This window comes from Lynx rufus, unplaced genomic scaffold (assembly GCF_022079265.1).
Source record: "Lynx rufus isolate CCGP_SWC_20201006 ecotype Redwood Valley unplaced genomic scaffold, mLynRuf1.p SCAF_6, whole genome shotgun sequence".
NCBI lineage: Eukaryota > Metazoa > Chordata > Mammalia > Carnivora > Felidae > Lynx > Lynx rufus.
Window position 1 is genome coordinate 75751352 of NW_025814878.1, and position 72089 is coordinate 75823440.

Consider the following 72089-nt stretch of genomic DNA (forward strand, 5'->3'; position numbering starts at 1 on the left):
ATCCTTTATTGTGGAGAAGCAGTTCATCTAGTTTTCAGATCTTTTTCAAAGGGAATTATCCATATGTAGCAGTATATTTGGTGTGTCTGTGGGAGGAGGTGATTTCAGGATTTTCATAGGCTGCCCTCTTGCAGAAGTCCAGAGTGTTAGTATTTTAAATCCTACAACAAACCACAGCAATATTTCCCAATCACCTTATAAACCCTGACAAACTTTTATACTCAGGTCCTCCACAGTCTAGTCCTCCATTGTCAAATCAAGTTATCTTTTTTCTCACATGTCTAAGAAAATACATACTTTCATGTAGGACTATATATTTTAGCAAGAGGAGCCTTACCTAGAAGACCGAGATCTATATTATTGAAACTTCAGTCCACTATGGTCAGCAAGAATGTATACCAGTGGTAAACCAAAGCAGTGCATTATGAACAGTTCTGTGCAAAGGATGGGGGTGGAAAGGCTTGTATGGGGTAGAGTTGTTGCCAAATCAGGGAAGTTCTTTGTTTCTTTTATAAAGAGAATGGTTCTGGTGTTGCTAGCACTGAGAAAAGTCAGAAAGGACGCATGGAGACAGCCAGTAAAGTGTCTCCAGAAAAAGACTGCAGAAAGAGATAGAAACTGTGCACAATTGATAAATAACTGTGGATGTTAAAAGAAAGATTCTACATAATAGCAAACTTCATTCAACTGAAAACTTCATTCACCTGCAGTTAGTCACAAATGATTTGGATAAAAGGAGTGACCATTTCAAAAGAAGATAGCTTATGGCAAGAAAAAGGTTGGATTTGGGAAGATCAGTTGAACAGGAGAATCTAGCCCTGTTTGAATAAAGAAGGCTAACAATTGGTGGTCCTCTACCAAATATCACCCAACACTGGTTTGTTTAGTTAGCACAGGTTTCAAAAACTTGAATGTAAATGCTTTAGTGTGGCATTAATACTTCCAGCTTATTATGTCACTTTCTATTATCTAATATTCATCCCATTTATATACTTATGATACCTGCATGGCTCCTGTGTGCATTTGAACTCATGACATAGGTATTTTTATATGTTTCATGAGAGGAAGAGTGAGATGCTTATATCAAAGCATCATTTTAAAAAAGCATCATTGATATGCTTTGTAGTTTGTTCTATGTAATTATGTTTAACTCATCCTATTAATATTGAACAGTGTATATATAGTTCCTATTCCACAGGCATTTTAAATACATGCTTCTGCTATTTAAGAGTTAAAAACTCTTCCAGATATTGATTGTTAAATAGGTTGATGATAGAGTATACCTTAATGATCATTGCAGTTGAGATGCTTTCAAATAATCCTCAATCACAAATTGCCATCTGAACTATGATTTGTGAAGGCTTCATTATACTGCAAATAATAACACCTGCGGTTCTTCTTTTCTCCATTCCACCCCTGCCCCATTCTTTTTGGAGTCCAGATTTTGCCTTGATTGTGGTAAGTTTGTTTTCTAATTTTCATCAGAACTGAAGTCATTTCTCCCTAACCCTAGTGAACACCCTATCCTTCTGAACAGGGTGAGCATCCTTTCCCCCAAGGAATGATTTATTCAGGGACTTACAAGTTATTCCAATTTTTTGTTCATTAATTATGTCATGAGTCACTGAACATTTCTTTGTGAAATGCTTCCTGGATATATACATACAAAAACATATCCACAAAGATATATACATATATGAATACATAAACCCATATGCATAAATACACATTCGCATGTATATGTGTATGTGTGTTTATGTTTTGCCCTCCATAAACACCTTTCATAGAAAAAGGTAACTGATAAGAGTCTACCTTCCAGGTGATTTATCTACTCAACTCTCACCACAATTATATCAGTTTGGTATTTTAATTTTTTTAAATAATTTTTATAATTGAGGAACTTCAGGTAGTAACAGGTTCAGTATTTTCCCAGGACACCTAAGTAGTGAATAGCAGAGCCAGGAGTAAATGTCTAAGTCTATTACATTTCTATTTCATCATGCTATTTCATGTTGATCTCTGCAACACAGGTTAAGGTAGATCAGATTTTACTTCTCTTTACGTTACACTAGAAAAACAGAAAGTACTCCACTTGATTATATTGTGTGTATTTTTTACTATCTCAACAAAGAAATAAAAACTCTTCTAATGTTTTATTTCGTCGTTAAGGCAAACAGAAGAATAGCAACATGTTTTGAATGATTTTTGCTTAGTTTTATTAGGTAATGAAATTATAATCCATATCTGAAAAAGAAGAGAAATGACCTTACATTGAGATGTGCAACAAAAGTAATTTAGAGTAGCAGATCCCTGTCATATCTCTGAGACTTGTCTTGTCAATCATTAGGTGTCAAGAGTGTTCATCCTGTCATTTTGATTAAAAGTAACAAAACTTGTTTGATGGAAATACTTTCTTTCTCTTGAAGAAAAATCATATGAGGTTATCTTCTCTCTCCCTGTAAACAAGGGAAAAATACTTGTCATCATTAATCTTGGCAAAGTGTTGAAATATATTAATTGAAAATAACCAAGGGCAGAGGTGGTTTTTTTAACGTTTATGAATTTTGCATGGAGGAGAGAGTCTCCACGGAGTTAGTCTGCTGGATATTCTTTTGGAGACTTGATTTCTGAAATCCCAAACAGAAGTAAAATTGGCATTAATTTACATTTGCTTATTTTTCACATCAAATATGTTAAAAATTCACAATATTTATGTCCTAGTTCTGTTGACTGATATACATGGAATACATCGATTATGTAAATGTTTGTTGTAAAGTAATTTAATTACATAATGACTTTGTTCCTTATCTTTTATGCCAAGAGAGAAAAAAGAAGAGAAGAGTACACTGTCAGGCATAGGAGCATAATCTTTCCTCTATTTTGCACTGGAAAAGAATAGATTTCCACAATGGTCGCTGTAAGTAACTTCAATCTGTGACTTTGTGTCATGTATAGACAAGGTTATAGGTTTATGTTTCCAGCAATTCACTTTAAAAATTTTCGGGATTCTGGGAAGATGGCGGCGTAGGAGGACGCTGGGCTCACCGCGCGTCCTGCTGATCACTTAGATTCCACCTACACCTGCCTAAATAACCCAGAAAACCGCCAGAGGATTAGCAGAACAGAGTCACCGGACCCAAGTGCAGACGAGAGGCCCACGGAAGAGGGTAGGAAGGGCGGCGAGGCGGTGCGCGCTCCACGGACTGGCGGGAGGGAGCCGGGGCGGAGGGGCGGCTCGCCGGCCAAGCAGAGCCCCCGAGTCCGGCTTGCAAAAGCGGAGGGGCCTGACGGACTGTGTTCCGACAGCAAGCGCGACTTAGCGTCTGGGAGGTCATAAGTTAACAGCTCTGCTCAGAAAGCGGGAAGGCTGGAGGACAAAGGGAGGGTGAGCTGCGGAGCCCCCGGACGACAGAGCTCAGTTTGGCGGGGAACAAAGGCGCTAGCCAGCGCCATCTCCCCCGCCCATCCCCCAGCCAAAATCCCAAAGGGAACCGGCTCCGGCCAGGGAACTTGCTCGCTCCGCGCGAACACCCAACTCTGTGCTTCTGTGGAGCCAAACCTCCGGCAGCGATCTGACTCCCTCCGGCTGCCACAGGGCCCCTCCTGAAGTGGATCACCTAAGGAGAAGCGAGCTAAGCCTGCCCCCCCTGCCGCCGCGCACCTTGCCTTCCCACCCCAGCTAATACGCCAGATCCCCAGCATCACAAGCCTGGCAGTGTGCAAGTAGCCCAGATGGGCCACGCCACCCCACAGTGAATCCCGCCCCTAGGAGAGGGGAAGAGAAGGCACACACCAGTCTGACTGTGGCCCCAGCGGTGGGCTGGGGGCAGACATCAGGTCGGACTGCGGCCCCGCCCACCAACTCCAGTTATACACCACAGCACAGGGGAAGTGCCCTGCAGGCCCTCACCACACCAGGGACTATCCAAAATGACCAAGCGGAAGAATTCCCCTCAGAAGAATCTCCAGGAAATAACAACAGCTAATGAGCTGATCAAAAAGGATTTAAATAATATAACAGAAAGTGAATTTAGAATAATAGTCATAAAATTAATCGCTGGGCTGGAAAACAGCATACAGGACAGCAGAGAATCTCTTGCTACAGACATCAGGGGACTAAGGAACAGTCACGAGGAGCTGAAAAACGCTTTAAAGGAAATGCAAAACAAAATGCAAACCACCACGGCTCGGATGGAAGAGGCAGAGGAGAGAATAGGTGAACTAGAAGATAAAGTTATGGAAAAAGAGGAAGCTGAGAAAAAGAGAGATAAAAAAATCCAGGAGTATGAGGGGAAAATTAGAGAACTAAGTGATACACTAAAAAGAAATAATTTACGCATAATTGGTATCCCAGAGGAGGAAGAGAGAGGGAAAGGTGCTGAAGGGGTACTTGAAGAAATCATAGCTGAGAACTTCCCTGAACTGGGGAAGGAAAAAGGCATTGAAATCCAAGAGGCACAGAGAACTCCCTTCAGACGTAACTTGAATCAATCTTCTGCACGACATATCATAGTGAAACTGGCAAAATACAAGGATAAAGAGAAAATTCTGAAAGCAGCAAGGGGTAAACGTGCCCTCACATATAAAGGGAGACCTATAAGACTCGTGACTGATCTCTCTTTTGAAACTTGGCAGGCCAGAAAGAATTGGCACGAGATTTTCAGGGTGCTAGACAGCAAAAATATGCAGCCAAGAATCCTTTATCCAGCAAGTCTGTCATTTAGAATAGAAGGAGAGATAAAGGTCTTCCCAAACAAACAAAAACTGAAGGAATTTGTCACCACTAAACCAGCCCTACAAGAGATCCTAAGGGGGACCCTGTGAGACAAAGTACCAGAGACATCACTACAAGCATAAAACATACAGACATCACAATGACTCTAAACCCGTATCTTTCTATAATAACACTGAATGTAAATGGATTAAATGCGCCAACCAAAAGACATAGGGTATCAGAATGGATAAAAAAACAAGACCCATCTATTTGCTGTCTACAAGAGACTCATTTTAGACCTGAGGACACCTTTAGATTCAGAGTGAGGGGATGGAGAACTATTTATCATGCTACTGGAAGCCAGAAGAAAGCTGGAGTAGCCATACTTATATCAGACAAACTAGACTTTAAATTAAAGGCTGTAACAAGAGATGAAGAAGGACATTATATAATAGTTACAGGGTCTATCCATCAGGAAGAGCTAACAATTATAAATGTCTATGCGCCGAACACCGGAGCCCCCAAATATATAAAACAATTACTCATAAACAGAAGCAACCTTATTGATAAGAATGTGGTAATTGCTGGGGACTTTAACACCCCACTTACAGAAATGGATAGATCATCTAGACACACGGTCAATAAAGAAACAAGGGCCCTGAATGAGACACTGGATCAGATGGACTTGACAGATATATTTAGAACTCTGCATCCCAAAGCAACAGAATATACTTTCTTCTCGAGTGCACATGGAACATTCTCCAAGATAGATCATATACTGGGTCACAAAACAGCCCTTCATAAGTTTACAAGAATTGAAATTATACCATGCATACTTTCAGACCACAATGCTATGAAGCTTGAAATCAACCACAGGAAAAAGTCTGGAAAACCTCCAAAAGCATGGAGGTTAAAGAACACCCTACTAACGAATGAGTGGGTCAACCAGGCAATTAGAGAAGAAATCAAAAAATATATGGAAACAAACGAAAATGAAAATACAACAATCCAAACACTTTGGGACGCAGCGAAGGCAGTCCTGAGAGGAAAATACATTGCCATCCAGGCCTATCTCAAGAAACAAGAAAAATCCCAAATACAAAATCTAACAGCACACCTAAAGGAAATAGAAGCAGAACAGCAAAGGCAGCCTAAACCCAGCAGAAGAAGAGAAATAATAAAGATCAGAGCAGAAATAAACAATATAGAATCTAAAAAAACTGTAGAGCAGATCAACGAAACCAAGAGTTGGTTTTTTGAAAAAATAAACAAAATTGACAAACCTCTAGCCAGGCTTCTCAAAAAGAAAAGGGAGATGACCCAAATAGATAAACTCATGAATGAAAATGGAATTATTACAACCAATCCCTCAGAGATACAAACAATTATCAGGGAATACTATGAAAAATTATATGCCAACAAATTGGACAACCTGGAAGAAATGGACAAATTCCTGAACACCCACACTCTTCCAAAACTCAATCAGGAGGAAACAGAAAGCTTGAACAGACCCATAACCAGCGAAGAAATTGAATCGGTTATCAAAAATCTCCCAACAAATAAGAGTCCAGGACCAGATGGCTTCCCAGGGGAGTTCTACCAGACGTTTAAAGCAGAGATAATACCTATCCTTCTCAAGCTATTCCAAGAAATAGAAAGGGAAGGAAAACTTCCAGACTCATTCTATGAAGCCAGTATTACTTTGATTCCTAAACCAGACAGAGACCCAGTAAAAAAAGAGAACTACAGGCCAATATCCCTGATGAATATGGATGCCAAAATTCTCAATAAGATACTAGCAAATCGAATTCAACAGCATATAAAAAGAATTATTCACCATGATCAAGTGGGATTCATTCCTGGGATGCAGGGCTGGTTCAACATTCGCAAATCAATCAACGTGATACATCACATTAACAACAAAAAAGAGAAGAACCATATGATCCTGTCAATCGATGCAGAAAAGGCCTTTGACAAAATCCAGCACCCTTTCTTAATAAAAACCCTTGAGAAAGTCGGGATAGAAGGAACATACTTAAAGATCATAAAAGCCATTTATGAAAAGCCCACAGCTAACATCATCCTCAACGGGGAAAAACTGAGAGCTTTTTCCCTGAGATCAGGAACACGACAGGGATGCCCACTCTCACTGTTGTTGTTTAACATAGTGCTGGAAGTTCTAGCATCAGCAATCAGACAACAAAAGGAAATCAAAGCATCCAAATTGGCAAAGATGAAGTCAAGCTTTCGCTTTTTGCAGATGACATGATATTCTACATGGAAAATCCGATAGACTCCACCAAAAGTCTGCTAGAACTGATACATGAATTCAGCAAAGTTGCAGGATACAAAATCAATGTACAGAAATCAGTTGCATTCTTATACACTAACAATGAAGCAACAGAAAGACAAATAAAGAAACTGATCCCATTCACAATTGCACCAAGAAGCATAAAATACCTAGGAATAAATCTAACCAAAGATGTAAAGGATCTGTATGCTGAAAACTATAGAAAGCTTATGAAGGTAATTGAAGAAGATTTAAAGAAATGGAAAGACATTCCCTGCTCATGGATTGGAAAAATAAATATCGTCAAAATGTCAATACTACCCAAAGCTATCTACACATTCAATGCAATCCCAATCAAAATTGCACCAGCATTCTTCTCGAAACTAGAACATGCAATCCTAAAATTCATATGGAACCACAAAAGGCCCCGAATAGCCAAAGGAATTTTGAAGAAGAAGACCAAAGCAGGAGGCATCACAATCCCAGACTTCAGCCTCTACTACAAAGCTGTCATCATCAAGACAGCATGGTATTGGCACAAAAACAGACACACAGACCAATGGAATAGAATAGAAACCCCAGAACTAGACCCACAAACATATGGCCAACTCATCTTTGACAAAGCAGGAAAGAACATCCAATGGAAAAAAGAGAGCCTCTTTAACAAATGGTGCTGGGAGAACTGGACAGCAACATGCAGAAGGTTGAAACTAGACCACTTTCTCACACCATTTACAAAAATAAACTCAAAATGGATAAAGGACCTAAATGTGAGACAGGAAACCATCAGAACCTTAGAGGAGAAAGCAGGAAAAGACCTCTCTGACCTCAGCCGTAGCAATCTCTTACTCGACACATCCCCAAAGGCAAGGGAATTAAAAGCAAAAGTGAATTACTGGGACCTTATGAAGATAAAAAGCTTCTGCACAGCAAAGGAAACAACCAACAAAACTAAAAGGCAACCAACGGAATGGGAAAAGATATTTGCAAATGACATATCGGACAAAGGGCTAGTATCTAAAATCTATAAAGAGCTCACCAAACTCCACACCCGAAAAACAAATAACCCAGTGAAGAAATGGGCAGAAAACATGAATAGACACTTCTCTAAAGAAGACATCCAGATGGCCAACAGGCACATGAAAAGATGTTCAGCGTCGCTCCTTATCAGGGAAATACAAATCAAAACCACACTCAGGTATCACCTCACGCCAGTCAGAGTGGCCAAAATGAACAAATCAGGAGACTATAGATGCTGGAGAGGATGTGGAGAAACGGGAACCCTCTTGCACTGTTGGTGGGAATGCAAATTGGTGCAGCCGCTCTGGAAAGCAGTGTGGAGGTTCCTCAGAAAATTAAAAATAGACCTACCCTATGACCCAGCAATAGCACTGCTAGGAATCTACCCAAGGGATACAGGAGTACTGATGCATAGGGGCACTTGTACCCCAATGTTCATAGCAGCACTCTCAACAATAGCCAAATTATGGAAAGAGCCTAAATGTCCATCAACTGATGAATGGATAAAGAAATTGTGGTTTATATACACAATGGAATACTACGTGGCAATGAGAAAAAATGAAATATGGCCTTTTGTAGCAATGTGGATGGAACTGGAGAGTGTGATGCTAAGTGAAATAAGCCATACAGAGAAAGACAGATACCATTGGTTTCACTCTTATGTGGATCCTGAGAAACTTAACAGGAACCCATGGGGGAGGGGAAGGAAAAAAAAAAAAAAAAAAGGACGTTAGAGTGGGAGAGAGCCAAAGCATAAGAGACTGTTAAAAACTGAGAACAAACTGAGGGTTGATGGGGGGTGGGAGGGAGGGGCGTGTGGGTGATGGGTATTGAGGAGGGCACCTTTTGGGATGAGCACTGGGTGTTGTATGGAAACCAATTTGTCAATAAACTTCATATAAAAAAAAAAAAATTTTCCCATTCCACGGAGTGCCCGGGTGGCTCAGTCGATTAAGCATCTGACTTCAGCTCAGGTCCTGATCTGAGCTTGAGCCCCGTGTTTGTGAGCTTGAGCCCCGTGTTGGCTCTGTTCGGATTCTGTGTCTCCCTCTCTCTGCTTCTCTCTCTCTCTCAAAAATAAATTAACATTAATTTTTTTTTAATTTCCCCATTACAAAACACCAACAGGTTGAAAAAATACAACATACAACTTTTAAATTATAAATTTGTGCCTAAAAGAAAGGAAGAAAACCCTTAATAAAAAAGAAGTGGGCAACTACAAAATAGTTTAAAAATCACAAGTGGAACACTGGGGTGTCTTGAGGACATTTGGCTATACCAGGACCTTAGATCTTTGGGTCTTAAGGTCTTTGAAGTGTACATGAGAAAAAAAAAATAACCTTTGGCCCCAGCAGAAGAGGGGAAGGGGACCCGTACTTAATGATGTTTACATCCAAAATCTACAACTTAGTGAAACTGAAAAAGACATTTGCCAAATAACAAAGGGACATAACATCGGAACTGGTCTTTGCTGGACTTGGCTCCAAGGAGGAAAGCATAACCTTATGTAACCAAGACAAAACTTTGTCCCATTTGACCCAGAAAATCTCACTCTAAGAAATACAGTCAGAGTGGCCCTACTTCCATAAAGCTGTTATGCCTGGCAAAAGCTAACTCATATCCCCCTTGGAGAAATCTCTACTCAGCTCAGACCGCTCTTGGTTCTCGTACTTTAAGGTCATACACATATCAGTTTTATACTTCAAATCACTAAAAGATGTGAAAATAGTCCACCATTAGCAAGAGTTTATAGAAACAATAAATAGCATAGCTGGAAAAAGCATGATTTAAATAATTGGGATGTATCAAATTTAAAATATAAAATATTATTAAAACATTTAAACAAATAAAAGGGAATTGAAAATATGGTCAAGGAGGGCGAGACTAACAAAATTTATCTGGAATTTATTTTAGAGAACTAAATATATTGTTCAGAAATAAAAATAATGCAAATTAAAAGCTCAGTGGAATTAGTAAGCAGAAAATTAGATACAAGTTAAGAGAAAGCTAGTGAACTGGATCTTATATATGAAGAAATTCTCTAGAAACAGGGAAGAAATACAAAGTGGATTAATGTAGAAAAAAGGTTAGTAGACAGAGTGGGCAGAATACAAGAGCCAATGCTATGTCTTATTATTTACAGGAGTAGAAATGGAAAAAGCCAGTGGTTAAATATATAAATGCTGAGTATTATCCAGAATTGATAGAAAACACAGAACACCCAGATTCAAGAAACATAATAAAACCTACAGTGAGATAAATATAAAATAATGGACCTATAGAAACATGTTTATGTATATCAAAATCAAAGAGATGTTTCATGCAAGTATTTATTTTAAGAAGAGAAAGAAAAATCAAATCATCTACAAAGGAACAATAAGTGGAATGACATCTGATTTTAACAGTAAAATATGTCACAATAAGAGGAATAATGTGATCAAAGTACTGAGAATAAAAATAACTTAGTCTTAATCCTATACCTAATTGAACTTTTAATAAAGAAAAATTTCAACTTTTAATGGTTGTGGGCTGTGCTTCTGGGCTCCCAGGGAAACTACACTTTTACTTTTGCCAAGGTCAGAATGACTTAACCAAACTTCAAAGCATGGGCTGTATTTCTGCCCGGAGCATACGCTTTACATCTGTTTCATTAGCAAATAACCTAACAGAAACATTTCAAACTAAAGATAAGAGTAAAAACCTCCTAAAGTTCTCATACCTCTGAAGCCTGCAACCTTGTACATACCAAAAGCATAAGATGAAGTTTGTAATTTTCTGGAATGTCTTATGTCATGATGATTTGTAATTCTTCATGTAACAGAAAACATATATAACCCTCTATTAAGCCTTCCTTCTCTGGAGCTGTCTCTTCTTTGTGAAGATTATGTATCTGGAGCAGCTGTTCTACCTCAAGTTCAAATGAAACTCTTGTCCTTTCTCTTTAAAATTTCAAAAAAGGTTTGTTCATTTTGCACCAACAGTTTCACTTAATAAGAATGAAATAAATATATTTTCATAAAAATGTGAAGAGAGTTTGTTTCTACTAGACTCTTTCTTGCTGAAGGATATTTCAAGATTGCACTTCAGGGAAAAGACAAATCCAAAAGTTAGCACTGAGAGCAAGGACTGGTAAACCAAAAAATGGATACACTTGTGGTTATTTCTAACTAAATATTTTTGTATAAAAATAATATTTTTGTATAACCTATGGGATAAAAACTAGAGAACTAAATTATTTGAATAGTAAGACAAATTTTGAATTAAAGCCCCTGTATTGCCAAGAAGAAAATTGAGATTTTCATTAACTTTGGGCTTTAAGTAAAATATGTACATATTAAATGTCAAGAAATTGCTCAAAGAAAAGAAGTAACATGTAGTACTTCTATTATAGCAGTAAAAAAGAAGAGTGGTAAAAGAATTTTAAAATCCAAAATCAACTAAGCATAAAAAAGGAGCATATATAGAAAGAAAACATTAGAGTCAGCAGGAATATAAACCACTTATAGGCTTAAATGTACCTAATATAGTCTCGAAATATAGAAAGTAAAAATTGAACCATTGTGTTGATAAACCCACCAAAGGTAAAAGGTTTTTAAAAGAAAGTTCTCAGTACCTGATAGATTAATAAGGTGATAATAAATAAAGATATAATAGATTTGTACTTTGTTTTTTTTGCTTTGTCCTCCAATAATAACTTATCGGGAGGTAAATTATTCCTTCTTATTCGGGAGAACTTCCTTCAGTCTCTACCCAAATTGCACTTCCTCAAAAGTGTTATTCATCATTTCTAGTCTTCTTTCCCTATTCCCATCATTCTTTGTTCTCTATCCTAGGTTAATTTGTTTTCCTAGCTTTTTTATTAAATGACCATATGCCAGTATTTATTTGTATATGCACTTTCCCCTTTACTCCTTATGTCCCAGATGCCTATAACACAGCCTGGTACATTTTAGGTATTTAATAAATATTTGTTGAATAAATAGACTTGAGGGCTTGGCAATGTTGTTCCCTTTGTGGATGAGCTCTTCCCTTCCTCTTCCTTTTCCTGGCAAACACCTACTTGTCTTTTTAGCATTTGGTTTTCAGATTCCTAAAAAAATCTTTTCTTGCTTCTCCAGCCTATGTTAGATCCCTGTGTTTTATGCTTCTATAGCACTTTATAATTCCTTTTGTAAATTCACTCAATCAATCATTCAACAATTATTTGAGTGCCTAGTTCTAATCCCTGTTTTAGACCCTAAGGATGCAGTAGTGAACACAACAGACATGATCTCAATTCTTGTGAAGTTTGTATCTAGTGTGGTGGGATTGGAGGGCAGACAAGAAGTAAACAAGTACATAGTACTTCATACAATTAAACTCAGTGTGAGGAAACATGAACCAGGATTAGGGAGATGAGAGAGCCAAGAAAATAGTAGATGGGGCTCCTTTATATGGAGGTCCAGGTAAGTCCTCATGCATTAGATGTTTTAGAGGAGAATCTATAAGTAAATGAGGGGTTGGCCCTGAGCTGAGCATAACTGGGAAAAGCGATCAGGTCAGAGGAAACAGCAAGTGTGAACACCTTGAAGCAATAATGTTCTGAAAGTTTTCTCGGAACAGCAAGGTGCCCAGTGTGGCTGGAGCAGAGCGAACAAGGGAAGGGGTAGTAAGGGAGAAGTCAGAGAGAGACTTTTTTGGGATTTCTTTTGACGAGTGATGTCATTTTAGTTTATACAGTTGTCACACAGATGGGTAGGGGGAAGGGGCAGATGGTCATAGGAACACAGGATTCTGAAGGTGTAGCCTCAAGAACAGCCACAAGGTGATGCTGGGCTGCCCAGGCAGCTCTGGGATGTTCTGGGCTGGGAGCTGGGAGTCATAGTGATTCTAGGGGGCTCCCTCCTCACAGGGTAGATGGGGTGGGAAACCCCCTTCCCAGAGGGGTTTCTCTGCAGTCCAAGGATCCCAGACCCCGGGTCCAGGGTGTGTCCTCGGTGGTGCCCATCTGTTCCGGGTGCAGGTCCATGGTCACAGCCCAGGGACTGTGTACAGCCCAGCCAACTCAGCAGAAGGTCGCCTCACTCCTTTCTGTGCTGCTGCAGGGTTAGAGCAGGGAGGCCCCAGGCAGTCAGGTCAACACGTGAAAGCTGTATAGCTGGACATTGTAACCGAGGCTGCTGAGGGCGATCTCTGCCACCTCCTGGAAGATCACATGGATTTTTTTTTGTGGAGCTGAACTGAGCACTCAAGGTAGGCCACTGCTCTTAGCTAAAGATTGAATGAGGCTAAAACTTGCTACTTTAAAGACTTTGGCTTTCACTCTGAGACACTAAAGCCACAGGAGAGATTTTAGTTTCAACAGGCTCTCTTGTAGGAGGTAGAGTTAGAGGGGAAATTAGTTAGAAAGTAATTAAAAGAAACCAGTTCAGACGATGGTGGGGATCTGGGTAGTAGCAGGAAAGGTAGTGATAAGTGGTCAAATTATGGATACATTTGGAAGACTTAGCCAGCAGGACTAAATGAGAGATTGAATATAGGATGTTAAAGAAACAAAGCAGCCTATGATGAATCAAGGGTCTGGCCTGAGTATGGGAAGACTATAGAGGAGCATAGGGAGAGGGTCTATGACTAGGGGGAATACAGATTTTGGACATGTTGAGATATGGGACACCCAAATAGAGATTTTGAATTGGAACCTGTATATAGAATTCTGGAACCAAAGGGAAAATCCCAGGATAGAGATACAAATAGGGGAATTATCAATATATAGATGATATTTAAAGCCATCTGCAGGATGAAAACAACAACAACAACAAACAAACGGAAGTTGGATAACTCAGCTCTGGGTAATTCCAGCATTTAAGTTTTGAGAGAATGAGGAAGCACTAGGCAGGGAGGAAAACCAAAAGAGCAGTGATGAGAAGCCAAGTAAATGAGTATTTTAAGAAGATGGGAAGGATTAGCTGCGTGGCATGCTAATAGGCGAGGCAAGGTGTCATCTGGGAATTGATCAGATGTGTATTCCCATCTGGGAATACAATTGTGTAGCCCTCTGGAGGTCATTGGGGGTCCTAACATATTTGAAATAGCAGATAAAAGCTTCATTGGAATAGGCTCAACAGGGGATGGAAAACAGATATGGGGACAGTATGAACAACTTTTTTGAGAATTTTTGCTTTCAAAGGCAGCAGAGAAATAATATAATAGCTGGAGGGAGATAGAATAATTCACCTGCTTGATACTCCTGTGTCCGTAAACATGGTAAGACTCACATGCTGTGGTAACAGCTATGTCTATCCTATTGACTGCTTTTTGCCTCGTACAATGTTTGACCAAAAGTAGATGTGCGATTAAATACTTCTTGGACAAATAAGTATATGCCATTTCTGTTAAAATTAAAATCTAAAATTTGTTATGGTTTGAAAATATTTTCAATAGATGTTGCTTTTTCTTTTAAGCCAGAGCAAGAATATGCATTTTGACTTTGGTAAAAAAAAAAAAAAATGATTACAGATATGATCATGCTACATCTATTCATCAGTTCCTCAGCTAACTTAATTATGCTAAGCACTACATACCATTTTTATTTCAGAAAAACTGCAATATGACAAGTTGATTTGCTAAAAAGTATTAGGTGCAGTTAGCTTTAATTATCTTTAGCAGAGTTTTTCAAATCATGGAGAAAAAAGTAAATATATTTTTCTTCAGCAAAGTAGACTTTGATTTAAGTTTGGAGAGAACTGGAAAACCATTAAGTCTTTTTTTCTGTATAGATATTTTTATTTTATCTTTTTTATTGAGGTATAATAGATATGAAACATATTGATTTCAGGTGTACAACGTAATGATTTGATATTTGTGCAATTGGGAAATGATCACTATAATAAGTCTAGTTATCATTCATCACCACACATACTTACAGAATTTTTTTTCTTGGGATGAGAAATTTTAAGATCTGCTCTTATAGAACTTAGAACTTTCAAATATGCAATGTAGGATTGTTAACTATTGTCACCATGCTGTACATTATCTCCCCATGACTTATTTATTTTATAACTGGAAATTTGTACCCTTTGACCCATTCACTCACTTCTCCAACCTCCCAATTCCCTGTCTGGCAACGAGCAATCTGTTTTCTGAGTTTGATTTTTTTTTTTTTTAGATTTCACATATAAATGAGATTACATGGTATTTGTCTTTCTCTGTCTGGCTTATTTTACTTCACATAATGCCCTCAGGATCCATTCATGTTGTCTCAAATTTGTGTTTTCCACAAATTGGTGTGTATTTTAACAATTAAAATAAAAATTATGTCAAATTTAGAATCTTGAAAATATCTTTAATTTCTATAAAGCAATATGAGAACACCAAAAACCAAATAGAAAAATTGGCAATTTATAGAATAGAAACAAAAACAGGCAAAAATATAAGAAAAGAATTCAATATTACCCATAATTAGGGAACTATAAATTGTAGTCACATTGAAATCGCATTTCATGCCATTATGTTAGTAATTGGTAAAAATTTAAGTAGAATGATAGTATATAGTGCACAAAGATGGTGAAGCAGTTAGAATTCTTGTATATTCCTTGGTTAGTATAAATTAATTAAGTTGCCTTGGAGAACAATCTGGCTATATCCAGGAAGTTGGTATCATGTGTACCCCACAATTAAACAATATTACTAACAGAAATATGTACAAAGTGCTTATGTTAGCATTTTTTTTGTAATAGCAGCAAATTAGAAACAATCTAAGTGTGAATGTCCATAAACTGGAGAAACACTTTTAGGATACTCATACAGCATCAAAGTATGAATGAACAAGAGCTAAATGTATCAATATTGATAAATCTTTCCAATATAATATGAATAATAATAAATCCATAAGTTATAATTCCATTTACAGAAAATTTTAAAATAGGCAGAACAACACTACATATTGTTAAAGAATATATCCATATTTAATAGATATATAAAGAAATGTATGGACATTACAGACAACAAATTGAATAAACACAGATGGGAAAGGAAAAGAAAGTCATCAGGGAGGTATAATCAGGGGGCTTCAACTGAATTGGTAATGTTTTATTACCTAAGTAGTGTGGTGAGTATATGGATGTTTATTTTATTCATCTTTATACCATTTTATATGTCTTAAGTTTTGCTAAAACATGTTTGTATTATAGGAAAATGTGTACAGGAAAGATGAAGAATATAAAAGAAAGGGTAGGGAGGTTGGCAAGAGGGCACAAAGGGGAGGGAGAAGACATTACAGAGCCAGGAAGAGCACCAGCTTCACACTTCTGCACAAATTTTGGTGTCAGTAAGATTTGGGTTTAAATCCCAGCTGAAACATGTAGAAACAGTGTGATCTTGGGCAATTTACTGAACCTCCCTGAGCCTCATATTCTCATCTGTAAAATAGGAGAATTACAATGTGACCTGTAGTGCTGAAACAAGGAAATACAAGTAGAGCATTTAGCAGAATTCCTATTAAAGTGTGCAATAAATCTTAGTAACTATTATTTTTTATCTTTCAAACCACCACTCAAATAATATCTCCTTCTCTCAGCACTACCTTCCATTTGGCAGTTAAAGCACAGTCTATAAAGTATTTTGACAGTGATCTGATCCATATGGCATCTGGGAACATAGGCAGAGAGGTATCCTAAAGATGAAGTGACTTGTCCAAAGTCTCTTTTTTATGAACTAGATCTTGAAATCACTCTCAACGTTCCCAAACCAGTGTTCTTTCCAGTCTGTCATGGCAGTCACCTTTACAGGTGATGATTTCCATGCAGGTAGAATCATTTCTTATTCTGCTTTGCTTTGTATTCACTATTGTACTTCCATTTGAACTCTTAAGTGTGTGCCTCACCAAAATAGAAATGATTGATGAAAATAGCCATAAGCATTTTTATCGCAGTGGATTTTGAATTTTCTTCAATTACTAGTACTTATCAAAGATTTTGAACCAAGAGTGAAAACTATAGGGCAAAACTGTGCAACACAATATTTGAGGCAAACAGTTGTGTTGTCAGTAGTGGGTAAGGTAAAGAAATGGGATGCTCAACAAACTTTGAGGTTACAGAGCTATATTTTTATGTATATTTCTCACATCTGTGGGGTTTACCTGCTCTTTTAAATCAGCAAAAAATATGTGTGAGAATTATTAGAAATGAATCAGAGATATAACAGCAAGAAGTAAAATATTGATTTGGACACTGAGAAGGAAACTGGCCACAGTGTGAATCCAAGAACAAGGCCAATTAGATTTTGAACTCATACAAAAGGCTGCTTTGCCAATGAAGGAAGAAGGAAGAGACCAGAGCTTCTTGGTGTTGCCTGAAATCTCTCACAGAGGAAACAGCCAAAGTGAATCCCAGGTGCAGGCTAAGGTGTACTTTCTTCAGTGACTCATTTATTATTGCAGGAAAAAGGCTTCCAAAACAACACACTTCCAAATAGCCAACGTGTGATGACAAACAGGGAGAAACAGGGACAGGTAGAAGACTTGAAAGATGAATTGCTGTCCCTACGTTAGTTAACCAAAATGTTCTTTAAATGACATTGTTCAATATTAAGAGGATATGGAGCCAGGGCACAAGCAAGGACAAGAACCAAATCACCCTATTGATGGTTTTCCACATGATGGAGTGGAATCTATCTGTAGATGTCTTCTTAGCCCCCCAAATGAGACTAATATTTAGCAATTTCATTACTTCAGAAAGAGTATTATTAAAATAGAGTATAAACAGGGGTGCCTGAGTGGCTCAGTCAGTTGAGCGTCCGATTTGGCTCAGGACGTGATCTCATGGTTCGTGAGTTTGAGCCCCAGACCAGGTTCTGTGCTGACAGCTCAGAACCTGGAGCCTGCTTCAGATTTTGTGTCTCCCGCTCTCTCTGCCCCTCCCCCACTCATGCTTTCTCTCTCTCTCTCAAAAATAAACATTGAAAAAAATTTTTAATAGAGTATAAACAAAACATTAAATACATGTTGAAAATTATTGATATTTCTCCATTTCATATTTCATAGATGGTGCTACTGCTAATGACTACATATAAATGTGGATAACTGAAAATTTGTAAACAATATGTTTAAGGATAATACACATATTACATACTGTAAATGAACACACAAAAATATTATACAATATTTGGACTCTAGCCTTCTCTCAAGGATTTCACATGTTATTGGCATAGTAATTGGGGTTTCTTATAGAAATGAAAAATTTAGGGATTTCAGGAGTGCCTGGGTGGCTCAGTCAGTTAAGCATCTGACTTGATTTCTGTATAGGTCATGATCTCATGATACTGAACTCAAGCTTCGTGTCGGGCTCTGTGCTAGTTGTAGAGCCTGCTTAAGATTCTCTCTCTCTCTCTCTCTCTCTCTCTCTCTCTCTGTCTCTCTTTCTGCCCCTCCCCCACTTGCATGCACACTGTCTTTCTCTTTCAAAAAAATTTAGGGATTTAAAGCTAGAAAAATATTTTTGCTGTACAGAGATTTCTGTTGTAATGGCATATTTTGAAATGGGATTTGACTGGCATAATGAGAAATAGCTGCTATAAAGTCATACCCTGAATCTAAACACTGAAGAAGAGAATATAATTTTCCCATGTTGAGTGAGAGCAATCATTCATCTTACTTCACTTTTCACTGTGAAGAGCTCAAATCTCAATTGAATGAAAACTTCCATAGAAAACTGTGTGGTAGGGAATCAGGGCTCTTCTGCCATGTTAAATGCCTGGTTCCTGAGGGAGACATCTATCTTCTCTGTTTCAGAAATCACCTGACATCTGTGAGTGGGTCTAGACCTGCTGGCTGGTTCCCAAAGCTTTCATTCATTTTTCACTAAGAAAATGTAATATTAATATAATTTCAGGCTACATGGAATGAGTGAAATAGAGTACATTCGTGTAGTGTGCATACTATTGGCATTTTTATTGGTAACATTTCTTAGCCCTAACTTTAACCTCATCCTCTTACTGCTACTCAACAAGATACAGCAGTGTGAGCAGGAAGTATTAATCACCTACCTCCATATTAAAACTATGGAGCTATTCCTTATGTTGTGAAATAAATATTGTGGGGAGAATTTTTTTTTAGCTAACTGGTAAGGAACTTGGCCACGGGGAAGTTTCGGAAAATGTATTCATTGTATTTAATGAGGAAATTCATTCATAATTCCACCACATGAAGCTAGCCTTCATTAGCATCTTGGACTTTTTTTGAAATTTGGAAATAGCCTCTTGTATCTAATAGTAATCTACTTAAAAAATTTTTTTAAGTGTATTTAGTTTTTGACAGAGAGAGAGAGTGAGAGAGAGTGAGCATGTGCATGGAGGAGAGGCAGAGAGAAAGGGAGAAAGAGAATCCCAAGCACGAAGAGAGAATCTGACAGCACAGAGCCTGATGGAGGGCTTGATCTCACGAACAGTGAGATCGAAACCTGGGCCAAAATCAAGAGTTGGATGCTTAACCAACCGACCACCCAGGCACCCCAACAGTAATTTTCTTTTTAATTGAATTGATAATAAATATTTCATGTTGTTCTTCACAAACATGACTTTAATGGTTTCATAGTATTCCATTTTATAAATGTACAGTAATTTACCGGACAGGTCACTTTTGTTGTAAATTTAGCCTTTCCCCCACATTCCAGTCTGCTGTAATAAATGTCTTTTTACCTAAATCTTGAACATGTCTGGATAAATTTTCTTAGTGTCTCCTCAGGATAAATTTTCAAGTAGGATGACTAGATATGAGGGTACAAACATTTCTAAATATCACAAATACACATTTTGAAACTCTACTGATTTGAAATATTTTTATTACTATATTTATACATGCATTTTCTGTTTCTTTCAACAGAAATATGTGAGGTCTTTTGATGTACAAGATACTGTACTCAGTTCTAGGAGTACATCCCTGAATATGATAACTGTCTCTTACATCCAGAAGTTCATATTCTACTGAGAAAGACATAAAAGTAAACAGCCAATTACAATTCAGAGAGATAGCAGCAATGCCAGGATATCTACCCGTGAGAGCAAGTGGGTAAATATAGTTTTAGGCCCAGGGCTACAAAATCATGAGAAACAGCCTTCATGTGAGGCGAAAAGGTAGGTTTTAATTAAAGTGATTAAGAAAACAAATTTTTCTGATAATAAATTATGAACTCCAGTGGGCTCAGTGAAAGAGTTTCAAGATTTGAGGAAAAACTAGAGAGAGGGTTCAGCCTTTTTTGTACAGAGAAGGAGCAATGAGGGTGACTTGAGAGTCTGTGGATTTTTGTGTAGCAACATAAACGGATCAGAGGGTACAATCAGATTAGTTCCAGTGGTGAGCACACTGGGATTGTTGGGTTTCTAGTGGAAGGACTCCCTGCATCCTGAGTAGAAGGAAGTTTTCTTTAAAGCACATTTAATATCAGAAAAACAAGAATATTTCATGAAAATTAAAAAATAAAATAGTCTTTCCTTTAGGATTCTCTCATCAGCATAACCTTACTTCCTGTAGTGTATTATCTAACTTTATGGCATTTGGAGGCACCTTGTTGCTCTGGCTTCACAAGAGAAAGAGCTATTCGATGGGAGGAGGATCCTCTGCCTCATTTTCACTCTGGAATCCTTGTTCTACCAGAACTGTATATGCAAAGATGACTCCCTTTGAGGAAATTCAGAGCTCCACATTTTTAACTCTATCTATCATAAGCACAAACAGCAGAGGTAGCAGAGTCAACAAAGGGCAGAGTTTGGCCTATAAAAATAACTAAGAAAGTGAGCAAGGTTCATAGTGATGTAACTGTGTTGTTAACCAAAAAAATAATTTTGTAATGAATTTTTCATACAATTGTCAATATACCATAAAAATTAGAAAAGAGGTACCAAGAGATGTGCAATGAATCATTTCAATGCCAAACATATTTTTCCCTGTCCCTATTATGTAATAGTAGCCCTATATCCTCCTTATGATTGGGGTCACTTTTCTCTGCCAGGGTGTTACCATGCCTTGTATGTTGCTCCCTTGGTTGTTGGACTCTTGCTTTGCCTATGGTAGAAATGTTCCCTTTGGTGAATGAAGTCCTTCACAACTATAGAACATAGACTTGTGTGAAGATGGGTATCCAGATTTTCTAAGTAGGCCACAGAGAGTGAGACTAAGCAGGACCTCTCCATCTTCCACTTCTTGGATCCTGGACCTTTGTGTTCTACCCAACGGTAAAAAAACAAAACAAAACAAAACAAAATTGTTAATTTAGGATACATACTACATCTTGGAGGATATTTCTATGTTTGCATGGTGTCTTCAAGCTGGACCTTTGAAAGGCCTTTATATTACTCTGTCAGGTGATGTGGTATGTTATAGGACTAATTGATGTCATGTTCGTATGCCCAGTGTTCACCTTCTGTTCTGTAAAGTGGATTGCTTAGTCAATGTTAGATGGGGTAGAATATCAGATCAAACACTCACTAAGCCCTGAGATAGTGGAGCTGCCTCACTCACTATATGTTAATGAATTACTCCCTCTTCCAAAGGGTAAGACGTTCAGTGTAATCAAATGGACACTGAGGAACTACTGACCTACTAGAGAGATGGTGCCATTTTCATGCCTCCAGATGGTAGGTTGGACATTTAGTATTGGCAGCAGCTATGTATGCCTTGGTGAGTGGAAGATCATGTTTTGGGAGCCCAGTATAAATCCTCTGTCCCTACTCTCATGATAATTCCATTTGTGTTCATATTGTACAAGTACTAGAGTGGATGATGACAGAAGTTGAATAATATTGAATAGTTGAATCATTATGTCTACTTGGTTATTTAGTGCTTTTTCTGGTGGTGGATATTCTCTGGCAGGGAATTACAAATGACACAAAGATCCTCATACTGTGTTCACTCTCATAGCTTATTCACAGGCCCCTGTCCCCAATCTTTCAATTTTTTTTTTCTTCCAGGCCCCTGACCAACAAACCAAGCTATTCTCTATTGTCTGTAAATCCATATATATATTCTTACCTCAGGCCGATTAATGACCAGATGCACTGCCCAAAGCATGGCCCTTTGGAAGAATTGCCCCTGCTGCTGTCTTTCAGGGACACAAATAAGTATGGCTATAATGCAGCAGTACTTAATTTTTGGCTTATGGCAACATTACAGCTGAACCATCTGTGAACTAACATCGCCCTTTTACCTTCTTTGTCAATTGGGAGCTGAGGGAGAGAAGCCATGATACACTAAATGGCATGGGGTCTCTGCAGTTTACTTGTGCTCTCTGGTCTTAGTATACCCAATTCCTTATGCACCATTTCCATTTTATGATGGGTTGCTACTGCCCTGCCCAACAATATCATTTGATAGGCTGGGAAAAAACTCAAATAATACAGTTCTGGCTGCTTGTTCACTTGATCTATGTCTAACAGGATCCAGTAGTTTAGCAGTAATGGTTTATTCAATGGTGTATAATTTCTGTTAAAAATGGCATGGCCTTGTTCTAGACCCTAGGGACCTTAGTTGTGACTCTCCCACTTATTGTCATAAATTCTATGCAACATTGTTCACTACTAGTGCCTCTAAGACCAGAGGGTCTTCTCATTCATGTGGTTCATCTGAAAAGACTGCTTGCATTACAGCTGGGACCCCATGAAAAGCTCGCCACCTTCCATGTTACTTGGTCAATGTGTTGCAGCAATATTCCCAAGTGTAAATTAGTCTGCCATCACTATGTGAAGAGGCCCACCATATCTTCTAGTGGTGGAAGATGCCAAATGTGATCATTTGAATTTTACTTTGAGAAGGGAGGTTATGCTATGCCCTGATGATGGGACCATTAAACATTCATTGATGAGATAGGTATCTGAATCTTTGTAGAATTTATCTTTAACCCTGTGGAGTACATTTATGTTACCAAGGCCTCCAAGATACCTCTCATTTATTATTATTCTTTTCTGATTAAAATGATGTCAGTGTGATGTTCTGCAGAAGGTCCATGATAGATGGTCTAGGTAACTTCCAGCTATTTTATGACAGAGGGTAGAAGCATTAACACAGCTTTGGGGCAAGACTTCAAATGTATACTGTTGTTTTTTCCACTTAATGTGTGAACTCTGGTTTTCTTTTCTGGTAATTTTGGAAAATAAAGCATATAGAAAACAAATGCCTCATGTTACATTCCTAAGGCTGTGTTGTTGATCTGCTTTAACAAAAACACCTGGTAATCTGCTTAAACACACCTGACTGGCCTCTAATATTTGATGATGTTATCATCCTCATTGCTATCAGGAAGCATTTTCTTAGATAGCTCTTGACATGATTCTAATGTGTTGCCCAGTTTAGGAGCCATTGACTTGACATATTATACAATTTTGACTTTAGATATGACATTGTATCTTGCTTACATATGTAAATGGAAAAGACTATCTATAAAATTGTACTGATTATTTTCAATCAATTGTTTTGAAATAGTTCCTGGTTGAAGACTTATCACAGAGTCATCTACTGATCAGGAATACCTATTTTGGATTGTGCTGGAATCATTACATGTTCTAGGTTCAGTTTGCTACAATAGGCAACATTATGTTAAATAGTACAAATTGCAGATTAAAAAAAAATTATAGGTCTTTCTTAAGAGCTTTTTTCCTATCAGTTTCTCCCCCATGATTTTTGTATATAATACACATTTTAAATATAAGTAATCTTATTACTCTCAGTCCATTTCCTTTTATCATACTTAACATTTATTTACCATCTGTTATTGAGATTATATGAAGATATATTCTGTCATTTCATGTGTTAACCTGTTTCTCTCAATTTGGGGTAATATATAAATTAGGTAAATTCACCTATGCTTTTCTCCGTTTTCATTGATGATACTGCTGAACAGGAAGGGGCCAAGGGCACAACCTTGCAGTTTACCTCCTTGATGGTGATAAAGTTCCATTAATCAATACTTTGGGGGCTGCAGTTGCTCAACCAGCATGATCCACATAATTGTTCTGTCATTCAGCTCACATTTGCTTTGTTCACAGGGAATCATCAGTTTGTCAAAGGCATTGCTGAAATGGAGAGATACTTTGTTTACAGCCTTTCCTTTGTTGCATTAAAACAATCATAATAGTTAACCTTTGATAAGGAGCTTGCTGAGCACTTTACTTAAATTATCTCATTTAAATGTCATCACATTTAATGTTGCTCCTACTAGAAATTAGTTTCATTTCACACATTAGGAATCTGTGGGTAAAAGAGGTTTAGTGATTTGTCTACTGTAGTTCAGCCTCTGGATTCTTTTGACTCCAAAGAATGTTGCCAGAATAACAATTGTATCAAAATATTAATTGATAGGTAAAAATCTCAAATTATCATTTTGTGCAACTTAGAGTTACCACTATCATAGTTCTACACTTTTTCTCTGTTTTTATAGTTCTAAATTTCTGAGGTAGATTCTAATTCACTTATATTCTTAAAATTTTTACAGGAAAAAAAATAAAGAGAGATTCCATTTAGTTAGTGCCAATATTTTAAATAAACCCATTCAGAAAGACACCACTGGGGGGAAAAACCTTCTAAAGGGATTCCTGAAATTGACTGGAAATTCCAATTAAAATGAAATAGATTTATCTTGACAAATACTGCAATACTAACAACAATTCTCTTGGTATGAGTACTGCTAAGAGATTGATGACATTCCAGTGACTTTGTCATGTGTAATAAAAATCAAACATTTGTCACCTATGTTATTTTTATTAGATATTTAAAGGTACTTTTATAATAATTTCCTTAAAAGTTTCATTGTTCAATTCATTTTAACAATCACAGCATAGACTGTAGCATTTCTTGCACTTATTTTTATGGAGTTGTTAAATCTTTTATTCCTATTCAATAATATGTTTAGTCAGCATCTTTTCAACTAGTCAAAAAGGATATGGACAACAGGGAACACAGGTTTTAAATGTTTTTGTAATACCCATATCCTATTATACAATGCTTTGCCATAAGAACAATTAATTGTATTGGAGTGGCTGGGTAGCTCAGTTGGTTAAGCATCTAACTCTTGATTTCAGCTCAGATCAGGATCTCATGGTCTGTGGGATCAAATCTCTAATTGGGCTATGTGCTGACAGTGTGGAACTGGCTTGGGATTCTTTCTCCCTCTCTCTCTGCTCTTCCCCCACTCATGCTCACTGGTGCTTTCTCTCTCTCTCTCAAAGTAAGTAAATTTTTTAAAAAGAACAATTAATTTTTTAAATTTTGTTTGGGACCACATCTGGTTTTCTCCCATATAAAATTTTTGTTAATTACTAGTTGGAATGCTTTTTATTTATCTTACTTTATTTTATTTTTTATATTAAATATAATTTATTGTCAGATTGGTTTCCATACAACACCCAGTGCTCATCCTAACAGGTGCCCTCCTCAGTGCCCATCACCCACTTTCCCCTCCCCCTCACCCCCTATCAACCCTCAATTTGTTCTCAGTATTTAAGTCTCTTATGGTTTGCCTCCCACCCTCTCTGTAACTTTTTTTCCCCCTTCCCCTCCCTGATAGTTCTCTGTTAAGTTTCTCAGGATCCACATATGAGTGAAAACATATGGTAACTGTCTTTCTGCCTGACTTATTTCACTTAACATAATACCCTCCAGTTCCATCCATGTTGCTACAAATGGCCAGATTTCATTCTTTCTCACTGCGAAGTACTATTCCATTGTGTATATAAATCACATCTTCTTTATCCATTCATCAGTTGATAGGCATTTAGGCTCCTTCCATAATGTGGCTATTGTTGAAAGTGCTGCTATAAACATTGGGGTACAAGTGCCCCTATGCATCAGCACACCTGTATTCCTTGGGTAAATTCGTAGCAGTACTACTGCTGGGTCATAGGGTAGATCTATTTTTAATTTTTTGAGGAATCTCCACACTGTTTTCCAGAGCAGCTACACCAGTTTACATTCCCACCAACAGTGCAAGAGGGTTCCCATTTCTCCACATCCTCTCCAGAATCTATAGTCTCCTGATTTGTTCATTTTAGCCACTCTGACTGGCATGAGGCGGTATCGCAGTGTGGTTTTGATTTGTATTTCCCTGATGAGGAGTGACGTTGAGCATCTTTTCATGTGTCTGTGGGATGTCTTCTTTGGAAAAGTGTCTATTCATGTCTTCTGCCCATTTCTTCACTGGATTATTTGTTTTTCGGGTGTGGAGTTTGGTGAGTTCTTTATAGATTTTGGATACTAGCCCTTTATCAGATATGTCATTTGCAAATATCTTTTCCCATGGAATGCTTTTTAAAAACATAACAATAAACATAGTTATTTCTATTTTAAAAATGAGTTACATTGTTCTGCCTGAATTCAATATGCAGAGGGAGCTCCATAGTATTTAAACATTTTTCAAATTTAATATTGACTAGGAAAAAAATCTATTCTATATAGAGTCAGACCTAATCCCTAGGTTATCATGAAATATATTTCATAAAATTGAGGGGAAAAAAGACATGTATGTAATGTTAGTGTTATATATTTTAAAGGAAAAATATAACTAAATAAGGATGGGGATTCAAAATTTTGTCAACCAATTTCCAAAACGTAGAAAGTCCATATATTAGGAAACAGGTAAGCTTAAAAATTCAATTCTCTAATAAATTTGTATATAAAGGAACTATAAGCAAAATGCGGACAGAATATTTGCAATAGTATTTTCTATAGCAGTTTTCATGAAATTTGAATGTATTTGCATACCTGGAGTATTTTAGAACAGGACTTAATGGATTCTTTCACATGCTAACATGTATTGTAACTTTCTCAGAAGAGTATACAGTATGCAGTAATCCTCATATTTATTTAACATTAGAAATCTTATTCTCAGATCATTTTTATAGGCCAGTGGTACACTTTGGGGAATTCTGCCTTAGTAACGAGTAACATGCAGGTGTAAGAATGATGTTGGGGCACCTGGGTGGCTCAGTTGGTTAGGCATCCAAGTTTGGCTCAGGTCATGATCTCACAGCTCGTGAGTTTGAGCCCCACATCAGGCTCTGTGCGGAAGAGCCTGGAGCAGCCAGATCCTGCTTTGGACTCTGGCTCTGGCTCTCTCAAAAATAAGTTTTTAAATTTTTTTTTTTAAATTTACAAAAAAGGATTGATGTTAAGATGGTCACAGCATACCTAGCTTATACGTGTGTAACATCATAACCCACTATAACAGTATTACATCGAGTAGTAATAATAACATGGAAGGGATAGGTCTACTTTTGGGGGAAGGTAGTGAACATTAATAAATGACTGTAGTAGTCATATTTCATTACTCTTGCTAGTAAGGGATCTTGCATACATTACATACAGGAGGAAATGGAGGATCCAAGAAAGTTAAGAAGTTTTTAGAGAACATATAGTATGTTTAAATCCTGGGGCTCTAAAAGAATTTTGAGATATAGTCTTGGTGCTATTATCAGAGACTTTTGAAAAATTGTGGAAAATATAAGGGATGGAAGTGGGTCAGTGTGGACCAGAAATTTGAAAACAATCAAAAATTGAATTTAAGAAGATGACATTGTGTAAGTCACATAACCTCTCTTGGCATTAACTATGAAATGAAGTAATTATTCTCAATCGTTTCTAGGGTTTCTTCCAGGACTGACATTCTATGTTTTTGTGTTTCTAAAATTTCTGTAAATTCCTGGCAAGAATTAGGATACATTTTTAAACAGATGGAGTCTGTGTTTGTGTGAGTGTATGTGCACTTAAAAAGGCATATGAGTGACTGATGGGGAATTTCTGGGTTAGTGTGGTGCCAGACTAGACAAACACAGTCTTCCAAATTTTTGCTTAAATACACATGGAAACATGCACAAAGAAAACAGCAGCAAGAGAACTTGGAAACTGCATAAAATGAATATTATACACAAAATCCAGACAGCGATAGTCTACTGACTGAATTAGCAATGTAATCTCTTAACCTAAGTGGGGTAAATGACTTGGCAAAAAGTTAAGAAAAATAGAGGCTGGCTACACCTGGCCATATAGCTTAAAGACACAGACATTATATTCTTCAGATAATTACCTAGCCATCCTCTAAACCTTCTGAAATTACCCTTGCAACCATCCAGAACCAGAATCATGCCACCATCATATGCTTCCCTTTGTCTGTGTCTCTTCAGATTCTTCTTCCACAATATAAGATCTCTAGATGTGGAGGAGTCAAGAAGAGACTTAATTATATTATGGGATATTAGTTTAGTGAAGGCAAATGTTAAAAGGCAGAGAAAAAACTATCATCGTATGCCACAAATGTTTGCAGTGACCTGTTTTTCAGATCTTGGAAGGTCTTGCGTCCTATTTTAAAGACTTTTGAAGAAACTGAGAGCAGTTCTTCCATTACTCAAAACTCTCCTCTTTATGCTTACTTTTTGTCTTTCACTTCAAAATCCCCCTCAGATATAGCAATTGGGATTAAAAAGCATCCACCTAATGCTTCTCTAGAGTTTTTATATTAAATTTTGTCAAGCTCAATATGTGTCAATTAGAAGAATCAGGGATGTATATATATATATATTTTTTTTTTTCTCCAGAGAAGAGAGGAGGAACCAAAGGAATATACATTTAACCCAACATGAGAATGAAAATTCTAACATAAGTTTCTGATAATGGAATAAGTCTTTAAAACTTCTAAGTCGCTATCACTGGATATTTCCATTTGAGGATGGATGGCTTATCAGGCTGATAGGGTAATTCTGGCAGTCAATGAGACATTTAATTATGAATGGATAAAGAAGATGCGGTATGTATATATACAATGGAATAGTATTCAACCATCAAAAAGAATGAAATCATGCCACTTACAATGGTGTGGATGGAGCTAAAGTGTATTAAGCTAAGCGAAATAAGTCAGAGAAAGCAAAATACCATATGATTTCACTCATAGGTGGAGTTTAAGAAACAAAACATGAATATATAGGAATGGGAGGGGAGAGAGAAGGGAAACAAACCATAAGAGACTCTTAAATACAGAGAACAAACTGAGGATGGAGTTGATGGAGGGGAGGGGGTGGGTGATGGGCTACATGCATGATGGGTATTAAGGAGGGCACCTGGTGTGATGAGCACTGGTGTTGTATGTAAGTGATGAATCATTGGGTTCTACTCCTGAAACCAATATTGCACTGTATGTTAACTAACTAGAATTTAAATAAAAAACTGAAAAGAAAAAAAAGAGACATTCACTTAAATGACTCCAAAGTCTGTTCTAATTCTAACAGCTCAAGAATCAATAAATGACCACATAATTTTGTGTCTTTCCTGTATGCTTTAAGAGTGCAATGTAAATCAAACTGAAGCTGTCTGTTGGAGATTGTTGTTTGGAGCTAGTTGAATATCCATGAAGAAAGTTAAAAGCTTGCATGGCACAACTGTGACCCATCACTTAAACAAACCTCAAAACTATTTAATATGCAGCCATACACCCATAGTACCCAAGAGTGTCTAATCAGTGATATATAATTTCAGTGATAATCTAAATTACAGTGATATTTAATTGAGAAGACAACTACAACAGATCCATCAAGAGCTGAACGTTGAAGGTTGGAAGACAGTTGCAAAGACGGAACCAGCCTGGTATATACCAATCACAAGTATGATGACTTACTGCCGCTATAGCCACATGACACATTCAATACATGTTGATGCAAACAAGAAGGGGGAAACATGTTCTTGCCAAGATAGAATAAAGCCATGTCGTTAATGTATTGATCACAGTAGTGTGATCGACAAATGCCTCTTAGTATAAACAAGGAATAGGTTTTCACAATTTATCTGATATGAATTCCCAGTATTAACTGTGACTTTGTAAAGAATACAGGACCGCAAGTCTGTTTCTGTGACAAATCAACTGCAGGAACGTGGATGAGTCGGTTAAGGACTATTGCCTCAGTTTCCCTAACTGAAAACTGAAAGAGATGGAACTTGATCAGTAATTTATTTTACTTTGACAAAGTTTCCATGATCAAATAAGTATAGGAAATTGTATAGAATATTTAGTGGCAAATTAAGATTTTCTTAGTAAAGAAACATGTTAAATATTTTGCCTCAGACACCTTTACTTTTTTAGCAACTCCCCCCCTTCTCCCCATCCCTCCTCTTCTTCTGCCTTCTCCCTTTTCTTCTCTTTCCTCACATCCCTTGTCCTCTTTTTCCTTTTATATTCTATTTTTAATTTTCTGTTTTCTCTTCTTCATTAGTATCCTATTTTCTCTGAAAAACTCTTTGGGAATTTTCAGAAATTCTGTTTCAGATATTGATGTTATGCAGTGTATATTCCAAATCTCTGAAACAAAGCACCTATGAGCCTATCTCTCTACTGTTGAGAGATGTAGGACTTGGAGAATTCAAAATTATTTTGATATTTAAAATTTACAGGAGGATGGTTTTCTGGGAAACAAATCCTGTCCAAGTGCTGCACCCAGATTGTTCCTACAGTCTGGAGACTGGTGACCAAGGGAGTCCCATTGGACTACATCAGCACCTAGTTTGTAGGGCCATGCAGATTGTGAAGTTTTTAATTTTAATGAAGTCCAGCTTATCAATTGTTTCTTTTATGGATCATGCCTGAGGCTGTTTGGGGCCAGAATTTTTCTCATCTGTGAGCAGACTGATGAGGAAATTATATTCATTGTCCTAATGCTCTATTTTATTGTATCTTATCCTATCATATTATCATATCATATTACATGATTAAATGCCCCCACGCCCCTTTCTCTTTGGTAAAATGAATACCAGTATCACTACTCCATTAAAAAGTGGTCTGATAATTCTAGCCAAGACACTAGCTATGTGGTTAGAGTAGTTAGTCCAAAGGGACTAAGAAGATCAAGGTTTCTTGTTCTGTAGAGCAGAATACAGGAAAAGCAATTCAGATATGTTCATGCTAAAGTCCTTGAAAAGAAAGAAGAGTCAAAAGTTGGAAATTAAATTCAAATGCCAGCTTCATAAAAATGAGACAAGAATAGGAGCAGCTGATGAAAAAACTCAAGATTTCTCATAAGTAATTGGTTACTTCATTTTTTTTAAGTTTATTTATTTATTTTGAGAGAGAAAGTGTGAGCGGGGGAGGATGAGAGAGAGGAGTGAGAATCCCAAGCAGGCTCTGCACCAACAGCATGGAGCTCGATGTGGGGCTGAAACCCCCAAACTGTGATATCATGACCTCAGCCGAAGTTGGATACTCAGCCAACTGAGCCACCCAGGTACCCCAATAGTTGGTTACTTTCATCTCATTTTGTTCCTTCTTCTGGTATGGAAATGGGCCAGGCCATCTTCAATAGTCAGGATTGGGAGTCATTCATAAAATGTATAGTTACATGATATATATTTAAATAAACATGTCATATTTATATAATTTTATGAGATGATTGGTAGAAATACATATGGAATGGAGTAAATGTAGAAGATATGTATTGTGAAGCATTGTACACTAATTTGTTTGACAAATGAGAGTCATAGTACTTGAATGCAGATTTGTAATTGAAAGGAGGTTATTAGCAAATTCCAATTAAAGGAGGTAAAAAGTCAAGCAGAGCTTGTGGAACATTTTTCTTTGTCTTAGGACTCAATCTTTGTGATAACTGAAGAATATTAATTTTTTTTGAAATATAAAAAAACCTCATGAGTATAACAGTTATACCTTATTATCCAGGACAGTATTTTATTTCTCATAATGTTAAAAATAACATCATTTGAACAGTTTTCAGCAGGATCTGTTAATTTTGAACAGAGAAGCAACACAGTTGATGAATACATATATATGCTATATAATGTAATTCTATATGAAATTCATAGGTGTATTTGATTATGCAAAACAAAGCAAGACAACACCACCAGAGCACTTCTTATTTTAAAAATGGTAAAAATAATATTCTCATGCATTAAACATTGTAAACTAAAAGAAAAATAACATAAAATTTACAATGGCTATAATCAATGAAAAAATTCCCATTTGGAATACAAGTATATGCTGACATACAGTAAACCCATTCATCTACTCTTTCTGCTGCAGAAATGATCTGGGATTAGTTCTTTAATCCTGATCTATACACATGAAAGACAAATTTTGTTTGTTCATTGCTGAACTGCTGATCACAGCCACATTAGCTGATTGCTTACTTTGTATCAGCCTTTGCTTTCTGTCCCTACAGTAACAGGAGGCAGTGGTTCTCCCTGTATTACTGATGATAAAACTGGGGATTCCATAGGTTCAGTCACTTGCCCAGGGTCACACTGTCAAACTTGTCTTGAAACTAGATCTGTATAGAACATTGACTCTTCACAGATACTCTGTATTGATCTACTCTCTGTGTTATGCTAGCAGCAATTTTAAAAATTAAAAAATGAAAAACCAGGGTTCCAGTTACAAATATGTATCTTTATTTTGGTCAATAGCAGAGGAATTTCTGGGATCCTGATGACCGTATTAGAATATTCAGTGTTTCTCAGTACAGGGTGGACCTTACTGACTCTTTATGAGACTGGAAGTAACATTTCATTTTTAGGTTTCATAGTGGTGCTTTAATATTTGCTCTCACTGTCTAATTTCTACCCTTTGCCTCAACATCACTGGCATTCCCTTCACCTCCAGTACTATTCTCCTTATCTCTTCTGAAGTATATCTTACCTTTCCTTCAAGGTCCACTTTGGATACCACTTTTTCCATTAAAATTCCCCCTTTCCCTTAAATAAATGTAAACTTGCCTCTTCCCCAAATGGAGAATTAGTACTTTCTCTTCAGTATTTTAAATTAATTGCCTACTGTATGACAGGCATGTGCTAGAGGCAAAGGATTTTTTTTAAAAGCTTGAAAACGTGGTCACTTCCCTCTAGCAAATTGCATTTTAGTGGAGAAATAGATACATAAACCAAAAATTGTGATAAATGGCATGTACTAAAATAAAAGTGACCATGGAATTAATTGCCCAATCTGGATCATTTTTGAAAGTGAAAGGGAGAATTAGTAATTATGCCTGGAAAACAGGCATGACCTGGGACTATCCTGGCAAATCCAAATGTGTGGTCACACTATGTTTATGAACCTGTGTTTCTGGTGAAGATGATTATAGAAAGAGGTGTGGTTAAGCCTAGAAAGAGAAGCTTATAATGTGTACAGCTTTCTGTCTCATATAACTTCCATTACACACACACCTTATTTTGCCACCAGATGGCAAGAATTTTGAAGGTGGGCTTCAGATCCTATTCATCATCTTATGTCCCACTGTGCTCACAGGACACTTGCTTGCAGGTGGTCATTTGATATGTGTGGAGTGGATGCATTCGTTTTCCTGTCTTGTACCAATGCTCTCTTTCTGCCAGTTTTAGAAATGTGCAGTCATTGTTCTCAGGTACATCTCTACTGTGTGTGCATTTTGGCCATCATTTGCTTTTTAAATTTATTTCTTCACAAAGCAACTTAATTATAATGTTTATTGTTTACTTCATTATAAATTCTGTAAGGCTTGCTTGCTGCTGATTAACTGATGTGGAAGAAATAGAAGAGAACCAGAATCATAACTCAACAGATGGTGAAAAAAATAGTCAGATGAGGGGGTTAGAGGATAAATTGTACTTTGTGAGAGGAGGGAAAAGACACTGACCAAAGCCCAATGGTGTCAGAACTTTGGCAGTCACTCAGAAAGCCTCTTGAAACGAACACTTCTGATTTCAAGTGAATGACTCTCTTGTTCCATCCCAATGGGGTACAACCCAAGCTCTGTGACAAAGTGGAGCAGATTCTGGTCTTCTCATCCTTTCTCTCTGGCATCTAAGTGACCTGCCACACTGTTTGGAGCAGCCCCATCCCATCTTCCTGGGTGATGAGCCCTGCTCCTCGTGGAATAACGCAGAATAAGAGATCCATGCTGGAAAAATCTGTAAAGATTACCTGGTGCACCTCCTCATTTCACTGGAGGTTCAGGGGATGGCAGAGAGTGAACTGGAACCAGGCAGAGGACGCGACTCAGCTCAAGTGAAATGTAGGCCTTCCAGCAAACAAATCTTGAGAGTAATGTTGCAGATTTATGAACATATTTTGACAAGTTAGTAAAAATGCATGTTTATTTACAACCAATTTTATGTAAATAATGACTGTAGTTTAAATTCTGAAGAACATTAATATTCTGTCAGGCATCCTAAACCCTTTTGAGCCCCTCTGTGACCTCCTAGAGCCCACTTCTATGATGCAGAGGGTTGAAGTCTGGATCTGGTACAGTATCTTTAGCCTTAATTGTGGGCTCTGGCAATGAACAGATGCACCTGTGTTAGGAAACAGCAAGTGTCTGGATTTGGCTCCTCATTAAATAACCAAATCCAAGAAGACACACTTGGGGAAGGGCCAGAATCAGTTGAAGGCGTTGAGCAGCACATACAATCTAGCTGTCTTTATTGTAGCTAACTGAAGTTAATGTTCAGATGGACAGAAAATGTTTTGGATAAGAGCCTGGCATCAGGCTCAGAAAGACTGAATCCAAAGCCTGACTATATCAGTGACTTTTGGAAAGCAACTTAACCTCTTCACACTTAGTTTTCGCATTTGTAAAATAGCAATGTTAGTTCTTATAGAGGTATTTATTAAATATTAAATTAGATAAAGCATGTAAAATGCCTAGCACATAGTAAGCACTCAATAAACATTGTGGATGTCAACATTATTACTCTTACTACTACTACTTGGTGTCCTAGAGCAGTTTTCTAGTGTAAAGAAGGAGGGGCAAATCGGGGGCACCTGAGTGGCTCAGTTGGTTAAATGTCTGACTCTTGATTTCGGCTCAGGTGAAGGTCATGATCTCACTGTTCATGAGTTTGAGCCCTGTGTCAGAACCCGCTTAGGATTCTCTCTCTCCCTCTCTCTCTGTCCCTCCCTCACTTGTGTGCACACTCGCTCTTTCTCAAAATAAATAAATAAATAAATATTTTTTAAAAAAGGAGGAAAAAATCAAACTAAGGAACACACAACGAAGGAATTAATAGATCGATTCACCTATCCATTTTTGTACTTGTTCTCAATATTTACCAAGTCCTTTTTTTTTAATTTTATGTTTTATTTTTTAAAATTTACATCCAAATTAGTTAGCATATAGTGAAACAATGATTTTAGGAGTAGATTCCTTAATGCCCCTTATCCATTTAGCTCATTCCCCCTCCCTCAACCCCTCCAGCAACCCTCAGTTTGTTCTCCATATTTAGGAGTATCTTCTGTTTTGTCTCCCTCCCTGTTTTATTATTATTTTTGTTTCCCTTCCCTTATGTTTATCTGTTTTATCTCTTAAAGTCCACACATGAGTGAAGACATATGATTTTTGTCTTTCTCTGACTAATTTCACTTAGCATAATATCCTCCAGTTCCATCCACATAGTTGGAAATGGCAAGATTTCATTCTTTTTGATTGCCGAGTAATACTCCATTGTATAGATACACCACATTTTCTTTATCCATTCATCCATCAAAAGACATTTGGGCTCTTTCCATACTTTGGCTATTGTTGATAGTGCTACTATAAACACGGGGGTGCATGTGTCCCTTCAAAACAGCACACCTGTATCCCGTGGATAAATGCCTAGTAGTGCAATTGCTGGGTCATACGATAGTTCTATTTTTAGTTTTTTGAGGAAACTCCATACTGTTTTCCAGAGTGGCTGCAGCAGCTTGCATTCCCACCAACAATGCAAAAGAGATCCTCTTTCTCCGCATCCTTGCCAACGTTTGTTGTTGCCTGAGTTGTTAATGTTAGCCATTTTGACAGGTTTAAGGTGGTATCTCATTGTGGTTTTGATTTGTATTTCCCTGATGATGAGTGATGTGGAGCATTTTTTCATGTGTTGGTTAGCCATCTGGATGTCTTCTTTGCAGAAGTGTCTCTTCATGTCTTTTGCCCATTTCTTCACTGGATTATTTGTTTTTTGGGTGTTGAGTTTGATGAGTTCCTTATAGATTTTGGATACTAACCCTTTACCTGATATGTCATTTGCAAATATCTTCTCCCATTCTGTCGGTTGCCTTTTAGTTTTACTGATTGTTTCCTTCACTGTGCAGAAGCTTTTTATTTTGATGAGGTCCCAGTAGTTCATTTTTGCTTTTGTTTCCCTTGCCTCCAGAGACGTATTGAGTAAGAAGTTGCTGCGGGCAAGATCAAAGAGGTTTCGCCTGCTTTCTCCTGGAGGATTTTGATGGCTTCCTGTCTTACATTGAGGTCTTTCATCCATTTTGAGTTTATTTTTGTGTGTGGTGTGAGAAAGTGGTCCAGGTTCATTCTTCTGCATGTCGCTGTCCAGTTTTCCCAGCACCACTTGCTGAAGAGACTGTCTTTATTCCACTGGATATTCTTTCCTGCTTTGTCAAAGATGAGTTGGCCATACATTTGTGGGTCTGTTTCTGGGTTCTCCATTCTGTTCCATTGATCTGAGTGTCTGTTCTTATGCCAGTACCATACCGTCTTGATGATTACAGCTTTGTAGTAGAGCTTGAAGTCTGGGATTGTGATGCCTCCTGCTTTGGTTTTCTTTTTCAAGATTGCTTTGGCTATTCGGGGTCTTTTCTTGTTCCGTACAAATTTTAGGATTATTTATTCTAGCTCTGTGAAAAATGCTGGTGTTATTTTGATAGGGATTGCATGAAATATGTAGATTGCTTTGGGTAGTATTGACATTTTAACAATATTTGTTCTTCCTACCCAGGAGCATGGAATCTTTTTCCATTTTTTTGTGTCTTCTTCAATTTCTTTCATAAGCTTTCTGTAGTTTTCAGTGTATAGATTTTTCACCTCTTTGGTTAGATTTATTCCTAGGTATTTTATGGTTTTTGGTGCAATTGTAAATGGGATCGATTCCTTGATTTCTCTTTCTCTTGATTCATTGTTGGTGCATAGGAATACAACCGATTTCTGTCTGTTAATTTTATATCCTGCAACTTTGCTGAATTCATGAATCAGTTCTAGCAGTTTTTGTTGGAATCTTTTGGGTTTTCCATATAGAGTATCATGTCATCTGCGAAGAGTGAAAGTTTGACCTCCTCCTGGCTGATTTGGATGCCTTTTATTTTTTTGTGTTGTCTGATTGCAGAGGTTAAGACTTCCAATACTATGTTGAATAACAGTGGTGAGAGCGGACATCCCTGTCTTGTTCCTGACCTTAGGGGGAAAGCTCTCAGTTTTTCCCCATTGAGGATGATATTAGCGTTGGGTTGTTCATATATGGCTTTTATGATCTCAAGGTATGAGCCTTCTATCCCTACTTTCTTGAAGGTTTTTATCAAGACAGGATGCTGTATTCTGTCAAATGCTTTCTCTGCATCTATTGAGAGGATCATATGGTTGTTGTCCTTTCTTTTATTGATGTGATGAATCACGTTAATTGTTTTCTGGATATTGAACCAACCCTGCATCCCAGGTATAAATCCCACTTGATTGTGGTGAATAATTCTTTTATTGTATTGTTGGATCTGGTTGGCTAATATCTTGTTGAGGATTTTTGCATCCATGTTCATCAGGGATATTGGTCCATTGTTCTCCTTTTTAGTGGGGTCTCTGTCTGGTTTTGGAATCAACGTAATGCTGGCTTCATGGAAAGAGTTTGGAAGTTTTCCTTCCATTTCTATTTTTTGGAACACCTCAAGACAATAGATGTTAACTCTTCCTTCAATGTTTGGTAGAATTCCCCTGGAAATCCATTTGGCCCTGGACTCTTGTTTTTTGGCATATTTTTGATTACTAATTTGATTTCCTTACTGGTTATGGGTCTGTTCAAATTTTCTATTTCTTCCTGTTTCAGTTTTGGTAGTGTATATGTTTCTAGGAATTTGTCCATTTCTTCTAGATTACCCATTTTATTGGCATGTAATTGCTCATAATATTCTCTTATTATTGTTTTTATTTCTGTTGTGATGGTTGTGATCTCTCCTCTTTCATTCTGGATTTTATTTATTTGGGTCCTTTCCTTTTTCTTCTTGTTCATACTGGCTAGTAGTTTATCAATTTTGTTAATTCTTTCAAAGAACCAGCTTCTGGTTTCATTGATCTGTTCTACTGTTTTTTTGGTTTCAATAGCATTAATTTCTGCTCTAATCTTTATTATTTCCTGTCTTCTACTGATTTGGGGTTTTATTTGCTGTTCTTTTTCCAGCTTCTTAAGGCATAAGGTTAGGTTGTGTACCTGAGATCTTTCTTCCTTCTTTAGGAAGGCCTGGATTGCTATATACTTTCCTCTTATGACCACTTTTGCTGCATCCCAGAGGTTTTGGGTTGTGGTGTTATCATTTTCATTGACTTCCATATACTTTTTAATTTCCTGTTTAACTTGTTGGTTAGCCCATTCATTCTTTAGTAGGATGTTCTTCAGTCTCCAAGTATTTGTAACCTTTCCAAATTTTTTCTTGTGGTTGATTTCAAGTTTCCTAGTGTTGTGGTCTGAAAATATGCACAGTGTGATCTTGATCTTTTTGTACTTACTTAGGGCTGATTTGTGTCCTAGTATATGGTCTATTCTGGAGAACGTTCCATGTGCACTGGAGAAGAATGTATATTCTGCTGCTTTAGGATGAAATGTTCTGAATATATCTGTTAAGTCCATCTGGTCCAGTGTGTCTTTCAAAGCCATTGTTTCCTTGTTGATTTTTTGATTAGATGATCTGTCCATTGCTGTGATTGCGGTGTTGAAGTCTCCTACTATTATGTTATTACTATCAATGAGTTTCTTTATGTTTGTGATTAATTGATTTATATATTTGGGTTCTCTCACATTTGGTACATAAATGTTTACAATTGTTAGGTCTTCTTGGTCTATAGACCTCTTGATTATGATATAATGCCCTTCTGCATCTCTTTATACAGTATTTATTTTAATGTCTAAATTGTCTGATATAAATATGGCTACTCCGGCTTTCTTTTGTTGACCATTACCATGATAGATGGTTCTCCATCCCCTTATTTTCCATCTGAAGGTGTCTTTAGGTCTAAAGTGGGTCTCTTGTAAACAGCATATTGATGGATTTTGTTTTCTTATCCATTTTGTTACCCTATGTCTTCTGATTGGAGCATTGATCCATTGACGTTTAGAGTGAGTACTGAAAGATATGAAATTATTGCCATTATGATGCTTGTAGCTAGAATGCAGAAGCTGGATGCAGAAGCTGGATGCAGAAGCTGGAGCTTCTGGTGATGTTCTCTGGTCCTTTCTAATCTTTTGTTGCTTTTGGTATTTATATATATATATATTTTTTTTTTCATCTTTTCTCCCCTCAGAAAGTCCCCCTTAAAATTTCTTGCAGGGCTGGTTTAGTGGTCACAAACTCCTTTAATTTTTGTTTGTCTGGCAAACTTTTTATCTCTCCTTCTGTTTTGAATGACAGCCTTGCTGGATAAAGAATTCTTGGCTGCATATTTTTCTGATACAGCATACTGAATATATCTTGTCTCTCCTTTCTGGCCTGCCAAGTTTCTGTGGATAGGTCTGCTGCAAACCTGATCTGTCTTCCCTTGTAGGTTAGGGACTTTTTTCCCCTTGCTGCTTTCATGATTCTCTCCTTGCCTGACTGTTTTGTGAATTTGAGTATAATATGCCTTGTTGATGGTCGGTTTTTGTTGAATCTAATGGGGGTATTTACCAAGTCTTAAAAGAATGAAATAGTATTGTTCTTTACTATCCTTTCTTGATTGTAGGAGAGACATTATTCTGATTCTGGTAGTGAAAAGCAGTATTATGAAATAAGAAATGAAAAAAAAACTGCTTAAAAAAACTGCTTGAAAAATAATTTTAAAAGGTTAAGCAAGATAAACTGTCTTTTCATTGTTGTGCTCCTTCATGTCTAGAATTATCTCCACTTTAGAAGTTACAAATTTCTTATTTTCAGAATCCTGAGTGTTTAAAAACAAAACAAAACAAAACAAAACTCTGTTAGTCCAGGGAATAATGGGGTTGCAGCAAAATTTGAGTTAATTAATGTTGTCAAATTGTTCATGCTCTAAAGGCAAAAGTAATTGGTACAATTCTGTAAATCTAGTAAAATTTCTCTGGAAAGTAAACATTGTTCCTTTTGAAGATTAACAGTTAGCTTTTCAGCAAATTTACTTAGTGGAACCAAGAGGATTAGAGATCAAGTACTATCCAACTAAAGTTATTAACCAAGGCTCACATGGACACTGGGGCCACCATTTTTAGTGTCCCTCCAGGTTAGATCTTGTTAGAGCAAATCAACAAAAACATCTGAATAACCATAAGTCATTGGAGCCAGGCAGTGGCACTCTTATTGCAGTCCTGTTAACAAAGAAACAGCAACAAGGGAGTAGGATCTTTGTTGGAGTTTGTGGTAATAGGACTGAGGGATTGAGCTACATGTAGCTGCATACTTTAAAATGAAAATGGTGGAAAGGCAACAATGAAATAGTGAAGTGAGAGATGGAGGCTGCCATTTCCTTGGCAGCAAGAGAAGAAGTGGCTGCCTTCATTTAGAAGAGCTCAATGGACCAGCTGCTTAATCAATGTCATTTAGGTACAAATTTTGCAAATATGACTAAAGGGTTTTGATAACATGACATTGTAAGTCACTGAAATCACAATGGTGGTAAAAATGTATGCTGTTGGTTATAGCCCGACAATTTCGGAAATCAATAGTCTTGAGCAAGCATTTTTCAAGACGTGTAACATAGCTTTAGGGCAACACACTTCCAAAATCAAGTGTATTCATCAAGAGAATAAAAAAATAGATTCAAATGGGAGATGAGGGAGCAAGTTAACAACTTGAAAACATTATGCAATCCACTTGAAAAATTGCTATAGTCAACCTCCACTGGTGATAATTTAGAAGAAAGACAGAGGAAAAGACAGTCCAACTGAGAAGGTGGAATTGAATATATCTGCTATGATAATGAAAGCATCTTTTGATAACCAACAGGAAGTATATTCATTCGCATTATCAAATCTGGCATTACCTTAAGTCATTTCTTGCTGCTTGGCATCTTTCCTGTAACTTCAGTTCTTGGCTGGTGGCCCTAACAGGTGGCTAAGAGCGGAGGGGATGTCACTCAACAGTCCACAGTTCTTAATTAATAGAAGCCCTCTGAGGATATTCAGTCTCTTACTGACATGTCAATTTAAAATACCAAAATTAGTGCAGTGTGTAAAGCAAAAATGCTGCTTTTTTGGCTTGAACTACTTTCCTAAAATGCTGGATCTACTTTTTTGGCTGTGTTGATTCTTGGTGTGCATTTTTTTGTCTTGTTTAGCATAGCCTATTCATAATTAACAGACAATGTATTCATATCAGGAAGCTTTCATGAGATAACCATTCTGAGCAAAAGTTAGAATTAATAATGTAGTCTAAACCCTTGCTATTCAAATGAGTCTGTAGATTAGCACATTGACATCACCTAGAAGTATACAAGAAATGCAAAATCTTAGGCCTCAGACTTAGTGAATCAGCATTTTCCAAGATTTCCCTTGTATTGATGGATGCCTCTGCATATGAATTTACAAAGCCCTGCTCTAATGTCAATAAAGCTTTTCTCTAATTAATTAATTTATGTACCTTACCAGTTTAATTATTTAAAATATTCAGGGTTATGTCTCAATGTTTAGAAATATATTAGACTATTTCTGTAAACTTTATTTTTCTGATTTTTACTTAACCTGTAGCTTGAATTATTTACCTTTGAACTTAGTTTGAGTGTATGTTAATATAATTTTAACTTTTCTTTTTTTTAAGAGTTTAGTGTTTGATTCCTTTTTCCTTGCTTTGGTGTAGGAAGTGTAGGTGATTATACTAAGTAAACACAAAGTAAATTGGGGAAAATTTGAACCAAAATAGAAAAAAAGTATACTGATCTTATAAGTGCAGTTGCTTACTCAGCTAATTTCAAGGACACAGGGAAGACCTAATTTCCTCAAATGTTTTCCTACCCATTATTTTAGACTAATGCCTCAAGTGTCTCATTTGTTCCAAGATATTTGTATTTGCAAATATACCCAAGCAGATAATGCTATAGGCAAATAATTTGCAAAGTATATTCTGAAGGCAGAATGTGTGTTCTTAGCATCTCACTTCGAAGATTGAGAGTTTAGGAGACTTGGGACACCTGGGTGGCTCAGCCGGTTGAGAGTCCAACTTCAGCCCAGGTCATGATCCCATCTTTCGTGGGTTCAAGCCTGCGTCAGGCTCTGTGCTGACAGCTCAGAGCTTGGAGCATGCTTTGGATTATGTGTCTCCCTCTCTCTTTGCCTCTCCCCTGCTTGCACTCTGTCTCTCTGTTTCCCAAAAATAAATAAACACTAAATTTTTTTTTTAAAAAGAGTTTAGGAGACTTAATTCTAATTCTAATTCTTTCTCAGAATGGTTACATTTGGAATACATCATCTATTAAGCTTAGAATCTACTCTTGGAATCTCCTCTTTGCAGGCACATTAGCAATTAAAGACTAAAAAGCATTATATTTTGTTCAGCCCAACATTAACCAAATCATGTATCCTATCATAATATTGAAATCTTATGGAATTCAAATAGAAAATCTCAGATATATGTTACTATGGATTATTTTTACTTGATTATGAATGAATGATATGATACTGAGTTTTGATGAAAGGAAGGGTAGTTACTTGAGCAGAAGGAAAAGATTTGAATTGGTGGGGATATAAGCACAGACAACATGAAGGTTAAGTAACTCTAATGGTATAATCTAGACTCAGTCCTATGGTTTGGCTTTGTACATAAAATGGAGTCTAGAATGGGTGGATTGTGTGTGTGTGTGTGTGTGTGTGTGTTTTGTGTTAATAGAGATAGATGAGGAGAAAGGAGCTGCTATTTGATGAGGAGAAGGAAGCCTGCTATTTGGAGTTAGTGTTTTGTTTATTTTTAGTGACCCAGAAAAGAGTGCCTGTTTTCTAGAATGTCTGTGAGGACTTAGGTTGGCACAGGGAAAGAATGTCTGGAGAGGAACTGTTTACTTAGTGAGCATGAACTGTGGATTCTGGAAGTAAAATGATGTGTCTTGGAATCTAATAAGTGGAGACCTAGAGGGAAGTGGTGGGGAAGAGCTTTGGCTTCCATTGGCCTGATGTGGTTTGCATTCTGTGGCAACCATGTCTGAGTGGCATTGGGCACACTTTGATTTCTCTGAGTGCCATTTCTTTGATAAATAAAATGCAGAAAACTTTAGAGTAATTGTGAGGGTTAAGAGACCATAAAGGTAAAGTCCCTGGCACGTACTAGGTCATATGAGATGGTCAGTCATTGGTAGCATTGTTTTTTGTTCTAACTGAGCACTTACCAGGGAGGGACTTACCCCGGGAGCCGTGTGTGGTATCCAGGGGGTTAGATGTTGTAGAAATGGCATTGTGTGCCTCAGCCAGACACACCTGGATAGACCTCTTAAAATTCCTCATAGATTACTGAGATACAACAATGCAGGACACTTTCATGTGTGCTCAGATGAATACTTGAAGAAAATGCTGTTTCTTTTTCAACCAGAAATGAAAATAAAAACAAAACAACCTCGCTTCAAAAATCATATCAGGGCTCAAAGAATATTTCCATTTTCAAAATCCAAATCATTTCCAAGTCTTTTATCCTTACATGTTTTCTTAATGGTCAGTTAAGCTAAAAAATTCAACTTGAAATACTGATTTTTTAATTCTAAAAGTTACACAAGCATATTGTTGAGATGATCAAGGGATTCATAAGGTTTACTGTTAAATGTCTCCTTCCATAGGTCTTAGTCCTTCTCTTCCCCACTAATAGTTTTTGACTGTCTTTTCAAAGATATATTATGCATATGTCATCACACACTTTTATCTCTGTATACCTTCTTTTTTTTCAAATTTATTTATTTATTTTGAGAGAAAGATAGATCTTGAGCAGGGGTGGGGCAGAGAGAGAGAGAGGGAGAGAGAATCCCAAGCAGACTGCACTGTCAGCACAGAGCCCAACAAGGAGCTCCATCTCACAAACCATGAGATCATGACCCCAGCTGAAATCAAGAGTCAGACAACCGATTGAGCCACCCAGGTGCCCCTCTGTATACATTCTTAACACTTAGGTAGTATGCCATATACTGCACTGTGTTTTAATATATCTTGGAGAGCTGCTGCTCTTTTCAATATTGAAATTTCGTGTGTCCTAAGTAGTGCCTGATTAGACACTGAGATTATTTTCTGTCTTTATAATTAACAACGTCACAATAAACATCCTAATAAGTATTTCAATTTGCAAACACGCAACTGTAGTGGAAGAGTAAATTTCTTGAGATACAGTTGCTAGGACTTGGGTGTGAATTTTTATATTCGTAGTTATTGCCCAATTGCTTTCTGAAGAGATCTGTCCATTCTACTAGCATTGTATGAAATATCTTTTTCCTACAAGGCATCATAAATTTCTCACCAGGTATGTGTGTCATTATAGTTTAAATTTGTTTTTCTCTTATTGTGAGTGAGATTTAACATCTTTTTATGTATTTAAGATATTTCAGATCATTATTTTTTTCTTCCTTCAGTGAACTGTCCAGTCACGCCTTTGCTCATTTTTTCTTATACTGTCCATTCTTTTAGGAGATGTGTAGCAAGTTTTTATGTACTAAGAAAATTAGCCCATTATCTGTAATGTAAGTTGTCAATATGTATTTTATAGGTTGACTGTGTTTACACTGCTTTTGTTTTGTGATTGTTTTTTACATTTATGTAGTCTCATTTATCTATCTTTTCTTCCACATCTGAGTTTTGTGTCATACTTAGGAAGGTTTTATTCTCTTGTGATTCCTTGTAGCATGTTTGCAGAACATTTTCATATGTAAACTGTTGACTCATCTGCATTTTGTTTTGTTGTAAGGAGTGAGATGGACCATAATAGTTTTTTCTAAATATCTCTCCAATTTTCTCAACACATTAGTTGAATGGTACCTTTTTCTCTGCTGATACACATGCCAGCAGGAACAGCTGGGATCTAGGCAGGGTCACAGAAATCACTCTGGGTATTACAGAATGTTTAAGTAGGGAATTTGTTACACAGGTGGAGGAAATAAGGGTACCTACCACATAGAGGGCAGAGATTAGCAACAGCAGGAAGCTGATACCACTTGTGCTGCTGTAGTGATAAGGCAAGAAGTTAGTGATCAGAACCAGGAATTCAGTGCTTCCATTGAGAGACAGCCATTTCAAGGTATGTCCAGTGGAAACTGATATCATGGAGGTAGTGGCCGTCCCGTAGGATCAGGAGCCATAGAGAGAGAGTACCTGAGATGTACCTTGGATTTTTCTCCTTTCCTCTCTGCCAGCCTCTGCCAATGCCTCTTGCTGCATGAACCCAGCCAGAAGAATGAGGACACAGGGCACAGACAATACACACAGGAGGCTGGGAAATGGAATTCTGTGCCATTCACGTGGGAAAAAAAAGCAAGTGTGGGTCTGGGAATAGCAGAATAAAGACTCAGTTCACTAGCATACCATCTATTTTGCTTCATTAATTGTCTACCTATTTAAGTGTCAGAACTACACTATTTTGTGATAGTTTTGTTAAATATTTTTTCCATCTCAGAAGTCCAATTTTTTCTTAAAGTTGAATTTGCCTGATTTTTCTCAAGCTATTTTTCCAAATGAAGTTCACAATCAGCTTGTTTACTTCTAAAATTATCCTCTTGTAATATTATTATATTCATTTAAATGTATAGATTAATTTAGGGATAACTGACACTCGTAGGATGTTGAAGATTCATAGAGAGAAATGGTGTATTTTTCTATTTATTCAAGACTTGTTTGGGATTCTTCATAGAGTTCAAAGTTTTCTTTGTGTAGTTCCTACATGTTTATTTCGAGGAATTTTCCCTTTTTTGTTTTTTTGTTTGTTTTGTTACTATTGTTTTGAGATATTTTCTTCCACAATGTTTTTATCTGGCTGTTGATGACTATAGGAAGCCTACGTTGTATATATTCATTTTGTGACTAATCACCTTACAGAATTATTTGTAATAGTTTTCAGTTGATTCTCTTGAAATTTTACATGTCTAATATATCAAGTGCAGACAACACTTACTTTTATTTTCTTCTTTCTAAATTTTATAATTCTTCTTTCCCCTTTTGTCTAATTTTGCTTGCTAGTTCCTCTAGAACAGTGTTCAAATATTCTGGTGATAGTGGCCATCATTGCCTGGCTTCTTATTTGAATAGGAATGATTTCTCAATATCAAACACAATTATCTCTTGTGGGTGCTTTTTTTCCCATTTCTCTCCACTGGAGTAATTCAGAGATCATTTGAGTTCAAATTCTCAATTATATTTTTCTAGAATTATGTTGCAAAAGAATCCATATGCAAAGCCTTTTTGTATGGTAGTTCTCTTTTTTCCCTTGTTACTTAAATAATTTAGAGTTCCTTACATCTTCTGGGAATGAGTGGTGTTTCACATTGTTTTGGAACTCATTATTTTCATGTATATTTTAAATTTCATTTGCACAGATTTGAGCAATGTGATCTTAAATTATTCCAATTTTCTATGTCTGCCATTATTTACCTGTCATTTCTTGCTTTGTGTACTCATTTTTCTCCTTATTTCTATGAGTAAATTAACAGTATTTTGTCTATTTCTAATCAGTAAACATTCTTATATTTATTTCTTAGTTTCACCATTTTTCTTTTTGCGAATTTACTAATATCTGCTTTAGTCTTTTTTATATCCATTTTTTGTTACACTTGGAGTGGTCTAAAGTTTGAAAATCTGCTGCTCAAGATCTGCAGCTGCCAGAATTCAGTTTCTGGATGATATTATACTCCTGTGGCATTCCTCATGGTAATTGGTGTCCTTTTCTCAAACTCTCTATTATAGGAGTATTTGTATCCTGGAATTCACAAAGATGAAGTTTGTCTCTATTTTATTCAACTTATTATTTTATCTCCTAATTGTGCAAAAATGTCTTGTCTCTCTCTTTCTTATTATTCTAATTGTTTTGGTATGATTTACCTTAGGAGAAGGTAGCAGTGAAATTTTTCATTGACCCCTTAAATCTGGAAGTCTTCCTCTAGTATGAAAATGTCTTATAAATTTTTGTCTTTGGAATCTCTTAGTTCTAAGTAGCTTTCTTTCACTATTTCAGAACCATCCCTAACTAACATTTCTGTTACTTTAAAATTTCAAAATTTATTTTTTTAAATAAAGCTTTACTTCCTGAAATTTTGGAGATGTTTTGACTTTGTAAATAAATAATTTTAAAATGTGTAATGGATCTTATTAGTTTCATAAAATGCTAGGATTCTGGTCTTAGGGGAAATTGAGATGATTAAAATATCATTGATAGCTATTTTACCTTTCTGAAATTTAGGATTCCACCTTAATGAAATTTTTTTCATGATCAAACCTGACATTGACTATTTGGCTGACTGATATTTCCTACAAATATTAAGAGAATTTAAATTTTATAATACTATTATTTCTTGCTTATGTAATAGTTTTGTGACTGGGCTTAGAAAATGTCTACTCCAGCAGTTATTGGCTATGAGGTCTTGTCAAAATTATTTAAATATCCTGGGCTTCAGTTTCTTCTCATCTTGATGAAAACTTATGTATCAAAATGCTTGTTTGTCACTGAAGTTTGATGAGTTTTGGAAATTCTGCTTAAGACTACTTATCTAATATGATTGTGTGCCAAAGATGGTGCTAAATCCAACAAATCATTTAATCCTCACCTCAAGAAGTAGATATTTATTTTTGACAGCAAGTTGTCATTTATATCTTGAATATCTGGCAGCCCCTTCAGGCTCAGTATGTTACAAGCGGTGTTGGCAGGATTTTGCCCTTTGGCACATGCTTTCTTCCCTCTCTTGTGTTCCCTTTTGCTTTTAATGGCATTACCACACCTCCAGTCTTCCAGGCTTAAAACCTAAAAGTTAATATAAACATCCTGTCTTCCACTGCATATGAAGTATATCATATTTATTTTTATTTCTAAAAATATTTATTTATTTATTTTGAGAGAGAGAGAGAGAGAGAGAGAATAAAAGAGAGAGAGAGAATGGGGGGAGGGGTACAGAGAGAGGAGAGAATCCTAAGCAGGCTCCATGCTGTCAGCCTGACATAGGACTCAGTCTCACAAACCATGAGATCATGACCTGAGCTGAAATCAAGATTTGGACACTCAACCAACTGCACCACCCAGGTGCCCCAAAGTGTATCATATTTACACTTTTTTTCTTAATTGTTATCACCATCTTCATTATTCTTCAGCCTATTTCCAACTATATAGGAGACTCTGGGCTGGGTACTGGTAATGAATAAGACAGCCAAAGTCTTTGATATATAAATGAGATAACAATAGTACAATAATACAATGTAATTAGTAAGGTAAAATAAAGGGCAAGTAAGTAGTAAGGGGAAATAAAGGGTAGTAAGGAAGCACATAAGTGGGTTCCCTTACCTACACCTGCACCCTCAGAGATTTTCTTTGAAGCTGCTTATGTATAGATTGCAGAAATTTTTACCTAAAATTGTGTGCTTTTTTTTAATGTTTATTTATTTATTTATTTTGAGAGAGAGAGAGAGAGAGAAAGACACAGACAGAGTACCAAGGAGGCTCTGTGCTGCCAGTGCAGAGCCCCATGAGGGCCTTGAACTCATGAACTGTGGGATCATGACCTAAGCCAAAATCAAGAGTCAGACGCTCAACTGACTGAGCCACCCAGGCGCCCCTAAAATTGTGGTTTCTATGGGAATTTTAAGCAACTTAAGGAAATGATGAATGTAGCCAGCTGAGATAGCCTCTGATGATCCCTGCCTCCTGGTTTATGATCTTGTGTAATCCCTTCCCCGTGAGTGTGGATCTGTGGCTTGCTTCTAGCCAACAGAACACCTCCAAGATGATGGAATGACACTTTTGCAAATCAGCTACATAAGATTCTGACAGGATTCTTTTATCAGACTCTATCCTTTTGTTGGTTCTGATGCAACAAGCAGCCATGTTACATACTGCTCTATGGACAGGATCGCATGCAAGGTCTGGAGAGCGGCTGCTGATTGGCGGCTAACAAAGACCTAAGGTTCTCACCCTAATAGCCCAAAAGAAATCCTGCCAACAACTACATGAACTTGGAAGCAGATTCTTTCCCACCGAACCTTCAGAAGAAACATTTTGACATCAGTGTTGTGAGAGACTCTGAAGCCTAGAAGTCGGCTAATCATACCTAATTTTGACTCAGAGACTCTGAGAGATAAACGTGTGTTGTTTTAAGCTATGAAGTATGTGATAATTTATTATGCAGCAATAGAGAACGAATACAATGAGGATGACCACATACTTCCACAAAAACACCACAATCTTGTGCTGCCATGTTTACAATGGAAAACATTTGTAGTACTTTAGTTGAAAGATAATTATAAGCCAATAAATGCTAGTGGGGTTATTAAGAGAAGTAGATGTATTTGAGAGAAATTTAAGAAGTAAAGCTGGCTAGATATATGATTAATTTGATGAAGACGTGGAGGAAAAGGAGATATTGACAGTGAAGCTCAGGTTTGCCTTCAGTCACTGGGCAAAACAATAGTGCCATTCACCAACAGAGAAACAAGGCAAGGTCATCAGTAACTGGAATTTGAATCAATGTATTCTCTCCTCCAAAGTAGTAGTCTTTTTTTTTTTTTAGTATATCATGTCATATATCAGGAAACTAATACAGTATAGCATTGCTTATATAAGTCATATATAAAATATTTATAAAGTACAAATCATACTTTTGAGGGCTAGGGAAAGGACTGTATACTGAATTGGCAAATTCTGACCCTGGAAAGTGAAACACAAGGTAATTGGAAGTGTCCAGAAACTGTTGAGGGCACAGTGGCCTTGTCTGTAGACCACAGATAGATATCTTTGCATGCCTCCAGTTTTTACACCAAAATGTGGAAATACACATAATGATTGGGGAAGTACACATCACAAATTCATGTCATAACATAGTGTTTTTGTTCTTATTCTATAAAAATGTGCACTTTAAAGTCATCTACCTAATATTCAAGGAGCTATGTGTTAACTCCAGAAAGATAAGATCACATAAAGGGAGAGATGGCCAAGAAAATCTCAGGTCACATCATACATAAATGAATAGAGTAGTGTCATCCTCTATTAAAAGATAAAACCCCAGAATTCCTCTGTACAGAAACCCTCAGAGCTCATTCTGCCAGTGTGTGGATGGTATAGGTACTGACAAAGACCCATACTTGTGTAGATCTAAACATCTGCCACTATCTTCATGTAGTTCAATATGTTATTAGTAAAAGTGGGAGTTTTATTTTGTTATTTCCATTTGTATTGTTTTGTTTTGTTTTGTTTGCTTGATTGTCTTGGTATGGTGTATGGACAGAGGAAACTAAACATCAATCCTATAGAACTGGCACATTGTAAGAATGGGTTTAGAGGTTCCATATTTTATAATTGCATTGTTGAAACTACATTTAGCTTCTGCATTTATGATTGCAGTAGAGTTTTAGCTTCAGGTAAAAAAAAGGAATATTCTTTTTCAAAACGTCTTCATAATAACCTTGAAATATTAAATTCTGACTGACAAATCTATTCATTCAGTAGGTCAATTTCTTTTGTGTAGTACATCCAATTAATAATGAAGCATAATTACTATGATTGGAGTGAAAATTTTGAGATCCTAAAACACAAATTATGATTTTGTAAAGTAGAATTATCCAATTTTTATACTTTTTTTCAAGTTCAAACATTCTCAGGCTGTCAGATATATTTACTTTTATAACTTGACACAGGTTCTGGTTAAGGTTGACTTTCACTGGAAACTTCAGAGATAAATAGTTTTGGACAAATAACAATCTGTATTATATAAGGTATATTAAAAATGATTTCAAAAGGATGGTTATATTCTTTCAAGGGACATCATGTCAATATGTCTTCAAAGCAAAAACACATCTGAAAATTTCATAGTCAGTTCACTATGTAGTCAACACTTGAACTCTGTAGAACTTTTCAATTTATTCTTGTAGGGAATGGTTTTTGCCATAGCTCTCTGCCTCTGTTACAAACAAATTGGGCTGGAAAATAGTGTATTCCAGCTATAACTTTTCTCCTTTAAATCCCACTCCTATTTCACCAAGGACAATATCTTAGAGAATAGATATTGTAGAAATATCTTGTAGATATGTACAAGGTAGAAATACCTTGTAGAAATGTTACATGAAAGGCAGTATTTATCTAGCTTAGAAGGGGTGGTTCCATTCAACTAGGTATTACTGTAAGTTAAATTTCAGGTCATCCAACTGAACCAAATGATATGGAAACCAGAATCAATCTATTATCTATCTATCTATCTATCTATCTATCTCTCATCACCTACTTTTTACTTTCTGGTGATTTATCAGAGGTGCTCTTCCCACCTTTGTGGGCCTGACTCACTCCCACTCTCCCGTGAGCTCTCAGGAGTCTCCAGCATTTCCTGAGCCCACAGACTCTGCTAAGTACTTTACTCTGTATGTCAGTAGCATCAGGGGCGTGTGTTTGTCATGGTGCTTGTTCTATTGTAGGAATAGTAGCTGTTTGTGACTTTATCTCTCGAATTAGGCTACAGTCCCTTGAGAATCAGGCAACATGTCATCTCAGTAGCCTATACTAAGAACTAAGCATAGTTCTTGATACCCAATCAATAACTGTTTGCTGATCTGATGAATTGAATGACATTATTTGTATATAACTAAATAGACTGTAAGAAAAAAAAAAGTAAACTGCAGTGAGCATAGCAGATCACATGCTAGACATACCAATCCTCAAGAGCTATTTAAGAACATCTCTCCCTAAGAGCTGCCCCCAAGTATTTACCATCAGCTACTCCTTTTTATTGATTAATGGAACCTCTTTGTTGATAAAGCAAATGCTTTTTGAGACGGTTAGCATATTTGGGTACTCTGGTGAATACACGTGAATTTGTTTCTTAGATTTATTGTGCCAAGGGCAAAACCCCACAAACAAAACAAAACAACTTGATAGGAGAGCCGGATTTGAGGAGGGAAATGGTTTGGCTGAGAGAGAAGTCTTGGGCTGCAATAAGCTGGAGCCAGGGGCAGTGTGAGGGAGGGTCTTTATGATGCATGTTTATTCAAACTTATCAGCACCTGAAGCTCCCATAAATGTACTGACTTTATTGCTCCAACCAGAGACTCTGAGCATCTGCCTGTCAGCATCAGAGCAGATCCCCAGAGCAGCACCTCTCTGAAGTAGCATGGTGAGTCACTTCCTTCAACACACAACCCTTGTAGTGAGGGTTACAGTGAACTCCACTTCCCAGCGCAGTTGGTAAGAAACATGAAACTTGAAACTTGCAAACATGAAAGCTTGTGATATAGAGGCGAATGATGTTAGGACATTTATTCTATTCTTTCTCAGTGTGCCTTCTGCATATGAGTCTGTCTTACCACTCCTCAGTGCTTTCTCACTCTCCACCAAAAGATTCAGTGGCCACAATGGGTCGGGAACTAGACGTCCACTTTTAGAGAAGAAAAGTGTAAGAGACAGAAATTTGACACTACTGTTGTACACACTCTGAGGGGTGTGCCTTCCAGTATGTGCAATGCCAGCCTGGGACTAAAATGCCATGGTGCTCTGCATTTCCATGATCTTATATAAGTGGAGCCTGTGCTGCTCTCTGAAGCATCCCTCCACATATTCACTGGATTACTTTTCATACTCGATGTTTCAGCAATTTTCTCCTCTTTCATTATTATATTTTTCTTTTCTGCTAGATCTTGCCTGTAAGCATAAATGTATTACTATTTCTTCCATCTGAAAAATTTGCCTTCCCTTGTGCCCACTTCCTTAAACATCTGCATAACCTAATTTTCTCACCAACCTTAAGCTTTGCTGGAATATTAACTTCTCTAAGAGGCTTTTCTTCATCACAGTAAAGTTGTCACTCAACCCTTCTGTCTGTCATATTTTGTCTGTACCTACTTTTTTTCTCATAGCATTTTATCTTCCTCTAACTGTGTAGCACAATTATTTATTTGGCTGGGTTCTTAAATTTTTTTTCTCATATTCTCTTACTTAAATGAAGCTGCATAAATAAGTAAGCAAACTACTTCCTGATATTAGTAGGTGCTCAGTAAATGTAGAGTGAACAAATTCATAAATGATGACACATTCATTTCATTTTTTGAGAGACTCGGTCTTAAGGTTTTCCCTACAAAAATAAAATTTAATTTAAAAAATTTTTCATGTTTATTTATTTATTTTAGGAGAGAGAGAGAGACAGGGCAAGAGCAGGGAAAGAGCAGACAGAGAAGGAGAGAGAATCCCAAGCAGGCTCTGTTCTCAGGAAGCCTGATGCAGGGCTCAATACCACAAATCATGAGATCATGACCAGAGCCAAAATCAAGAGTTGAACACTTAACCAACTGAGCCACCCAAGAGCCCTAAAAATAAAATTCTTAACTAAAAATCATTGTATTGCAGTTATAAAAGTTAATTTCATTTCTTATTTGCATTCTCCTTTGTTCCACAGAGCCTGATTCATTCTTGGTTTTAGAATTTTCATGTTTTCTGGACTGTGTGGTCTTCCAGGTATTTCAGGTAGTATGTGAAAGGGGCTTCTAGATTGACAAAATTATCTACTCCGTGTCTATTATAAGGCAGAAGAAACAGTTCTTTGATGACTTTTAAGATCTCTTTTGTACCCAGAAGCACTCATTCAGAGTTTCATCCTTTCCAGGTGCTGTGTTCTCCTTTGGACTAGGTATTGATAGAAAACTTAATGCAAATTAACTGTACATGAAGCCATCACTTCCTTGGCCATCACTTCCTTAGTTTCCACCAAGGAAACTACCTAGTGTGGTTTATATTTGACTTGAGGCTGTAAAGTAGGTCTTGACTAACTCCTTGTTAAATTGAATTCAATTCATTAATCAGTTTCGGTCATTAGCTAACAAGGCAGTAGTACAGAGAGGAGAACAGAAAGAGTTGGTGAAGGACTTGTGGGAAGGATCTCTTAATGTAATGAAAAACAATGTCTTTAGTAGATATTTTAAAATGGAGTAAGGGACTAAAATAGAAATATAAGGTAATCTTTGCTACAATTGCTATTAACATAAAGTTCCTCTTTTAAACCATTTGGTATTACTTTTTAAAGACCTGTGCTGACTCTCAATTGCATCTTTCCCCCTCTTATGATGGAAATTATGCTTTACTTCCATTAGAGGCATGTCTCCACCTGGCTGTAGAGTTCTAAAATTCTTTTTTGAACCTCATACTACACGAGTTCAGGCACGTGCACTCATGTGCATGTGCACACATGAAACCTTTATATTTTCCATGTATGGCACTTTCTTCCTGAGCTTTGCCAGATTTAAAAGAGCTCTTTTAAGTTGGAAAATGGGGATGGGTTTCTGTTTTAGATATGGAAAGGTAAGAAAGAATACTTTATTTCCTACAGACCCTCTTTTCAACCGTGTTTTTACATTAAAATTATCTGAGAAAAAAATAAATACCATGGGCTTCATCCTAATCCAAATGAATTATAATCTTATGAAGTGTAACCAGGCACTAGTACTTTTTTAATATCACAATTCCTGTTTAATAAATTCCTATTATTAATGGACTCTGCACTTGCTTATCATAACTTGCTATCATATTGCCTCATCTATAAATTTTTAAAGTTTGCACACTTTCTCAAAGATAAAGAATATCTTGAGGCATTTATTCTAACCATTATATTTCTTATAATTTTCTTGGAAAAGTGTGGTGGCAAACAAATGTTCCTTGAAATGATATTCAAAATCCTTTTGTGGTTATATTAAACTTGCAATGAGAAAAAAGTCTGGAATGCTGCAAGTTATTTATACAAAGAAAAGAAAGAGGTTACATGTTTTCTGTCTTGTTTAAGTAATTGGCTTACCCACCCTGTACACCTACTTGTATTGCCAAGGTCAAATTTGAGAAAAGATATTCTTTTAGGTTACCTACTAATTTCCATGCATCCATGCACTCTTTTTTTTAAATTTTTTGAATGAATAATCACACTCTCTAAAACTGCATTTGGATTTTAGGAAGATAAGAATGATAAATCATAAAGCAATGAAGTACCCAGAAGAAACACTAGGCTTAAAAGTTTTACATTGTCTTTTTTTTAAGTCAATAATAAGCTACCAAGGGAGAGAATATGAAGGTGTGGAAACACTTTAAAATTTAGAGGAAGATAGACCTGAGTTTGAATCTCATGTTTTTCATTCACAACCCATAGTCACTGCCTTGGCAAGTCTGAATCAGACCACTCCTCGCCATTTCCACAGCTACAGCCCTCAGTTGAGGTAGTAACATCAACCACCTGGCCGTCTCCCGCCAGAGTGGAAGTTCTTTCCTATCTCGTCCTTCAAGAACCTTCCCTACACAGTACTCAAAGTAATACTTTTTGTTATTGTTCTTGTTTTCAGCTTTATTGAGGGATAATTGACACATAGGACTTGTATATATTTAAGGAGTACAACTTGGTGATTTGATATATTGTACACATTGTGAAATGATCACCACAATCAAGCTAATTAACATATCCATCTTCCCAAATAATTGCTCCTTCCTTCCTTCCTTCCTCCTCTCTACCTCTCACCCTCCCCCTCCCTCCTTCCCTCCCTCTCTTTTACTCTCTCTCTCTCTCTTCTCTTCTTGTGGTGAGAACACTTAAGATCTACCCATTGGGCAAATTCCAAATATGTAAATCACTATTGTTAACTATAGTCACCATGCTGAACATAAGATCTTCAGAATTTATTCATCTTGCATAATTGAAAATTTGTACTCTTTGATGCTTCTCCTCACTACTCCCCCCACCCCCCACAGTCCCCAGTAACCAGCATTCTACACTCTGCTGCTATGAATTTGACTGTGTTAGATTCCATATATGAGTGAAATAGTACAGTGTTTGTCTTTCTGTCTCTGGCTTATTTCACTTAGCATAATGTCCTACAGATTCATCCCTGTGGCTGTGAATTAAAGGATTTCTTTTTTTTTTTTTTAAGGCTGAAATCTTTTTAAAGCATAAGTCTGACTGCTTTAAACCCTCCACTTGCTTCTTGTTGTAATTAGAATAAATTCCACATTCTTTATTCTGGCTCTAAATTTCTAATCTCATCTTCTACCCTCTTCCCCTTGCTATATACACTTCAATTACACAACTGTCTCTGGAATAGGCTAAGCTAATTCTTATGGTCTTACACAGATAATTCTAGAGCAAAATAGAGATGAGAGCAAGCGCTTATCTCATGCTCTCATCAGGCAAATGCCATATTTAATATTTTCCAAATCTGTTACCTCATCTGTGAAACTGTTTTTTTCAAAGAAATCATGGGAAAATCATTGCCAGTGTCTAGAAATTATTAAGCTATACAAGCTAAGAGAGTGGAGCTATTCATTTTAGGCATTGAAAGATTATTAATTGATAGCCAAATATAAGGTGATTGAATTCTTCATCACAACCAAGATTATAACCACTACTTAAGCAAATACAATATGCCAGACACCGTATTGAATACTGTAGATGATAAAAAGTGGATGAGGATAAAACAGGCTTTGCTCTTAATTGCTTAAAATCTGGAAGAGAGGATAAGGCAAGCACAATGATAATGCCACTACTAGGAGAATATGTGTCATAAGAGTCAGACACAGGGGTTTTACAAATGAGGGTGTAATAGGTCTGAACCTCACTGTAAGCAATGGTGATTTAACAGTTTATATATCTGTTCCCCAATCTGTTTGAATGGCTTCTCCATAACTGAATTGAAATATAAGACTAGTTAAGTATGGGGGTCAAGGAATTAATAAGGGATTGGCATTTGAGATGGACCTGGAAAGTGGGGGACATAATGGAATACGTTTTTGTTATCTCTTTTTTAATTCAGTCATGACTTTCACCAAGACAATACAGTGAGCTTTGTGATTTTGTAGAAGTGTACTTGTTGAATGTTACTGGTCTAGTGATAGTCTTCCAAGGGAAATAGGACTCCCATCTCTGCAATGAGAAGGATCTTGGACAAGTAAATTGATCTCAGATTTTCTTCCCTAGTTTGTAAAATGTCCAATTTATGTGATTGTTGTAAATCTTGGACTAATATGAAATCTCTGACATATAGGTGCTTAATTAATGCTACCTGTCATTTTTACTTTTAATAACCGGAAAAACTGTATATTATAGAAAGTCAGCAAAATTGTGGATGGTTAAAGTGTATACTCTGTATTGATAAGATGGCCTTTGAATTCTGGCTGTGCCCCCTCATTTGCTTTGTGATCTCGAGTAAGTAACTTAACATTGCTTTGCCTCATTTCTTTCATCTGTGAAGTGGGGGTTATAATATATCCTACCTCAGAGGGCTGTTGTAGGGGTATTGCACCACATAATTCATATAAAATGCCTGCTATCCTCAATAAATATGTAATATTTTATAATAATAATAATATATTTAATATGGAGTTTTTAATCTGATGATCTATGGTATATGACATGTCAACACATGCTGGGTAAATTACTTTTTGATGAACAGATTATTCTCAAATAAAAAACTCAGCTAATCAGACATATAGGCCCAGAGTGCTATTTTGAAGCACCTGCCATTCAGTATTCTCATTTTATTTGACCATGTTGCCAGTGTTGTTGTTGTTGTTGTTGTTGTTGTAGTTTTAGTTGTTTTACTTATGCTTTTATGATTCACTATCACTGGGTTTTTAAAATATGGTAAGAGAGGTCAAATCCAGAAGCAATGGAAGGTATAGTCCCACCTCAGAAAGATGACTACAAAGGAAAAAATAATCTTGTTAGAAGAGAATTCCTTTAGGGGTGCTAAAGATTTAAGGATAGAATTTTTCTATTTTGAGCCAAGCAGTAATAAAGAAGTGAAGACTAGAAAGTGGAGAAATTGTTGCCCATGAGAGGAATTTCTTGCTTGACTGTTTCCTCTTAAATCTCATTATGTAAGCTGACTGATTGCTTTTCCCAAACTCAGATTCAGATCTTAAGTATAGAAGAGCAATTCTAGTGAAATACTTATATGTAAATCCTTTGGAGTAAAACATTTTTATTTCTATATGCTTATAATTATTTCCCAGCTTACTTGGAAGAGTGTATAGTTTGAAAATTTTGGAACTGAAAGTTACATTCCTTAAGTAAGCATGAAAACAAGTATTTGGTCCACCTCAATAAGAAATGAGGTTTATTGATCCAGTTTTCTCTCAGCCAGCCTGATAATCAGAAAGACTGTCACCAGCAGAATTCTGGAAGAGGAAGATATTACTACAACCACTCTACATAACTTCCTAGTGCCGGTTTCATATCTAAATAGAACATGGCAAAGATGTACCTGTTTGCTCAACAGAGGGAAGAGCTACACTGCTCACTTTAATGACTCAGGCTTTTTGCTTACATTTCATGCCCTAAGTTACCTCCCTGTTCTTTTCATGTATTCTGCACTCCAGCCAAACTGAATAACTATCTTGCTGCTATCCATTACTTCTGAGGATTTTTTTGTTTTTTTTTTAATTTTTTAAAGTTTATTTATTTTGAGAGAGACAGAGACAGTGCAAGTGGGGGGAGGGGCAGGGGGAGGGAGAGAGAGAAGATCCCAAGCAGGCTCTGTGCTGCTAATGCAGAGCCTGATGCAGGGCTCAAACTCACAAAACTGTGAGATAATGATGAGCTAAAACCAAGAATTGGATGCTTAATGGACTGAGCCACCCAGATACCCCATGATTTTTGAATTTGTATACACAGTCACCTCTACCTGCAGATATCACCTCCATGTTCATACACCCAAACCTAACTCCTCATCTAATCTCAGTTTAAATGTAACTTGTCCTTTGAAGCCTTTCCTTTTTTCGACAAGAAATGATCCTATACTTCATAAAAGTTCCCTAGATCTTCCTCAGGACTTCAATATGGCATTTTATTCTTCATATGTATTGTGTACATACATATACCAAATAGTTCTAGGGATACATCAGTGACTAAAACAGAAATCCTTGTAAACTTAATAAATGAGTTAAAAATGTGTGTTAGTGATTTATGCTAAAAAGAAGAATGCAGAAGAGGAGGAAAATAGGAAGTGGAAAGACAGCAATTTTATGTGGTCAAAAGAGTCCCAACAGCAAAGGAGACACTAGAGTAAAGACCTGAAGTATGATGTGCATGTAGGAGAAGAGCATTCAGGCAGAGGAAAGAGCAAGTATGAAGACTCTGGGTGGGAGTGGGCCTCATGTGGGATGTCATCAGCTGGGATTAGAGTGACCAAGAGGGAAAGGAGTAGCAGATGATGTCATAGAGGTGAGGAGTGAGGGGTCATAAAGGAGCATGAGGAAGAACAGGCAGATGGTAAAGGTCTTTAGAGTGACTGACTTTTTCTCAGGGTTAGATGACCAAACCATAGAAAGGGTCTTGATCATTTCAGAAGAATGATAGAACTTGTATTTTAATAGGAGCGACAATGCAGCAGTGAGAGCATGCAGATTCTGGAAATACTCTGAAGATAGAAATTATTGAATTTATTGAAAGATTGACCACCAGGAGAAAAAGAGGAGCAAGCAGAACTCAAAGATCTATGACTTGAATGATTGGAAAGAAGGAGCTTCCATTAGTTGAAATGGAAAAAGCTAGAAAAGGAACAGGAAACAGTGTCAGGCATTCTGCTTTGAACATGTACAGTTGAGATTACTGGCCTGTCCTGTGATTAGTTGGATATGTAAGTTGTAAGTTTGGGGGAATAGTTGGGAGCACTTGGTATCAGTGGTGCCAATTTGGGAGTTATAAACATTTATTTTTCTTTTCTTTTTTTAGATCTATTTTTATTGTTTTGAACAATCTCCATACTGTTTTCCACAGTGGTTGCACCAATTTACACTCCCATCAGCAGTGCACAAAGGTTCTCCTTTCTCCACATTCTCACTGACACTTGTTATTTCCAGTGTTTTTGAGAATAGCCATTCTAACAGGTGTGAGGTGATATCGTCTTGTGGTTTTGATTTGAATTTCCCTGATGGTTAGTGATGTTGAAAACCTTTTCATATACTGTTGGCCATTTGTATGTCTTCTTTGGAAAAATGTCTATTCAGATTTCTTGCTCATTTTTAGTTATTTGGTTTTTTGCTATTGAGTTGTATGAGTTCCTTGTGTATTTTTTATATTAACCCCTATTGAATATGTGCTTTGCAAATATTTTCTCCCATTCCATAGGTTGCCTTTTTATTTTGTTGATGGTTTCTTTCACTGAGCAGAAACCTTTTTAGTTTTATGTAGTCTCACAATTTTTGCTTCTGTTACATTTGCTTTTGGTGGCAAATCCAAAAGTTAATTACCAAAGCTAATGTAATGGAGCTTACTGCCTATCTCTTCTTCTGGGAGTTTACAGTTTCAGATTTTATATTCAAGTCTTTAACCCATTTTATATTGATTTTTGTGTATGGTGTAAAATAGGAGCCCAATTTCATTCTTTTGTATGTTAGTGTCAAGTTTTCCCGGTACCATTTATTGAAGAGACTGTTCTTTCTTCATTGTATATTATTGGCTTCTATGTTGTAAATTAATTGACTGTCTATGCATGAGTAAATCTAAGTTCTCTTTTCTGTTCCATTGATCTATGTAATTTCAGTATTTATGCCAATACCATACTGTTTGATTACTATGGCTTCGTAATATAGTTTTAAATCAGAATGTGTGGTGCCTCCAGCATTATTCTTTCTCAAGGTTTCAAACAGGGTCTGTTTGGTTTTATGCAAATTTTAGGGTTCATTTTTCTATTTCTGTGGAAAATGCCAATTTTTATAGGAAATGCAATGAATCTATATATTGCTTTGAGTTCGATGGACATTTTAACAATGAATTTTTCCAATCTCCAAACATGGAGTAACTTTGTATTTATTTATTTCTTCTTCAATTTATTTTATCAATGCCTTATAATTTTCAGTGTAGACTTCCTATGTACTTATTTAAATTGATTCCTAAGTATTTCTTTGGTGCAATTGTAAATGGGATTCCTTTCTTAATTTCTGATAGTTCTGTCTAGTTCTGTTAGCGTACAAAACACAACTGATTTTTGTGTGTTGATTTTGTATCCTGAAACTTTTCTTAATTCTTTTATTAGTTCTGACAATTTTTTTTGATGGAGTCTTTGGGTTTTCTATACAGATCATGTTATCTGTAAACCGAGACAGTTTTACTTCCTTAATTCCAATTTGGATGCCTTTTTCCCTGTTTTTACCTAATTTTTCAGGCAACGGCTTCCAACACTATGTTAAATGAAAATGGAGAATGGGCATCTATCTTTTTCCTGATATTAGAGGAAATACTTTGATCTTTTTACCATTGAGTATGATTTTGGCTGTGAGCTTGTCATATATAGCCTTTGTTTTGTTGCGGTACATCCCCTCTATATCCACTTTGTTGAGAATTTTTATCATGAATGGATGTTGAATTTCATCAGATGCCTTTCTGCATCTATTGAGATGATCATATGATTTTTATCCTTCATTTTATGTTATGTATCACAATTATAGGTTTACATATGTTGACCTGTACTTGCATTCTTAGAATAATTCCCATTTGATAATGGTGTATGATGCTTTTAATGTAATGCTGAACTTGGTTTGCTAGTATTTTTTGAGGATTTTTCCATCTATATTTTTCAGAGATACTGGCCTGTTATTTTCTTTTCTTGTAGTGTCCTTGTCTGGTTTTGGTTATCAGGGTATGGCTGGCCTTCTACAATGAATTGGGAAATATTCTCTCCTCTTCTAGATTTTGGAAGAGTTTGAAAGGATTGGTATTAATTGTTTTTTAAACATTTGATAGAATTTACCAATGAAGCCATCTGGCCCTAGACTTTTGTTTATTGGGAAGTTTTTGATTACTGATTCAATCTTCTAGTAATTTATTTGTTTAGATTTTCTGTGTCTTCATGTTTTAGTCCTGGCAGGTTGTGTTTTTCTAGGAATTTATCTGTTTTTTCAAGGTTATCCAACTTACTGGTATATAATTGTTCAGGGTAGTTTCTCATAATCTTTAATATTTCTTTGTAATCCATTGTAGTGTCTCTTCTTTCATTATAATTTTGAGTCTCCTCTCTTTTTTTCTTAGTCTAGCTAAAGTTTGTCAATTTATTTATCTTTTCAAAAAACAAGCTCTTGGTTGTTTTTGTTTTTGTTTTTTATCTTTCCATTGTCTTTTAGTCTCCATTTCACTTATTTCTATTCTGATCTTTCTTATTTCTTTCCTTTGACTGACTCTGGGCTTATTTTGTTCTTCTTTTTCTAGTTCCTTGAGGAGTAATATTAGATTGATTATTTGAAATCTTTCTTTTGTCTTAATATGGTTGTTTTTTCCTATAAACTTCCTTCTTTTGCTCTACCCCTAAGTTTCAGTATGTTGTATTATCATTTCATTTGTTTCAAGATGTTTTTGGATTTTTCCTTTGATTTCTTCTTTGACTCATTGATTCTTCAGGAGCATTTTATTTAAGTTCCACATATTTGTGAATTGTATATTTTTCTTATAATTGATTTCTACTTCCATACTATTGTGGTTGGAAAAGATGGTTGATATGTTTTTGGTTTTCTTAAATTTATTAGGACTTGTTTTATTGCCTAACATATGACCTATCCTGGAAAATGTTCCATGTGCTCTTGAGAAGAATGTGTATTCTGCTGTTGTTTGATGGAATGTTCTGTATATGTCTGTTAGGTCTATCTGGTCTAATGTGAAGTTTAGGCCCATCGTTTCCTCACTGATTTTCTGTCTAGGTGATCTATTCTTTATTGAAACTGTGGTATTGAAATCCTTACTATGATTGTATTGTGGTTTATTTCTTGCTTTAGATCTGTTATTATTTGCTTTATATATTTAGATGCTCCAGTATTTAGTCCATAAATATTTACAATTGTTATATCCTTGATGAACTGGCCCCTTATCTTTATATAATAACCTTCTTTGTCTCATAGTTTTTGGATTATAGTCTATTTTGTCTCATATGAGTATAGTGACCCCAGCCTCATTTTGGCTTCCATTTGCATGGAAAATCTTTTTTCATCCTTCACCTTCCATCCACGTGTGTCCTTAAAGCTGAAGTGAATCTCTTGTAGACAGCATATAGTTGGGTCTTGTTTTTTATCCATTCAGCTACCCTGTATTTTGATTATAGAATTTAGTTCCGTTACATTTAAAGTACTAGTGGAAGGTGTGGACTTACTACTGCCATTTTGTTGTCTCCTGGCTGTTTTATAGTTTATTTATTCCTTTCTTCATCTCTTGCTCTCTTTCTTTGAGATTTGATGATTTTCTATGGGGTTATGCTCTGATTCCCTTCTCTTTATCTTTTGTGTGTCTAATATAGGTTGGTTTGTGGTTATCACAAGGTTTACTTTAAAAAATTTATAGTTACAACAATCTATTTTAAACTGAAATCAACTTAACTTCAAATGTGTATGAAAGTTCTACATTTTTATACTTCTTCCCAGACCTCCATGGGAGGAAGGAAATTCAGGGGCCTCCTATGTAGTTATCTTGGTCTGGAGTTAAGATATATGCTACCATTTTTTATGGACCCACAAACATATGGCCAACTAGTCTTTGACAAAGCAGGAAAGAATATCCAATGGAATAAAGACAGTCTCTTCAGCAAGTGGTGCTGGGAAAACTGGACAGCAACATGCAGAAGAATGAACCTGAACCACTTTCTTACACCATACACAAAAATAAACTCAAAGTGGATTAAAGACCTCAGTGTAAGACAGGAAGCCATCAAAATCCTCCAGGAGAAAGCAGGCAAAAACTTCTTTGATCTTGCCTGCAGCAACTTCTTACTCAACACATCTCCAAAGGCAAGGGAAACAAAAGCAAAAATGAACTACTGGGACCTCATCAAAATAAAAAGCTTCTGCACAGTGAAGGAAACAATCAGCAAAACTAAAAGGCAACCGACAGAATGGGAGAAGATATTTGCAAATGACATATTAGATAAAGGGTTAGTATCCAAAATCTATAAGGAACTCATCAAACTCAACACCCAAAAAACAAATAATCCAGTGAAGAAATGGGCAAAAGACATGAAGAGACACTTCTCCAAAGAAGACATCCAGATGGCCAACTGACACATGAAAAAATGCTCCACATCACTCATCATCAGGGAAATACAAATCAAAACCTCAGTGAGATACCACCTGATGCCTGTCAGAACGGCTAACATTAACAACTCAGGCAATAATAGATGTTGGCAAGGACGTGGAGAGAGAGGATCTGTTTTGAATTGTTGGTGGGAATGCAAGCTGGTGCAGCCACTCTGGAAACAGTCTGGAGGTTCCTCAAAAAACTAAACATAGAACTACCCTACAACCCAGCAATTGCACTACTAGGCATTTATCCACAGGATACAGGTGTGCTTTTTCAAAGGGACACATGCAACCCTGTGTTTATAGCAGCACTATCAACAATAGCCAAGGTATGGAAAGAGCCCAAATTTCCCTCGATGGATGAATGGATAAAGAAAATGTGGCGTATATATACAATGGAGTATTACTTGGCAATCAAAAAGAATGAAATCTTGCCATTTGCAACTACGTGGATGGAACTGGAGGGTATTATGCTAAATGAAATTAGTCAGTCAGAGAAAGACAAAAATCATATGACTTCACTCATATGAGGACTTTAAGAGGCAAAACAGATGAACATAAGGGAAGGAAAATAAAAATAATATAAAAACAGGGAGGGGACAAAACAGAGGAGACTCATAAATATGGAGAACAAACTGAGGGTTACGGAAGGGGTTGTGGGAGGAGGGATAGGCTAAATGGATAAGGGGCACTAAGGAATCTACTCCTGAAATCATTGTTGCACTATATGCTAATTAATTTGGATGTAATTTTAAAAACATAAAAAATAAAGTTAAAAAAAAAAGATATATGCTACCATTTTTTAAAATAACCTAGACTATTTGCGTAAAATTATTAATAAAAGACAACTGCTACATTAAAATACCAAATTTTGAATTAGGCTCTGGATATGTAATTATGTCATATCTTTGAACAATTCTTTGTAGAGAGCTCCCAACACCAGCAATTCATCTGTCAGTATATGCAAAGTGAGTTCATTAAATTTGGCCTGGTGCTGTAAAAGGCACATTACACTATTTTTCCATATCTATTTTGTCTTTTACAAGACATACTAGAGATATGTTGTGCTCCAGATTTTGTAATACAACATTTTGTCATTAATATATCTCCAATACTTTTATATTAATTTTAATATTAGAATCATGTCTTCTTTAAAAAGACAGAGTTCTCATAAGGATACATGAAATAATTGCACAAAATATTTTAGTTTCTTATGCAATATTATTTTTTAAAAGAATGCAAAATGTTTAAACATTTAGCATTATATGACTCTTCTCTTTAGTTCAAATCAGAACACTTTCACCAAGGTATTTTTTAGTTTAAGATGCTGCAGATGTGAAAAGATAAAAGAAGAAATGAACTTATTCTATTATGGAAAGAATGGATGAGAATGAAGGCGTTACCACATTTTTAGAGCATGCATTCACATAGATTGAGATTAGATGAATAAATTATATGGCTTTATATTTATTATATTTATTATTTATTTTTATTTTTATGTTTATTTTTATGCTTATTATTTATTATTATATGGCAACTAAAAAACGTTGCGTACATTTTACCTTCATATTTCTAAAGAAGTAGCTTGATGGATTTAGTCACTGAATTAAAGAACTTGGAGTTTTGGATCCAAATGATTCTTCAATCATCTCTTTGTCAGACAATTTGTATTCTACGGTTGGGTTTAAAATAGGATTCCTGACAGGGAATATCATGTGCCAGAGCCTTGAGGCAAAAAGTCCCGAGGTACTTTTGAAGAACTTTTAAAGAAATCCTAATGGCAACAGTCCTTAGAACTGTGTGGCTATAGCACTTAGTGTTCAATGTTAACTATTGTCCTATTATCTGTAGAACCTTCTAATAGGAAAGGCATGTGAAAATGTTAATGCTGTTTTTGGTGCATTGCAAAATTAAAATGAATCCTAATTACATGCCCTTTATTTACATGTACTTTATAAAATGTCTACCATGAATTGTGCTCTAAGGAATTCTACCATGAATTCTACCTTTATTAGAGAATGGATGACTAAAAGTAGGTTCTAAGTGTTTAAGTAAGTTAGTAGGCATTAACGTTTTATAATTTCAATCTGAAAGAAACATTTGAACTATTGTTTTCTAAGTAGTAATGCAGCTCTTGACTAAGCATAGTCAAGTGTAAGTATGAAAAGGGTATGTTTATTGAATAAAGTATGGTCAACATGTTTGTGGGTGGATAGAATTCATTTTATAATTGTAGAGAAGAAATAAATATTTGTATAAAAACCCATATGATAAGTGCTTGTCACTTTCTAGTGATTTGTTGCTTACTTTGTTCTCAGTGGGTCTCTTCTGTGTTCTAGGATGAGTTGGCAGTGTGGAACAGCACTTCAAATGGGAATTATAAGACTGAATATTCGGTGCAGTACTTCTAAGTTTTGTCAAGCTGTGTGGCCTTGAGGAAGTCATTTCATATCCCTATATCTCCAATCCCTCTTCCCAAAAGTAAAGAAAATATTATCTGACTTGCTGTAGATTTGCTGTTGTGAGGATCACAGCAGTGCCACATAGAAAAGTACCACAAAAGCTTTAAGTCACTAAACAGATGTAAAGTATTCTCAACCATGCAAAATTTAGAAGCATAAAAGTTTGTTACTATTATAAATGTGAACGGGCATTTCCTAGGGACTTTAGTACGAAGGTAAAAGAATACTGACTTGAATTTTGCAATAAAAACATGCATTCTTTAACTTCAGTGTCCAGTAGATGCAGATCAGATTTTTCAGGCACATCCTCCCGATGGGGACAAAGAGAAACTCAGGACAAAATTTAGATTTAAAAAATTCTGCCTGAAAGCATTGGAGAATCAATAATGCAGTGAAAAGCTATGTGGCTAAGATCATTTAGAAGATAGAAATACAGAGAGGGGAAACCTGGCATTAGGGTCTGCTTTCATCTTGTATTGTCAATTTTAGGGCAAAAAAAGGGGGGGCTTTTTTTTCCCCACATGGAAGCTGAGAAGCTAAGCAAGTCTAAGAGAAAAACAACAACAACAACAAAAATGGAGTAAATGAATGCCCATAAAGACAAAAATGTGTTAAGGTTTTATTCTGAGACCATAATGGGAGCTAGGAATAAGAGGAGAGAGGAAAGAGGATGGCTCTTAGAAGTTGAAAACTCATGTCCACACAAAAGCCTGTGCACAGTTGCTTATAGCTGCTTTATTCATAATTGTTAAAGCTTGGAAGCAACTGAGATGTTCTTCAGGAGGGGAATGGGTAAAAGAAGTGTGGAACATCCAGAACATGGAATACTATTCAATATTAAAAATAAATGAACTATCAAGCAATGAAAAGACATGGAAGAAAATTAAATGCATATTACTAAGTAAAATAAGCCCAATCTGAAAGGCCACATAGTGTATGATTCCATCTATATGATGTTCTGGAAAAGGCAAAACTATGAAGATAGTAAAAAGGTCAGTGATTGCCAGGGATTGGGGGAAGAGAAATGAATAAGTGAAGCATAGAGAGTTCTTAGGGCAGTGGAATACTCTATATGATATTATAATGATGGATATATGTCATTATACATTTGTCCAAACCCATAGAATGTACCACATGAAGAGGGAACTAATGTAAAGTAGGGACTTGGGGTGATTATGATGTGTCAGTGTAGGTTCATCAGTGGTAACAAATGTATTGGTCTGGGGGAGTATGCTGATAATGGGGAAGGCTGCGAACCGTGTGGGAGCAGGGCTATCTGGGTGATCTCTGTCCTCTCAATTTTGTGGTAAACCTAAAATTTCTCTAAAAAAAGTAAAGTCTTTTAAAAAAATGGGTAGCTGGTTTGCAAATAGACTACTGACATGATGTTCAAAAATCAAAATAAATCACACATAGAATGATTTAATCAATGAGGGTATAACAACACCTAACATTCTGTGATTTTTTTTAATAGAATTATGCTAAGCAGTTGAATTTTCTTCACTTGATCTTAGCCAAAAGGCTGAGAAGCAATCTGCAGTTGAATTTTCTTATTTAACATACATAAAAACCTAGGCACTAGACATATCATTAACCTCATTTTGGAAATGGGAAAACCAAGTTTTACACCACATAAGTAACTTTCCCAAACATTAGAATTAGGATTTGGAAGTGCACAGCCCTATCCAGAGTTTGTATTCTTGCTATACAAAAGATGCTGAAACAATTGCAGTAACAAAAACTTCAAGATTTTCAAATCATGAAAGATTGTAGTAACTGATGTTGATGAAGAAAAACTGCCTGGCATATCAGCAGAGAATCATAGATGCTGAGAATTGAAAGGGACCTTGGATACCATCCTTCTGTCTGAATACTTTCATCAAATGGTAATTAATCTCCCTTTTGGGCACCACTAATGACAGTTAGCTCTTCATTCTAGTAAAGGTTCATACCATTAGAAACCATCTTTTTGTAGAGCTGAAATTTGTGGGGTTTTGTTTTGTTTTAGCTTCCAATCACTGGCTCTAATTCTGTCCTTGATTAATTCAGAATAATTTATATTATCCTAAGGAGTTTTGAGATACTTAGATAAATATACCAGGTTATGCATAAACAATTTCTTCTTTAGGTTAAGTATTCTCATTTTCTTCTTCTTTTTCTCATATGACATAATTGCTGATAGCTTTCCTCAGGATGTGCTCATTTGTCCATGTCCCTTATTGGTATAATTGGGAAATGTCATAGGATAATTACAGATAAAAAGACGTAACATGTCAATATCTGGGATGTGATAAAACCTTTTTCTTTCAAATTTTCTTGAGAATTCAAAATGGTGATGTTCTCAGTTTCTCCTATGTTTACTAGAATAGGCCCTCTTAACGGCAAACTTCATTTGTTTGTAATTTACTAAAATTTCTCTATTCTCCTTTTTGGGCTCAGAAAACAAAGTTATATAGCAGTGCTATTTCTTCTCAATGTAAGATTATTTATTTATGATATATTCCTAGCAGAGGAATTTCTGGATAAGAATTTGTATTAGGATAGAGGCTAAGTTGTAACAAAGAAGATTCCAAAAATGCAATGGCTTAAATACAAGAGAAATTGTTGTTGTTGTTTTTCCCCTCTCAGAAAACAGCCTAACCAGCAGGGAAGCTCTGCCTCATGAAATCTGTTAGAGATGGAGGCTTCCTTCATCTCATTCTTATTTAGACACTGTCTCATCTTTGTGATCAAAACTGTGCCATTTCCAAAATCTTCTTTGCAGCCTAAAGGAAGGTGAACAGTTCAGGATAAGCCACTTGACCTGGGGGTGCCTGGGTGGTTCATTCGATTACACATCAGACTTTAGCTCAGGTCATGATCTTGGGATTCATGGGTTCCAGCCTGGCATTGGGCTCTGTGCTGCCAGCTCAGAGCCTGGAGCCTGCTTTAGATACTGTGTCTCCCTCTCTGCTCCTCCCCCACTTATGCTCTGTCTCTCTCTCTCTCAAAAATAAATAAACATTAAAAAAAATAAATTGGAACTGACCTGGAAGTTGTGTATATGAATTTTGTCCTATATCCTTTAAGAGAAAGGAGTCCAGTAGCCAAGTTGGGATGGACTTGGTTGCTAGGGGGCTGGGAAATGTCATCCCTGTGAAGCCATGTACCCAGCGTCAGCAATTTTACTGTGAAACGAACCAGGAATTAAAATTTGGTCTGTTAGCCTCTACTACAGATATTATATTCTTTGTTTTTATGAATCTTAAACTATTTTTCAAAATTGCTCTACAGAGTGTTCATTAACTGAGTCTATTCAAAATGTTAGTAAACACATTAATCTGTAATGTAAACAAATAAAAAATTCAACTGCATGAAACCATTAATAAGATCAACATCAACAGGTTTGGGAAATACTTGACTTAGTAAGCAAACATCTCAATTAATAGAAGCAGAAGGGGTAGGAATTTGCATGCTGGCTGCAAGCATTTACAGTGTCATGGGCTTTAGTGCAGATAATTTACATTAAAGATAGGGAGCCAAACTTCCTCTTGCATGTTGTTAAATGGAGTCAGTTAACATAGTTTTTTTTTATCTCACTTTTTCTGTGGCACTTGCTATTTTGCTCTGAATACCATCTCACCAAACATCCACTCAAGCTATAATCTAGTAATATTACAGTGAAAAAAATAATTCCCATTTCTCAGGGATGCTGGTATTTTTTCAAGTGAATATTGCTTGCATTTGGAGAGTCATTTGCTAATTTTTCACTGTTATATCGAAAAGAGTGTTTGCACATACAAGATAAAATGATTAAGGGGAAACCAAAATTTACATAGGTGTAGTGATTTTTGAAGACATCAAAATGAATACACATTATAACTGAAACGTCATCTTGCATTCCTTCAATTCCAATCATAAGCAAAGAAACCTTGTGATATTCATTTCTGACCTGCTGCATTCTGTTCTCAAACTATTTTTTATTCATATTCATTTTTAAAGTTTTGCTTCAGATTAGTATCATTGAACTGCTCAAAATCTGAGGTAAGGCAAACACACAGAATTTCAAATGTGGCCCCACTCTTAATCTTGAGATGGCCAGTCCACAGCCATTCACTAGAACCTGCTTTAGGAGAGTTCTGTACCGGGTACAGTCGGTGGGAAGGAAATAGTCTCTGACCTCTAGGATCTTACCCTTTAGTTTGTGAAGATAAAATATACTCTAAGAAGCAACCATTTACCGCGCCTAAGTTTTAAAATAAGCCTTGACTCATTCCTTTTCCTCATTCCAGCAGCCAATTAATCGTAAATTCTCATATTCTAATTACTCATCCCTACAGCATTCCAGCTTGTTCTGCTGGCTGGGGCTTCTCTCCCTCCAATCCACTTGCACTGAGAAAGATTCCCTCCAACTCTTCACCTTACTTTGGAATCCATACAGCAAAATTTATTGATAAATAACTTGTCACATAGAGGTAAAATAAAAGTAAGGTGATGATTCACTCCACATGTGTATCTGTGAATATATGTGAATCAGTCAGTACAATATCCTGCCTCCTATCTCCATGTTCTTATGGAGCATACTTTGTGCCCTTCATGAAAGACTGAATGTCCAGGGTTGAAATCTGATGATGTCATCCCCATTCTCTGTTTAAAACCTTTTAGTGTGCCTTCAATATCCTTAAAGTCCACACTCACTTACCTGGCTCTTGAAATTTTTGATGTGGTGTTGCCTTGCTCTCTGGGTTTACCTCTAATCATTACTCTTGTCATGTGCTGAAGGCTGCCATTTTAAGCTACTGTCCTTACCCACACTTTACACCCTCTCTTGCTTCTAGGCTTTTGTACCTGTTGTTTCTTCCCTGGAAATGACAGCCCTTGTAAATTCTTGTAAATTCCTTGTAAATTTCCTGTAAATTCCTCCTTTGTAAATTCCATGGCCCCAATCTAAGAACTAGGGTTATCTTAAATGCTCCTATAAAAACCTGTAACACTTTTAACATAGCTCTAATAGAATTTTATTGTTATTGCCAACTTACTTATTCAGATTCCTATGGAAACTCAGAGTCCTTGAACACAGGGACTATATGTTTTCATCCTTTTATGTCAACTGGCTAGCACAGTATTCAACACATAGCAAATATACAATAATTGTTGCCTTGAAATTCATAAAGAAGCAATTTATGGTATAGATTAAATGTATTTGTGCCAAATTAATTTAAAAAATGAAAGTTTTGTTTGTTAACTACTTACTTTATACCAGATATTGGTGATAACACAGTGAACGTAACAAAATTCCTGTCATCTGAGAGTTTAGTGGTTTACTTCCTTTTTCTTTTCTCCATAAATCTTACTTAACTGCCACATTTGTTATTATCACCTTTTTAGAAAATGCTTGGGAGAGCCCCAAATTTTAACCCAAGTCATCCTATAAATAACAGAGTTAAAGAAGACTGGAATTTATTACTGAAATAACATTTCCATGAATCCAGTAAAGGAAATAGGTTGACCTTCCC